This window comes from Bos indicus x Bos taurus, chromosome 29 (assembly GCF_003369695.1).
Source record: "Bos indicus x Bos taurus breed Angus x Brahman F1 hybrid chromosome 29, Bos_hybrid_MaternalHap_v2.0, whole genome shotgun sequence".
Classification (NCBI taxonomy): Eukaryota; Metazoa; Chordata; class Mammalia; order Artiodactyla; family Bovidae; genus Bos; species Bos indicus x Bos taurus.
This window is the reverse complement of record NC_040104.1, coordinates 9,230,515-9,281,067: the sequence shown is the minus strand read 5'-3', so window position 1 is coordinate 9,281,067 and position 50,553 is coordinate 9,230,515. Positions and strand designations below refer to the sequence as shown.

The following is a 50,553-nucleotide window of genomic DNA, read 5'->3' as shown; positions in this document are numbered from 1 at the left end:
TAGTTGAAGGATGAGAGGCAGGTGCTAGTGGGAGAGTGAAATCCCAGCTCCCTAGTCTTGGGTTGGGACACGTTTGAGGCACAACTTATGTCCCAAGTTCTCTATGAAAACAAGCTGTAGCTTCCCTCTCCATGACTTGCATGATATCAGACCCAGACTGGTTCATCCTTTTTCATGTCCTGCTTCCCCTGAGACCTCACTGATTTCTCTATGAGAATATTTTTTAAATGTAAATTGATTTACTTTAATTGGAGGCTAGTTACTTTACAATATGGAAGTGGTTTTGCCATACATTGACATGAATCTGCCCCAAGTGTACATGTGTTCCCCATCCTTAACCCCACTCCCACCCCCCTCCCCATCACATCCCTCTGGGTCATCCCAGTGCACCATCCCCAAGCACCCTGTCTCATTCATTAAACCTGGACTGGCGATCCATTTCACATATGATAATATACATGTTTCAATGCCATTCTCCGAAATCATCCCACCCTCACCCTCTCCCACAGAGTCCAAAAGACTGTTCTATACATCTGTGTCTCTTTTGCTGTCTTGCGTATAGGGTTATCGTTACCATCTTTCTAAATTCCATATATATGTGTTAGTATACTGTATTGGTGTTTTTCTTTCTGGCTTACTTCACTCTGTATAATCGGCTGCAGTTTCACCCACCTCATTAGAACTGATTCAAATGTATTCTTTTTAATGGATGAGTAATACTCCATTGTGTATATGTACTACAGCTTTCTTATCCATTCATCTACTGATGGACATCTAGGTTACTTCCATGTCCTGGCTATTATAAACAGTGCTGCAGTGAACTTTGGGATATACGTGTCTCTTTCAATCCTGGTTTCCTCAGTATGTATGCCCAGCAGTGGGATTGCTGGGTCATATGGCAGTTCTAGTTCCAGTTTTTTAAAGAATCTCCACACTGTTCTCCAGAGTGGCTGTACTAGTGTGTATTCCCACCAACAGTGTAAGAGGGTTCCCTTTTCTCCACACCCTCTCCAGCGTTTATTATTTGTAGACTTTTGGATAGCTTCCACTGCAAAAGTACCTAACCATGGAAGCTCCAAGCAAATAGTTTGTAGCTCCACCCCCGAAAGAAGCTCAGAAATGCTGAAGGCTCTGTGTACCCTGGGTCCCCCGATACATGAATTGCATTCTCCCCAGCAGCATTGGAGGCAAGGAAGGGGCATTCTGGGCCCTGGAGGAGGGGGATGGCTCTGGGATCCACTGGGGCCACCACTTACCAAGTAGGACTGGAAAGGACAGAGCAGGCATATGTGGCAGAGACCTGGTGACTGGGTGTGGGGCAAAAGGGAACAAGCTCTCCATAAAGTACCTCACCCAAAATCCCCTGGAGGAGAAGCCCAGTGATAAGAATATCTGAGATGGGACAAAGAGAGTCTATTTCATTATCCCTTATAATTCCTCTGAATGAGGAGGTGGTTGAGTTGGTGGGTCATCACAAGTTCTTCCATGGCTTTGACCATCTGCCAGTCGCTATCCTTGGGGCTGCCTCTCCCCAGCTTCAGTCATGTAGTTCTAGACAAAATTGACAATCATGTCCTGAGGGTTCAGGGCCAAAGACCATATAAAGCCAGTCATAAGACCCCATGTCCCTGCCAGGATGGCTAATCTAGGGCTCTGTGTTTGATCTGAGGTGGGTCATTCATAGAACACCCTTGAACTCTGATGTCTGCAATCTTCTTTCCTTACTAGGTGATGCCTTCGGGATTTAAAACCCTAGGGCAGGTAGCTTGAACTCCCTCACTAGGTGTAGAAGCCTTAAGGAAGAAAGTTGCCAGGCTAAGACCATCAAAGAAGACCAAACAGAAAGAGCGAGGGTGAGAGAGAATTGATGACTTCTGGTTTCTTGGGTCCATTCACTGAGATCTTTGTATTTGCTCTGATTCTTGTGTCCTGGATTCCCAGAATCATTTCAATGAGTCTCCCTTTTCCTTGAAGCCAGTTGGAGTAGGGCTCCTCTCAATTTTGATTCAGACTTGGTTCTAGATCCTTCACTCCCAGACACAGAGGCACCATTTGTTTCAGCATCATTAAGAGTGAAACCCTTTATTCTTTACTGAGGATAGGGTGTACAGACCACCAAATACAGTTCACCAGCATCCTGGGCAGCAGTGCCCAAAGTGTGAGTGACTGTGTGTTAGGAGCGGCCTTACTGGTTCCTGAACCACTCCAAGCATTTACACTGCTTGTGCCAGGCCAATCCTGTCATTTCCTCGATCATAAACTGAGAAGTACTGCCTCAGGAAGACATCACCCAGGATCCAGGTCTCTGTAGATGGACTCAGTTTGCTGTCCTTAAAGGTGGTATAGCAGTGGCCTCTAGAATCCTGGGGGAGTCAGAGACACACACCAGTCAGCATGAGCCCTTACCGGTGACTCCCCTCAGTATCCAGACCCAGCTCAATTCTTTGTTTTATTTCCCTCTTTTGGTAAGTATCAAGGGGGTTTCTCAGCAGCAGGGGATATGAGAGTTCATCCAAAACCAAAGAGGGCCAAGACATGAGGTTGCTATGAGGAAGGGTGTGGTGAGTGGAGGACTGGGAGTTGGGGAAACAGAGGAATGAAAAACAACAAAGTCCTACTGTAGAGAGTAAGGAACTATATTTAATATTCAGTGATAAACCACGTGAAAAAGAATAAGAAAAAAATATATTTTATGTGTATAACTGAGTCACATTGCTGTGCAGCAGAACTTAATGCAACACTATAGATTAGCCACACTTCAATATAATTATTTAGAAAAGAACAAGCGTGTCCATAGTTCCCCTCACTCCCTGTTTCTTTCCTTCTGACTCCTACTCCTTATTTTCTCTCCAGAGAATGCTGGTTCTCCTCCTGCATCCCCACAATCTGTACTTTATTATCAAACTTTATTTTGTATTGGAGTATAGCTGATTAACAATATTCTGAGTTTCAGGTGGACAGTAAAGGGACTCAGCCATATGTATCCAGGTATCCTGGTCCCAAGGACACCCCTCCCATCCAGGCTGTCATATAACTGAGCAGAGTTCCCTGTACCACAAAGTAACTCGTTGTTGGTTATCCCTCTTAAATAGAGCAGTGCCCAAACACGTTCTTGAAGACTTAACTCAGGAACTCTGAGAAGCCTCCTTCAGCCCACACTCACCCTCTTTGGCCACTCCAGGCTTGGGTGGGTAACATACTCTGGTTCCCCATCCGCACTGGTCAGTCCACAGCCCTCATCACCCCTAGTAAGTCCCCAGTGCCCCAGTGCAGACCACCTTGAGATGCCATTTGCATAGAATCCAGTGCAGTTTTGCCCAGAACCCAGCAACCTTCAGACGGTTCAATGAGTTTGTGGTTTTAGAATTCCTGAAATTCCCTCTCTTCCTCAAAGCCTTCTTTGAGCCCATCAGCCTGCTTTGAATTCCCACAGGGAGCTGACATGAAGCCTCCACCCTGTGCCAGGCCTGAGCAGTCACTGTTCACCCTTTATTCACATTAGCATTCAGCCTCCCCACAGATGGGTTGGGTGCCCCAACTCACAAAGGGGGCACCTGGCCAGAGCAAGGGGAAGATGTAGGCGAGAACTAGGCTGACCATGTAATTTATCATCCAAACCAGGAAAACTTTGAGAAGGGAAGGGAGACTGTTAACTTATGCTGGGACATCACACTGGGACTGTCCCCAGCCATTCTCCTTGTAACATGGCTTATTTCAGGGACTGCTAGAGCTGAATATCATGTTCATGCACCTCTGGGTTCAGATAGAATTGAAGCTCTTTAAGGACTGAGGACCTTAGTGTTCCCCTCTGCCTGACTCCCACTATGCCATATGGTGTAGTATCTCCACATTTATTTCAGGAAGATCAGTGTCCCACACAGCCCTTTACTGTCAAGTGATTGGTTTTGTGGGAGTCACCCGCCCAGCCACAGAGCTCAGCAGCATCTGCAGTGGTGTGACATGGCCTCCAGAGGACGCCCTCCTCCCAGCAGCAGCCCAAGGGTTCCTACAAGCTCCGGTTTGAGAACCAACCCTCAATGTTGTTCCCTCACCTTGAGGATGAGGGCTCGAGCTGGCACTGGGTAGTTGACGCCGTTGATGGTGAAGATAATAGAGGGAAGGGTATTGACCACAGAACAATAAACGTAGTGCAGTTAGAGAGAGAGGGTGAGAGGTTGGCCCTGGAGTTCCTTGTTGTGTTTGGAGACTGGAAGTAACCCTGGGGCATGACCCTTCACCTTGGAACCCCGTAGCCTGGCGCCAATGAGCTTCTGTATGTTACTGACCAGTCTTCCTGGGCCTTCGATATGTGTTGTCCCAGTGTCCACAAGGGCCTCACAGCCATCAGAACAAGCAATAACCTTTCTTTTTATGGTGATGCTGAGAGACAATGGAAGAAAGAGGGCATCAAGGTCACTCAGATTCTCCCCAGAGTTGCTCCCTTCCCGACTGTCTCCTAAACAGCCCTTCATCTCTTGCCCTCTTTTCCTTTGCTCTCGACACAGCACCTTTCTTGACATCCTCGAATGCAGTACTTGAATGCACCAGGATATTTTGTACCTTGACACAAGCTGGTCTTCCTTCCTAAAAGACTCCACTCCACTTCGACTAGCAAATTTCTTCTCATCTTCCAGATTCCACCTTAATTGTATTGTTTTCTTTCTCCCGGTGTTTATCAGTCTCCTGTCTTGGTCTCTCTCTGTAGACCCTTCCTCATGTCTGCTGCTGCTGCTGCTGCTGACTCACTTCAGTTGTGTCGGACTCTGGGAGAACTCATAGAGGGCAGCCCGCCAGGCTCCGCCATCACTGGGATTTCCCAGTCAAAGTACTGGAGTGGGTTGCCATTGCCTTCTCCTCCTCATGTCTAGCATATACCAAAGTCACAATTCACTATGTGGGCGAGTCACTTCATGTACATCTGCCTACTTAGATGTGAGGGCGAGTTTTATTCTCCTTGCCTCCCTAAAGTGCCTGGCACACAGTGGATGCCCAATGCTTGTCTGTTCAATGAGTGAATGAAGACTGAGAAAACAATAGAAACCTCCAGAGAGCTGTATCTGGTGGGGAACAAATAGCGGGTTGCACACAGAGTGAAGATGGAGATTCGCAGGGGCAGCAGATTCTCATGGTAGGAGGAGAGAGGGGCTCCTCTGGGAGAGGGTGTCTCCCAGCACTGCTCCTACAACCAGCTCAGACCCTGAGACCCTGGCCAGGAAATACATTACTAGCCCACAGAAACTCCAAAGGACAGGTCAGCTTTTGTCTGAGGGTATCACACAGAATCCTATCAATTATGCCTCTTGTCCTCAGGTCACTCCTGGATCCCACCTTCCTGATTCTCTGTTACAGCCCCTGTCCCACTGTGTGCCCAAGAACATGGAATGTCTGTTTTATTAGTCGCTTTCACATCTTAAGACTGCAGCCAGCCTCTCTCCACTGCTGGGTAGCTGCTCCCTAAGAAGACTAGTTTTCCCCATTTTCTCAGGACTGTCCCTGTTTTTTAACTGACATTTATCTGTACTGAGAACTTCCTATGTCCTAGGTAGCCCTGGACAGTCGGTCATCTTATCATAAGTCTGTTCAGGCTGGTGAAATTCTCCCTGATCGTCTGTTCACCACACTGTAGAGTCCTCTAACCATGCTCCCCACCTCAAAGGGCAGTGGGTGCAGCCCTCTCCCAGCTGCACAGACCTCTCCAGACCCTTTTAGGACCCTGGTCAGAGCCCTGGTCAGAGGCCTGGGGATTATGAACCCATGGGTTGTTTGTGTATCTATGTGCTTGTGTGTTTGTTTGTATGTGTGTTTGTATGTGTCTCTGTGAGTGCTTGTGTGTCTCTGACTAGCTATGCATGTTTTTATGTGTCTCTGTGTATGTTTATATGTGTCTGCTTGTGTGTTTCCATGTGTCTGCGTGTCTGTCTGTGTCATTGTGGGTAGTGTATATGTCTGTGTGACTGTGTGTCTGAGAATGCATTTGTGTGTGTCTGCCTGTGTCCATGTACAGTAGCGGGAGCATCACTTGGGCTGACCCTCAGAGGGAGAGGCTTACCTGTGCATGTGTACAATCCAGTCACCCGCTTGGATCAATGGTACCCAGTTGAGCTCTCCCTTGTAGTAGCGGTGGTCCACCCCACCAAACATCACCACACTGCCCTCCCGCTTGTCTCTGTAGAGATAAGAGGGGCGGGGATCCTTGGAGGACAGTAACAACAGCACTGAGAGCTGTGCTTGTCCACCCATCAAGGCCCTAATAAGGTCCCATGTACAGATGCAGAAATCGAGTCTAGGAGAGATTGAGATCCAGAACAAGGTCGGTTACTGGTTAGTGAGTGGCACAGAGGAGGCTAGAAGCTGAATCACTTGGCTGGGCTCCACCCACTGTGTCTTCTGAAGACGCCCTGCATCTCCTGTGACCTGAATGCTCAGACACCCTCAGAGGACATGGTGCTGAAGTGTTTTGGCTTTCCCCTTGTCCACCTTGTCATTTTTAAGAAAAATCAAGGCCTGGGAGTTCTAAGGGTATGGGTTCAGGTCACCCAGAGTTGGCTCCACTGGCCTGTGACCTCTACTGTCAAAGGGCCCCACACTCAGAAGGGACCCCACCGCTGCTCTCCCTGTCTTGAAATGCCTAATATTTCTTGAACAAGGGGTCCCACACTTTTGTGTCCCACACTTTTGTGTCCCACACTTTCATTTCTCACTGGCTCCACAAATTGGGTAGCTGGTCCTGGGCTCCCAGTGAAATGCTAATGAGGAGGGATATCCAGTATCCTTCTCCTTCCTTCCTTATCAAATTCATAAACAAATCCTAGTGCCTTTTCCTTCAACTTGTTTCCTGTTGCCTTCCATTAGCCTTCCTCCTCACTCACCCCCCTAGACCAAGTTACTGGTCTTGAGCCCAGCAGTAGGGTTGTGTTCCAATGAAATTTTATTTATAAAAGCCAGTAGTGAAGCCAGGTAGGGCCCAGGGGCCATAGTTATCCTGGGTTAGATTATCTCTCAGGATATTTCTTTACCAAGTGTTCTATAATTTTCATGCAACTGAAAGCATCTTACAGCTAAGTTATAGAAAGGGATTGTCCATCTCAGACTTACTTGCTCAAGTAGAAGGCAAAAACAGGCTCAGAAATGGCACCTTGATTCTTCAGCTTGTCAAAGATGGGGATGGCTCCAGAGAAGGATACGTTGGGGTAGTTCAAGCCCAAGATGCCATCATAAGCTCTGCCTTCAAACCCGTATTCCTTCATGCTTAGACCAAACGGCTGGTCAGTACTTACAAGGTTCCCAATCTGTGGGAGAGAAGAGTGTTCCCACTTACAGATACGTGAAGTGGGGCTAGGACTGGGCTGGGTGCATTGCCATTAGATCCTCAAGGAAGAATTGAGGCTGGGCTCTGTCTTTGGTGGACCTCAGACGGCTAGACCAAGCTGGGAGGGGAATTTGGGGTCCATTTGTGAGAGGCTGTGAATTTTAAAACATCTACCCCTCTGAAAAACACCACCTGAGTGAGTCAAATTGCCCTCTTAGCTTCTGTCCAGGTGGGGCAACCAAGAGTCAGGCCAGGTCCCATTGGTGCCACCTTATGGACAAAATGAACGAGAGCAAGATAGCTTTCTCTTTGGCATCACTGTGACCTAATGACAGGAATGGACTGCGTTCTCTGTAATGTACTGTGCATTCTGCATCTGTCCAGGAAGACAGAAGCTGAAAACACAATCTTGCTTCCAGGGTCTATGAAATTACTGCCTGAGGAATTCACTTTTGGGGATATGTGTATATTTCTGTGAGTGTGTATGAGAGAGAAAGAGAGAGGGGGGGAACTACTTAGGTATTTTGAGGGGGGGCAGGCCATAGGTTTATTAGACTCTCAAGGGTCCTCTAGAGTGAGCACTCAATTATCAGGCCCCTTGACTTCTCAGGCCCCCAGTTTCCCACTCTGGATACCTGAAGCCCTTGACTGCCCCCAGGGTCCCCAGATCAGTTTTATCCTGTCTTCAAACACCCCACAGCAACTTCAGCCCTGAAAAGCCAGCTTAACTCCACCTTTTACCACATGTGTGCCCTCAGCAAGGCCCTTGCTGTCTGCACCTCAGTTTCCTCATATGTCTCATGAGCTATCAGAGTAACTGCTGTATGGGGTTGTTGCAGGATTAAACCAGTTACCACCTGAAAGTGCCTAGAACAGTCCGAATATAAAAGTGGGTGCTTTTATCCCTTCTTCTTGCTCCCAGCAAAATGAACCTTGAACTTCTCATGAGCAGAGGAGCTGCAAGTCCACACCTCAAGCCACTCTCTGGGTTAGCTAATTTGTTTGCTCGTGTGTCACCACGGGCACTGCCTCCCCAGAGACATATCCTGTGGATAAGATGGCCAATATCTATGGGAGTTAGGCTAGGAAGGGTCCTGCCAGATGGTCCTGCATCTGTTTTGCAAGCAGTGGTCACTCCATAGTCAGTCCTGACTCAGCATTTGTTACACTGTTACCCGAACTGTGTCATAAACAACAACTCCTTTCATTCTCCCAGATCCATAGGTGATCCTGAAGGTCTTATTGGTAAGCCAGAAGGTGGAAGACTGAAGATGTCTGAACCTAACATGTGTGGCTGCAGACACAAGAGATGAGTGTCATCAGGTGCCAAGGGTGGAAACATGGTGGCAGGGCAAGTGAAGGATGGTCCGGGTAGAGGGTGTCTGTACTCACAACAGGCTGGACTGGTGGAAAAGATGGACGGCACCCACAAGTCAGATGAAGCTGTGTCAAAGATAACCTGGAATTCCTGAGGGGGTGTTCCAATGGTGATGTTAGCCATGTAGACCAGCTACAGGGAGAAGGAGGGAGTGGGTTAGTGCAGAACTGGCTTCCCTCTATTCCCACACTGATGCCTCCCTCTGGGTGTCACATATCTCTTGAGATCACTTTCTAACCACTGTGCAGCTCACAGACTTTGGTCACAGATGTATCTGCATTTGATATATTTTTTCTGTGCTACATTTTATGTAGGATATTGACTCTATGACCAAGTGTTGAAGTGGTACCTCCTGCATGGGAAGCCCAGAGGCATAACCACTGGGCCTCTAGGACTGCTGGACACCCAGGGAGGTCCTGGTGCCTTCATCTGAGAAGCTCTGTAGCCTCTTCAAACCCAGCCTTAGCAGCCCCTTCTCCAGGAGGTCCTTCTTGATCAACCCCAGCTACTCCCTCTAAACTCAGACCACATCCAATCAACACCACACAGGTGATGCTTTCATTTGACATGTATTTACCCTTTGCCTATCTCTCAGACTGGCATGGGCAGTCTGTAACAGAGTTCAATTGTCTTTTTTTTTTTTTTTTTTTACTGCATCGAGTCTTAGTTGCAGCATACAAAATCTTTTGTTGCAGCACATGGACTCTCTTGTTGGGCTTTCCTTTGTGCTCGGCTGGTAAAGAATCTGCCTTAGAAAGATGGTAACAATAACCCTGTATATGAGACAGCAAAAGAGACACTGATGTATAGAACAGTCCTTTGGACTCTGTGGGAGAGGGACCGGGTGGGATGATTTGGGAGAACGGCATTGAAACATGTATGATATCATATATGAAATGAGTCACCAGTCCAGGTTTAATGCACGATACTGGATGCTTGGGGCTGGTGCACTGGGACGACCCAGAGGGATGGTACAGAGAGGGAGGAGGGAGGAGGGTTCAGGATGGGGAACATGTGTATACCTGTGGCAGATTCATGTTGATATATGGCAAAAACAATACAATATTGTAAAATTAAAAAATAAAACAAAATAAAAATTTTAAAAAAAGAATCTGCCTGCAATGTGGGAGACTTGGGTTTGATCCCTGGGTTGGGAAGATCCCCTGGAGAACGGAAAGGCTACCCACTCCAGTACTCTGGCCTGGAGAATTCCTGTACAGTCCTGGGATCACAAAAGTGATCCAGTCCTGTACAGTCCATGGGATCATAAAAGTCGGACACAACTGAGCAACTTTCACTTTCACTATGGACTCTCCAGTTGCAGCATTCGAGCTCCAGAGGGCCTGGACTCAGTAGTTGCCCCACTCAGATTTATTGCCCCGAGGCATGTGGGATCTTAGCTCCCCAACTAGGAACTGAACATGTGCCCCTTGCTTTGGAAGGCAAATTTTTAACCACTGGACCACCAGGGAAGCCCTCAACTGTGTCTTTAATAGAATCATGCTAGTCTGCATTTCCCCAAATAAAATCTTCCTGTGCTTTTATTGAGTTCCATTAAAATAAGCCTAAATGATCACAAAACAGGGAAATCGATAAACTAAACTCCATGCCTGCTAGCTAAGCAAGATTTCCCAACTGGCTGCCTTCATGACAATTCCTCGAACTTATTGCTTTTCCCTCTTGCTTCTGCAGGATCGCAGTGAGGCAGGGGCCAGGCCCACTTCTACGATGACACCTGCTGTCACACCTGCAGTCATGAGCACATCAGTGACTTGCAGCAAGAAGAGAAGTGGGGTAACGCTCAATACCAGGGGTCTGACCACGGATGCATAGAACACCAAGAACCTTCAGCTCAGGGAAGACCCATTTGGTCTGGTCCTCTTCAAGGCAACCCCAGCAGGAATAAATACGGCCATGAAAGGGGACATCCGGAGAAAGCCAGCCACCCAGGAAGGAGGGGAGAAAGTGGCCGGCCAGAGGGGAAAGAGTAAGTGGGAGGAGGGGCCGCAGGTGTGAAATGCAGGGAAGGGAGGGGTCAAGGGAGGGAAACTCAATGGCCCTGTGGGTGTATTACCCCCAGAGGGCATGGGTGCCCAGATGACGTAGGTCAGGGCTGACCAACTGGGAGCCTGGAAGCCGGTGTAAAGGGGAGGAAACCACCCCGTGACCTCTCACTGCCCAGAGTGTGTGGGCAGGAAGCTCGCCTGGACTGCCCTGTGTCCCAGGTGCCCGACCACCTCCAGGCGCATAGCAGGCTTGTGACTGACCAGCTGAACAAGTGACTGAACGCTGGGTAGCACAGAGGTTCTGCTTTTATGAGATAATATTGTCTCATTTGTGTGCTGTTGGGGAGAGGAAATTTCCCCCTCTGTGCCTCTTGTGTTATTGTGGCTGAACTAAAGATAAAACTAATGATAAAATGACAAAACAATGGAAACAGTGACAGACTTTATTTGCTTGGGCTCCAAAATCACTGCAGATGGTGACTACAGCCATGAAATTAAAAGATGCTTGCTCCTTGGAAGAAAAGCTATGACCAACCTAGACACCATAGTGAAAAGCAGGCACATTACTTTGCGGACAAAGGTCTGTCTAGTCAAGGCTGTGGTTTTACCAGTAGTCATGTATGGATGTGAGAGTTGGACTACAAAGAAAGCTGAGCACCGAAGAATTGATGCTTTTGAACTATGGTGCTGGAGAAGACTGTTGAGAGTCCCTTGGACTGCAAGGAGATCAAATCAGTCAATCCTAAAGGAAATGAGTCCTGAATGTTCATTGGAAGGACTGATGCTGAAGTTGAAACTCCAATATTTTGGCAACCTAATGTGAGGAACCAACTCATTGGAAAAGACCTTGATGCTGAGAAAGATTGAAGGTGGGAGGAGAAGGGCATGACAGAGGATGAGATGGTTGGATGGCATCACTGACTCGTGGACATGAGTTTGAGTAGGGTCCGGGAGTTGGTGATGGACAGGGAAGGCTGGCATGCAACAGTCCATGGGGTCACGTAGAGTCGGACATGACTGACCGACTGAACCGAACTGAATGATAAAATCGACTCAAGATAGACTCATAGAGAAAAAGAAAAACATTTTAATGCATACACAGAGCCTCATGGAAACGGTCCCTCAGAAGTAGCCAAAGCAGGCAGCTTTTAGACATTTTAGACAAAGAAACAATACATTTGTGAGAAATTGACAGGACAAAGAAACTGCTGTGTTCTGAGTATTGGGTGGTTTGTGTTGTTGTTATTGTTGCTGTTTGTTTGTTTGGCTGCCCTGGGTCTTTGTTGCAGCACAAGGGCTCCTGGATGTAGTGCACAGATTTCTCTAGCTGAAGGCTTGCTCTGGTTGCAGGCTTCCTTCCGTTGCACTGCACAGGTTTAGTTGCTCTGAGGCATGTGGGATCTTAGTATCCTGACCAGGGATCGAATCCAAATCCCCCACATTGGAAGACGGATTCTTAACCACTGGACCACCAGAGAAGTCCCAAAACTTAGGTATTGTGTGTTCACTAGTGAGGAATCTAAGCAGAGTTTGCGCTTGTGGTGGTAAAACTAAAGAAGTAACGAGGCGTTTATCCAGGCTTCTTCCCCCGGATTCCCCGTCCCTGGCAATAAGGATGTCCTTCTACGTCCAGATGCAGTGAGGGCACCTTTCACATGAGGGGTTATTTCCTGCTTTCAGGGGATCATAAAGGAGAGTCAAAGCATCCCTCTTGCCTTGGCCATTTCTTAACTTTAATTCAAAATAAGCAATGTTCCATTGTAATATATTTGGGAGTAGTCCACCCCAAGTCCCAACAGCACTGGTCAGAAAACGGTTCTAGATAAAGACATGGATACTCAGAAAAACAAAAGGATGCAGTAGCTATGTGAGGATGATCCCTAAAGACCAGTGTACTCAGCCCAGCTCCACTGAGTTCACTGACACAGTAACATGGACAGGGGTGGGCCAGCTGGTAAGATTGGAAGCTGGGCTTCTATACCCAACAGAGACTTGGAGACAGTGGCCCCATCCTTCCTGGGGATGACGTTCAAAGGGATGGCTTCAGGTCCTGGCAGCATTGAGCTTTTTCAGGCAGGCATCTGAGGGGTCATCCTGCAGACATGGCCTCATGTTGCCAGAAGCCCTGCTGGAGTTTGACGGTCCCTTGGTGCAAAAGTCTGGATGCGTTTGTTCTGTGGCTCGAGTTCCACTGTTCTCACAGGCCCACGGTCTTACCTAGAGAGAAGGAGAGAGAGGAGAATCTTTCTAGAGAAACAGTGTGATGAAAAGGAAGGGGTGAGGGAGAGAAAGAAAGGCAAGTTAGTGAGTTACCTTCAGTGGAAAGAGTTCAGAAATAGAGGTGCCAGGGCCAGGGAAAATGAACAGATGAACATACACACCCCCGAGCGCTTCCTGCAATCTTGAGGGCCTCTTCTCTCCCCAGTAGAGAGCGTGTGCTCCTGCAGTGCTGTGAGGTACTTGGACAACAACTGAGTCATTTTTTCTAATAAACATTCACTTACCGTTGCTGTTGTTCAGTATCTAAGTACTGTCCAACTCTTTGTGACCCCATGGATGGCAGCATGCCAGGCTTCCTTGTCCTTCACCACCTCCTGGAGTTTGTCCAGATTCATGTCCATTGAGTCAGTGATGCTATCTAAACATCTCATTCTCTGCCACCCTCTTCTCCTTTTGCCCTCAATCTTCCCCAGCATTAGTCTTTTCCAATGAATTGGCTCTTCGCATCAGGTGGCCAAAGTATTGGAGCTTCTGCTTCAGCATCAGTCTTTCCAATGAATATTCATTGGAATGTTCATTGATTTCCTTTAGAATTGACTGGTTTGATCCCCTTTGCAGTCCAAGGGACCTTCAAGTGTCTTCTCCAGCACCACAGTTAGAAAGCATCAATTCTTCGGCACTCAGCCTTCTTTATGGTCTGACTCTCACATCTGTACCTGACTACTGGAAAAACCATAGCCTTGACCATATGGACCTTGATCGGCAAAGTGATGTCTTTGCTTATTAATATATATATTGTCTAGGTTGGTCATAGCTTTCCACCCAAGGAGCAAGTGACTTTTAATTTCATGGATGCAGTCACAGTCCACAGGGATTTTGGAGCCCAAGAAAATAAAACCTTCTGCTGCTTCCACTTTTTCACCTTCTGTTTGCCATGAGGTGATGAGACTGGATGCCATAATCTTAGTTTATGATTCTGCAATCCTACACCTAGTGCTTACCCAAAAGAAATTAAAATCCATGTTCATGCACACAAACAAACCTATATGGGAATATCTATAGTGGCTGTAATAATTATTGTCAAATATCAAAAACTACACAAATGTCCTTCAGCTGGTGAATAAAGAAAGGCTGGCCCATGCATGCAGCAGGATACCACTCAGCAGAAACAAGGAACAAAGCATGTCACATGCTACAACAAAAATGAACGTCAGACGCATTCTGCTAAGTTAAAGAACCCAGACACAAAAAGCAAGCTTCTATATGATTCCATTTGTATGACGTTCTAGAAAAGGCAAAGCTATAGGGAGAGAAAAGAGATTGCAGGAGTTGAGGTGTGGAGCTGGGGTGAGGGGCTGGCTGATGACAAATGGGCCTGGGGAGCTTTAGGGGCGAGTGAATCTCCTGTGATCTGTGTTCTCCTGACGGTCACATGGATACATGAGAGTGTCAACAGTCAAAGAACTATATACAAAAATGGTCAATTTACTCTAACATTTAACTTATTTTGAATATAAACATATATATATATATATAAACACATATGCCTACGTGTGTATACGCTCACGTGCTGTCCATCTGTTTTAATGGTTGAATAACACGCCATTAAATGCAGGTGTCTATTTTATTTGGCCAGTTCCTTTAGTGGTTTCCAGGGATTGGACATTCCCTTTAATGCTGCGATGCTATGGAAGGCAGTAAGGAGTTGGTCCAGGACTTGGCCAAGCCTGCCCCAGTGCCTTCCCACGCAGGCTTTCACTCCATCCCTACACAGCCTAGAGGTAGGGATTATTATCTGCTCTGCAGAGGGTGCAGCTGAACTTAGCAGGGGGGTGGGGGAAGTCACACATGCAAGTTGCACAGTCAGGGAGCAGGAGACCGAGGACCCCAACTGCTTCTGACCAGTTGGGAGGCCCATGCTCCTTTCCTTACACTGTGCACCCAGTTGTTAACTATTGAAAGGAAGTAACTGTGTCTTATTTCTGTTCATCACTCCAAAACAACTAATATATAGGAGACTGGACCCAAGATGTGATGCTTTCCAAGAACCAGGGGTTGCCTTGAACTGAACCCCTCTCCAATGGAATAAAGTCAACAGTCTGCCCATGAACTCACTTCTAATGAAGATGAGCCCTTGGTACACTGTGAGGGTAGGAGCATGATGAATTCAGCAAATGGCCCTTGAGTGCCTGTTGTGCCAGGCACTGAAGGGAGAACCAGTGCATGATGGTGCAACTGTTCCCCTTCTCCATCTCAACCCTGGGACTTAAACAGAGAACTCATCCTTGCTTGAGGGAGACAGATGGCTCACACAGCCCCTGTTTACAGAGAAGGCCAGTGTTCATAGCCAGAGGCAGAAATCTCAGTCAGGTCTCCAAGTCTCAGTTTTGGCTTGGCCTGAGACAGGAAAACCAGAGACAGGCAGAGGGGAGCCCTGGCAGGGAACATTCTAGAACCTGACCCTCAAGGAGCCCCAGTCAAGCCTGCAGGCTCCCTCTGTAAATCAACTGCAGTCAACAGTTGGGAGCCCTTCTTGCACTGGTGAGAAGTCCCTCTCTTTACTGGGATGACTGGGCTGGAAAGGTGCTCTTTAGAGGACAAAGGCGAGATGGAGAGGGGTCCAGAAGGCAGTGTGGGTGGACATGCAGCAGGGGAGTGAGTCCGAGTGATGTACACAGGTTGGGTGTGAGTGCACTGTATGTGCAGAGTGTGTGTGTGTCAGAGAATGAGTCTTGACTTCCAGGAGGTCTGAAATGCCTCCTAAAGGGCCTCCTGCCTCCTACCCAGGCATGGTCAGTTTTCATAAGCATTCCCTTGTGTGTGGTCAGAAAGAATCTGTATTTCACAGTTCACTCTATGTGCTCATTGAATCAGCTTGTCAGTATCTTTTGCGAAGTTTCTGTATCTTAACTGATTTTTGTGTCCCCTTGATTTATCAGATCCTGATAGAGGAATAGGTAGATCTCCCACTATGGTGAACTAGTCATTTTCTCCTTACAACAGACCAAAAATTTTAATATCTCTTTTAGGACTTTTATTAGATGCAAACAATTTTAGAATTATTAATATCATACCTTCCTAGGGAATTGAAAGTTTTTTCGGAATCTTTGTGGAGCGTTTCTTGACACCAGCAGTTAATTCTCTGTTTCGAGACAGCAACTGGGTGCTCCATGAATCGGTTCGATTTTGACACTAAACACAGACTTCACAGCCTAAGTGCTCAGTCCCCTAAGACTGTCTTCCTTCACATCAGATGTCTTTCACCACTCACCTGTATTTTTGTCAAAACCCCTCCTACATTTCAGCAGTTTTCCAGAAAGGCTCACAGAACTCAGAAAGGCAGCTTAAATGTTTACCAATTTATGAGGATGGATACAATTCAGTTCAGTTCAGTTCAGTTCAGTCGCTCAGTTGTGTCCGACTCTTTGCAACCCCATGGACTGCAGCACGCCAGGGCTCCCTGTCCATCTACAACTCCCGGAGTTCACCCAGACTCAAGTTCATCGAGTCAGTGATGCCATCCAGCCATCTCATGCTCGGTCATCCCCTTCTCCTCCTGCCCCCAATCCCTCCTAGAATCAGAGTCTTTTCCAATGAGTCAACCCTTCGCATAAGGGGGCCAAAGTACTGGAGTTTCAGCTTTAGCATCATTCCTTCCAAAGAACACCCACGGCTGATCTCCTTCAGAATGGACTGGTTGGATCTCCTTGCACTCTAAGGGACTCTCAAGAGTCTTCTCCAACACCACAGTTCAAAAGCATCAATTCTTCGGCACTCAGGTTCTTCACAGTCCAACTCTCACATCCATACGTGACCACAGGAAAACCATAGCCTTGACTAGACGGACATTTGTTGGCAAAGTAATGTCTCTGCTTTTGAATATGCTATCTAGGTTAGTCATAACTTTCCTTCCAAGGAGTAAGCATCTTTTAATTTCATGGCTGCAGTCACCATCTGCAGTGATTTTGGAGCCCAGAAAAAAAGTCTGACACTGTTTCCACTTTTTCCCCATCTATTTCCCATGAAGTGATGGGACCAGATGCCACGCTCTTCGTTTTCTGAATGTTGAGCTTTAAGCCAACTTTTTCACTCTCCACTTTCACTTTCATCAAGCAACCAAATGGAAGAGAGGTGGAGGGCAAGGCGTGGGGGCAGAAGATGCAAGGAGCTTCCCTCTCCTCTTCAGGTAGCCACTCTACGGATACCTTGGTATGTTCACCACCAGGAAGTTCATCAAGTCTCCTCGCTGAACAGTTTTTATAGAGCTTAACCTTTAGCACCCACTCCCACATTCCCTTCTTAGAGATCAGTAGCCTGAAATTTCCAACTCTCTGATCACTGGGTCTTTCTGATGACCAGCCCCATCCTAAGGCTATCTTAGGGTCAAAGTCACCCCATTAGCACAAACTCAGGTTGATCAAAGGGGTTCCTTAGAAATAGCAAAAGATAAAGCCTATCAACAAGGAAATTCTGAGGGTTTTAAGTGCTCTGTCCAAGAACCAAGGACAAAGACCAAATGTATTTCTTATTATGCCACACTTTTCATCCTTTCTGTCTAATAGTCATTTTTGGTTTAAAGCTTATATTTTCTGATATCAATATACCTATGCCAGCTTTCAGTTAATTAATATCAACTAATTAACCAGTTTTTAGCTAGTAATTGCCTAGTATATCTTCTACTAAAAATATTACTATAAAATTTATTGAAATAATTTAGAAAGTTTTCTTTTGTTTAAATTTTCAAGTTTCAACTATTTATAAGGTATATAGCATGTAAATGTTTTCATATACAAAGGTAGCAGTAAAATTGCCACCCATATACCTAAGGCATGGGTTAAAATCTGATTTTTGGTAATTTTGCTTTATCTGCATCTATTTTTTATGCCATGTGTTTTACATAAGCCTCATAACTTTATCACACTTAATAAGATACATGATTCCTTAATATTCTTCATTATCCAATTCACATTCAAATTTCCCCAGGAAACCCAAATTGCTTTTAGAGCCCTTTCTCACATTTACTTACTTTGTCTCCAACATGTCTTTCAGTCTAGGACACTTTATACACACCCTCAATATTTTTCCTTGATAACATTAATGTTTTTTTTTGTTTGTTTGTTTTATTTTTTAACTTTACAATATTGTATTGATTTTACCATATATCGAAAAGAATCCGCCACAGGTATACATGTGTTCCCCATCCTGAACCCTCCTCCCTCCTTCCTCCCCATACCATCCCTCTGGGTTGTCCCAGTGCACCAGCCCCAAGCATCCAGTATCGTGCATCGAACTTGGACTGGCGACTCGTTTCATATATGATATTATACATATTTCAATGCCATTCTCCCAAATCATCCCACCCTCTCCCTAGCATTAATGTTTTCAAGATGTCAAATAACTTGTCACGTAACCTTCAGTCTTTATGTCCTTATATTTCAATTGTATCTGCTGTAAACAGTATTCCCTGGATTCGTTTTCTAATCCAGTATAATGTTTGTCTTTTACTTGGCAAGTTTAGTTCATTTATATTTATGGTCACTATCAATATATTTGGAATTAGTTCTTCCATCTTATCTGATTATTTCCACAAATCTCACTTTTTATAGGTAATGTTTCATTATTTTTTAATTGAACAGGGGGCTTCTGTTTTGCTTTCTTGTGTTTAGTCTACCTCATTCCTTTTTATTCCATAATTAATTTGGAGATCTATACTCCATGGGTCCATATCATATTCTCCCGAGTGTGAGAGAAGAGCCTTCAAGAGACTCCCCTTTAATTTTGGCCTGTGTCCCTTGAGCTTGGCACACTTGAAAACAGGCATGAGATGTTATATCAATAGAGCTAAGATAAAACGAAAAGAAACTAACTGGGAGAAAACTATGCTTATGTCAACACTGGGGAAAGAATGAGCATAAGCTTTTCCTAGACCAGGTATGGTCCAAGCAGGAGCAAACTAGAAAGGAGCCATTTATAAGTCCTGTCCGGGATTCCACACACACATGGTCCCCAGACAACCAAGGCTGCCAAGGGAAACATTGGCAACCAGATGGAGGAGATGACTTGCCTTGTGGAGGGAAGGACAATTGGCCCCAGAAGGGTGCTTCCGAGAGCCCACAAAAGCCCCTTGCAGGAATCTGGTCACTTTGAACATCTGCCAAGCCCAACTAGTAACAGAGCCAAACCTCAAGGGACCAATCACGAATGGTCACACCTCCTTCCCTAACCCCTCCCCAGAGGCCTCAGCAGCAGGCAGGTCAGGGATAAGACCATCCACACCCACGCTCCATGAGGTCTGAGGCAGCCTTTGTACCACGTGACCTGCTCCACTGGGTAGAGCTGATTGGTCTAGTGGGCCACCTGACCCAATGGCTGTCAACCAATCAGTAGACAGCTCAGTGTGGTGAGGGAGCCAATCAGATTCTCTCTCAGGAGCTTGTGCTAGGAGGCCTTGGAGGCCACAGGGAGGGATGAAGATGAGCGGATATGGGAAGAGAAGCCACAGGAGTGGGTGTGGGATCAGAGACTTGGGGGCCGTGACAAGCCCCAAGAGGAGAGGATGCAGGATCATTGCGGGGTGGAAGTAATAAGGCAGAGAAAAGCTGTGGAGATCAGGGGAGATTTTAAACAAGATTGGCCAGAGCATATAATTTTCATTATGGCTGTGGTTGGGTTTGGTTTGAGCCCCACTGACATCTACAGACTCCAGCTGCTGACTCCTGGAAGCCGGCCTGGGTCTAGTTCCAGGTCAAGGGTCCTAGTTTCCCTTGATTCGTGTTCTTGCATATCAGTCAGGTTTGTCTATCTCTCTTGCTGCTGACCTGTTCCTACACAACTGGAAACACCCATTACGTGAGATAACCAGAGCTGGAGTTTGTTTCGTGCAGGTAAACTAAAAAGCCTCTTGATGAAAGTGACAGTGGAGAGTGAAAAAGTCGGCTTAAAGCTCAACATTCAGAAAACGAAGATCATGACATCTGGTCCCATCACTTCCTGGGAAATACATGGGGAAACAGTGGAAACAGTGTCAGACTTTATTTTGGGGGGCTCCAAAATCACTGCAGATGGGGACTGCAGCCATGAAATTAAAAGACGCTTACTCCTTGGAAGGAAAGTTATGACCAACCTAGATAGCATATTCAAAAGCAGAGACATGACTTTGCCAACAAAGGTCCGTCTAGTCAAGGCTATGGTTTTTCCTGTGGTCGTGTATGGATGTGAGAGTTGGACTGTGAAGAAGGGTGAGCGATGAAGAATTGATGCTTTTGAACTGTGGTGTTGGAGAAGACTCTTGAGAGTCCCTTGGACTGCAAGGAGATCCAACCAGTCCATTCTGAAGGAGATCAGCCCTGGGATTTCTTTGGAAGGAATGATGCTAAAGCTGAAACTCCAGTACTTTGACCACCTTATGCGAAGAGTTGACTCATTAGAAAAGACTCGGACCCTGGGAGGTATTGGGGGCAGGAGGAGAAGGGGACGACCGAGCATGAGATGGCTGGATGGCATCACTGACTCGATGAACTTGAGTCTGGGTGAACTCCGGGAGTTGGTGATAGACAGGGAGGCCTGGAATGCTGCGATTCATGGGGTCGCAAAGAGTCAGACACGACTGAGTGACTGAACTAAACTGAACTGAACTGAAAGAACACAGTCCACAAATAGAAAATGAGAGAGAATCACCAAAGAGCCAGAGCACAGCCTGGCATCAGCAGGAGCAGAGCCTCGCTGCAACCTCAACAGACTCCAGCCAGGCAGTTATTGATGCATGTCCCCCAATAAAATCCTCCCTTACTGGGTTTTGGTTTTATTATTGTAGGAAAAAATGAAATCCACAAACCAAACCAGAAACTGATAGCCTATGGTGTTTGGTGTCGAATTTGTGGTCTCCAAAGGAGAAGATTGAACTCCAGGACCAAAGATGCAGTCTCCATCATTCAGAGTTTTGTGCAGCAAAGATTTTTATTTAAAGTAAAAGGATAGAGAAAGCTTCTGACATAGATATCAGAAGGGGGTATAAAGAGTGCCCACCTCACTAGTTTAAGCAAGGCATTATATACTTTTCAACTGGCTGCTGAGAATAGATAAAAAGAATGCCTCAAGACTGAGAAAGTTTTATCCAGACCCTCTTCCACAGCATACATCTTGAGATCACAGTGGCCCAAGACTAGTCTGGTAAAATGGATTTCAAGCACTCTGTCCCTGGCAGAGATGTGTTATGGCTGTGTAGGCAGTGAGGAAACAGGTTCCCAGGCAACATTTGTTACAGTTATAATGACTAACAGAGACACAGAGTCTGAGAAAAGCATACCCAACAGTAAGATATATTATGCTTAAAAGGCCAGTTTTCAAAAGAAATAGACTGTTGCAAAGTTAACACAGAGCTTTTCAAATTAGCCCATCCTTGGAAAGATATATCATAGCTTTCAGAGCCTAAGAGACTAAGGCAAAAGGATATGAAAAAGAAAGAAAGTTTACTTCCTCCTAAAAGGGGCCTTGGACTCCCTATCAACCTGCCTGTTAACTCTCTCAAAACTGTATAGCAAAACAAGACTCCCCTCAATGTATAATGTCACTGCTGACAAGACACTCCCTTCAGGTCATTGACTTTGCTTCTGGTTTCTTGAGAACATGACTCAGGCAGATAGGGCTATCAGGCCCACTCCAGAGATGGTAGCTGCTGTGACAGCATCTCTGCCCTGCAAGAGACAGGAGAGTGAGTCAGACTCTGTGTCAGTAAGCTGAGTACAGACTGTACATTCAACAAGGATGTCCAGCTCAGGGAGCTTCATGTGCCTCATAGCCTCCTTGACAAACTCAGGAGTCAACAAATATTGACAGGGAAATGCAGAGAGGAGGGCAGCGTGAGGAAGGAATTTGTGAATGGGGCAGCTGGCCAATGACATACACAGACCTGAAGAGGGAAATTCCCTTCAGCCTGCGGGTTTTTAAAGCAGACAGATCCCCAGAGGGTGACTGTGGAAAGGACAGGGAGATGAAGCCAGATGGTTAAAATCCTGGCTGATGAACAGTGAGCTCTTGAGATACATATAAAGTTGAAGAGGAATTGCTATTGAACCTCAATGAACTCTGACCTGGGTCCTAACAGAGCCCTCACTTGTCCTCATCTTGGCTGTATCCCCAGCGCCCAGACCTGCCAGGCGCCAAGTGCTCTCTGCACATTCTTCAATAAATGACTCAACTATGAAAAAGAGTGGTGATGTTATACTTTAAATTATTAAGATATCTTACTTATATTGCTTGTAGTAGGAAAAAAAAAAACAGCAAAAGTAAGAGTAAGTTTCAGGGTAAAAACAGAACATGTATCAAATTTCACTCCTTCCTGAACTCCAAATAAAAATAAAGTAAGACATTAGTTTTAGGCATAATTCTACTAGGACTCAGAGAAGACTAAAGGCTAAGGCAGCTGTGGAAAAAGCCGAATATTAATCCTAAATAGAGTAAGTCCCTTACATACTAACCTGGTCAGTTCTGAGAGCACGTTCTTAACACTAATTTGTTCATAGGTTCAACAAAGTTAGCTTAGGTACCCAAGTAACACAATCAACTATACAGTACTGTAGTGTAAAAGATTTATAATACTTTTCATACAAAAAATATATAAAACAAAAACAAAGAATAAAGAACACATTTTTTTTACTTCAACTTAAATTCTTCATTAGCACACTCAAAGATACTTATTGAAAGTGAAAGCATTAGCTGCTCAGTTGTGTCTGATTCTTTGCAACCTCATGGACTGCAGCCTGCCAGGCTCCTCTGTCCATGGAATTCTCCAGGCAAGAATACTGGAGTAGGTTGCCACTCCATTCTCAAGGGAGACTTCCTAACCCAGGGATTGAACCCCAGTGTCATGCATTGAACGCAGATTCTTTACCATCTGAGCCATCCTTTTAATAGGGTTCTCATACATTACAAAAAAAAAGATTTATTCATTGATTTTTGGCTGCACTGGGTCTTCATTGCTGTGTTCAGACTTTCTTGAGTTGCAGGAAGTGGGGACTCCTCTTTGTCGTGGAGCATAGGCTCTAGAACTTGGGCTCAGTAGTTTCAGGCTCAGTAGAGGTGGCACAAGGGCTTAGTTATCTCACCTTATGTGGGATCCTCTTGACCAGGGATCGAACCTATGTCCCCCGCATTGGCAGGTGAATTCTTTACCGCTGAGACCACCAGGGATGGCCATCTCATATTTTTAATCTTACAGTATCAGATCAGATCAGTTGCTCAGTCGTGTCCGACTCTTTGTGACCCCATGAATAGCAGCAAGCCAGGCCTCCCTGTCCATCACCAACTCCCAGGTTCACTCAAACTCATGTCCATCGAGTCAGTGATGCCATCCAGCCATCTCATCCTCTGTTGTCCCCTTCTCCTCCTGCCCCCAATCTCTCCCAGCATCAGAGTCTTTTCCAATGAGTCAACTCTTAGCATGAGGTGGCCAAAGTACTGGAGTTTCAGCTTTAGCATCATTCCCTCCAAAGAAATCCCAGGGCTGATCTCCTTCAGAATGGACTGGTTGGATCTCCTTGCAGTCCAAGGGACTCTCAAGAGTCTTCTCCAACACCACAGTTCAAAAGCATCAATTCTTCAGTGCTCAGCCTTCTTCACAGTCCAACTCTCACATCCATACATGACCACAGGAAAAACCATAGCCTTGACTAGACGAACCTGTGTTGGCAAAGTAATGTCTCTGCTTTTGAATATGCTATCTCGGTTGGTCATAACTTTCCTTCCAAGGAGTAAGTGTCTTTTAATTTCATGGCTGCAGTCCCCATCTGCAGTGATTTTGGAGCCCAGAAAATAAAGTCTGACACTGTTTCCATTGTTTCCCCATCTATTTCCTGTAAAGTGATGGGACTGGATGCCATGATCTTCGTTTTCTGAATGTTGAGCTTTAAGCCAACTTTTTCACTCTCCACTTTCACCTTCATCAAGAGGATTTTTAGTTCCTCTTCATTTTCTGCCATAAGGGTGGTGTCATCTGCATATCTGAGATTATTGATATTTCTCCCGGAAATCTTGATTCCAGCTTGTGTTTCTTCCAGTCCAGCGTTTCTCATGATGTACTCTGCATATAAGTTAAATAAATAGGGTGACAATATACAGCCTTGATGTACTCCTTTTCCTATTTGGAACCAGTCTGTTGTTCCATGTCCAGTTCTAACTGTTGCTTCCTGATCTGCATACAAATTTCTCAAGAGGCAGATCAGGTGGTCTGGTATTCCCATCTCTTTCTGAATTTTCCACAGTTTATTGTGATCCACACAGTCAAAGGCTTTGGCATAATCAATCAAGCAGAAGTAGATGTTTTTCTGGACCTCTCTTGCTTTTTCCATGATCCAGCAGATGTTGGCGATTTGATCTCTGGTTCCTCTGCCTTTTCTAAAACCAGCTTGAACATCTGGAAGTTCATGGTTCACATATTGCTGAAGCCTGCTTGGAGAATTTAAGCATTACTTTACTACCATGTGAGATGAGTGCAATTGTGCGGTAGTTTGAGCATTCTTTGGCATTGCCTTTCTTTGGGATTGGAATGAAAACTGACCTTTTCCAGTTCTGTGGCCACTGCTGAGTTTTCCAAATTTGCTGACATATTGGGTGCAGCATTTTCACATCATCATCTTTCAGGATTTGGAATAGCTCAACTGGAATTCCATCACCTCCACTAGCTTTGTTCGTAGTGATGCTTTCTAAGGCCAACTTGACTTCACATTCCAGGATGTCTGGCTCTAGGTCAGTGATCACACCGTCATGATTATCTTGGTCTTGAAGATCTTTTTTGTACAGTTCTTCTGTGTATTCTTGCCATCTCTTCTTAATATCTTCTGCTTCTGTTAGGTCCATACCATCTCTGTCCTTTATTGAGCCCATCTTTGCATGAAATGTTCCTTTCGTATCTCTGATTTTCTTGAAGAGATCTTTAGTCTTTCCCATTCTGTTGTTTTCCTCTATTTTTTTTTTTGCATTGATCACTGAAGAAGGCTTTCTTATCTCTCCTTGCTATTCTTTGGAACTCTGCATTCAAATGCTTATATCTTTCCTTTTCCCCTTTGCTTTTCGCTTCTCTTCTTTTCACAGCTATTTGTAAGGCCTCCCCAGATAGCCATTTTGCTTTTTTGCATTTCTTTTTATTGGGGATGACCTTGATCCCTGTGTCCTGTACAATATCACGAACCTCATTCCATAGCTCATCAGGCACTCTCTCAGATCTAGGCCCTTAAATCTATTTCTCACTTCCACTGTATAATCATAATGGATTTGATTTAGATCATACCTGAATGGTCTAGTGGTTTTCCCTACTTTCTTCAATTTAAGTCTGAATTTGGCAATAAGGAGTTCATGGTCTGAGCCACAGTCAGCTCCTGGTCTTGTTTTTGCTGACTGTATAGAGCTCCTCCATCTTTGACTGCAAAGAATATAATCAATCTGATTTCGGTGTTGACCATCTGGTGATATCCATGTATAGAGTCTTCTCTTGTGTTGTTGGAAGAGGGTGCTTGTTATGACCAGTGCATTTTCTTGGCAAAACTCTATTAGTCTTTGCCCTGCTTCATTCCGTATTCCAAGGCCAAATTGGCCTGTTACTTCAGGTATTTCTTGACTTCCTACTTTTGCATTCCAGTTTCCTATAATGAAAAGGACATCTTTTTTGGATCTTAGTTCTAAAAGTCTTGTAGGTCTTCATAGAACCGTTCAACTTCAGCTTCTTCAGCGTTTGCCTTGGAAACAAACAGAGTTCATTCTGTCCTTTTTAAGATTGCATCCAAGTACTGCATTTCGGACTCTTTTGTTGACCATGATGGCTACTCCATTTCTTCTGAGGGATTCCTGCCTGCATTAGTAGATATAATGGTCATCTGAGTTAAATTCACCCATTCCAGTCCATTTCAGTTCGCTGATTCCTAGAATGTCAACATTCACTCTTGCCATCTCTTGTTTGACTACTTCCAATTTGCCTTGAATCATGGACCTGACATTCCAGGTTCCTATGCAATATTGCTCTTTACAGCATCGGACCTTGCTTCTATCACCAGTCACATCCACAGCTAGGTATTCTTTTTGCTTTGGCTCCATCCCTTCATTCTTTCTGGAGTTATTTCTCCACTGATCCCCAGTAGCATATTGGGCACCTACTGACCTGGGGAGTTTCTATATAGTACGTTGAAAAGTACAGTAGTGAAGAACAACAGCTGGCATCCAGGGGCTGGTGTCACGTGAACAAGCAAGAAGAGTTACTGACTGGAGGAGGGAGAGGAGGTGGAGATGGAGGAACTGAAGGATCGTCAGCAATAGGAGATGGAGGGCACGCTTCAATGTCAGTCCTGACTTTGCTGGGACACAAGTTGGCATCTTTGAAAGTTCAAAACTTGAATGTTTGTATGTCAAGGGCTAACTGTGTACATCACTTCATGGGAAATAGATGGGGAAACAGTGGAAACAGTGTCAGACTTTATTTTGGGGGGCTCCAAAATCACCGCAGATGGTGATTGCAGCCATGAAATTAAAAGACGCTTACTCCTTGGAAGGAAAGTTATGACCAACCTAGATACCATATTCAAAAGCAGAGACATTACATTGCCAACAAGGGTCCAGATGTCTAGTCAAGGCTATGATTTTTCCAGTGGTCATGTATGGATGTGAGAGTTGGACTGTGAAGAAAGCTGAGTGCCAAAGAATTGATGCTTTTGAACTGTGGTGTTGGAGAAGACTCTTGAGAGTCCCTTGGACTGCAAGGAGATCCAACCAGTCCATTCTAAAGGAGATCAGCCCTGGTTGTACTTTGATAGGAATGATGCTAAAGCTGAAACTCCAGTACTTTGGCCACCTCATGCGAAGAGCTGACTCATTGGAAAAGACTCTGATGCTGGGAGGGGTTGGGGGAAGGAGGATAAGGGGACAACCGAGGATGAGATGGCTGGATGGCATCACGGAGTCGATGGACATGAGTTTGAGTGAACCCCGGGAGTTGGTGATTGACAGGGAGGCCTGCGGAGCTGCGATTCATGGGGTTGGCAAGAGTTGGACATGACTGAGTGACTGAAATGAACTGAACTGAATTGTGTACAACAGAATCCCTAAAAAAGATCACACATTGACGTCACCAGGTATTTCTGGAGGTGGGTGAAAGAGAGAGAGAGCTGAGGTCCCTCCTTAACCACAATGAAAATCAGAAGATTTGGGGGTCTGAAAACAGAAGCACATGTGAGGGTGTGGGTATCATACCTCCAAAAAGGGATTGTGAGGCCATAAATATGCGAAATGGAGACTCTTGGGCTTCCCATCCCCTCTGCTCCCAGTACTTTACCCTTTAAATAAGAGTCAGGAAAACTCTTCCAGGGAATCGCACTGGCCCAAGTGGAAACATGAAAGGTACCAATATGAGGGTTCCCAGTCTACTCTGAAGTGAACCTCAAAGTCAACAAGCCACTGCCCTCTGAGCTCACTCCTCAACCCCCCTATTCTTAATCATGAGCCCACAATCCAGATGTACCAGACATATAGGTGCTGCTGCTGCTACTGCTAAGTCACTTAGTCATGTCCGACTCTGTGCAACCCCATAGACGGCAGCCCACCAGGCTTCCCTGTCCCTGGGATTCTCCAGGCAAGAACACTGGAGGGGGTTGCCATTTCCTTCTCCAAGGCATGAAAGTGAAAATGAAACTGAAGTCACTCAGTCATGTCCAACACTTTGCGACCCTATGGACTGCAGCCTAGCCAGCTGTTCCATTCATCAGGTTTTGCAGGCAAGAGTACTGGAGTAGGGTGCCGTTGTCTTCTCCAAGACATCTAGCAGGACCTCTGAAATAGAAGACAGAGAGCAAAACAAAAAGGAAACAGCAACCTGGAGAAAGAAAAGAAAACATATTTTTAAAAACTGTCTTTAGAGAATAGAATGTTTACAGTAAAGTAGAGGGATTTCCTGGTGGCTGAGTGGTGAAGAATCCACCTGGCAATTCAGGATCCCCAGGTTGGGAAAATCCCCTGCAGAAGGCACTCCACGATTCTTCTCCCACGGACAGAGGCACTGGTGGGCTATAGCCCATGGGGCAGCAAAAGAATCAAATATGACTTAGAGACTAAACAACAACAACAATAAAGAAGAACACAGTGCTATTAAAAATAACGGAATGTTGAGAGAAAAAAAGAAATTCTCAGATAGTAAAAATATGATGCAAATTACAAACTCAATAGACATTTTAGAGATAAAGTTGGGAAATCTCTCACAAAGAACAGCAGAAAAGATGAAGCTATAGAAAACAGCTTCCAAAGGTAAAAATGAAGGAAAATCCAGTCAGTATAACATTTGAATAATAAACTTTCCAGAAAGAGGGACTAGAGGAAACTCAGAGGCGGGGAAGCAAGAGTGAACTAACTCATGAAAATTTACTAGGACCAAAGGATGTATGTTTTCAGATTGAAATGGTGCTTTGAGGATAAAAGCAGACCTATGTCAAGGCACATTAGTGTGAGATTTTAGAACACTGGGTAAAGACAAGACATTACATCTTCTAGAGCAGGAGAGAAAAACAGGAAACTGAGAAAAGATCAGGAATCAGAATTACTTTAGCTTTCATCGTAACAATGCTGGAAGCAAGAAGACAGTGGAAGAATGCCTTCAAAATCTTGAAGTAAAACAATTTCTAACCTAGAATTACATACCTATGTGCTTACCTGCTCAGTCATGTCTGACTCTTTGTGACCCTATGGACGATAGCCCACCAGGCTCCTCTGTCCATGGAGAATCTCCAAGCAAGAATACTAGAGTGGGTTGCCAGGCCCTCCTCCTCCAGGGCATCTTCCCAACCCAGGGATTGAACCCAGGTTTCCCACATTGCAGGCAGACTCTTTCCTGTCTGAGCCACCAGGGAAGCCCAAGAATACTGCAGTAGATAGTCTATCCCTTTTCCAGGGGAATCTTCCTGACCCAGGAATCAAACCAGGGTCTCCTGCAATTCAGGAGGATTCTTTACCAGTTGATCTACCAGAGAAGCCCTGGAATTCTATACCTATACACACTATTAAATCAAGTGGGAGGGTAGATTGAAAAATAATTCAGACATGCAGGATATCAAACAAATTCTTCCATTCATCCTTTTTTAGGAAGCTGCTGAAGGAGTTTCCACCACAAGAAATGTGTAAAGCAAGACAGGGCTTCCCAGGTGACTCATTGGTAAAGCATCCACCTGCCAAAGCAGGAGACATGGGTTTGGTCCCTGGATTGGGAAGATCCTCTAGAGAAGGAAATGGAACCCCCTCCAGTATTCTTGCCTGGGAAGTCCCATGGGCAGAGGAGTCTGGAGGGCTAAAGTCCAAGGTGTCAGAAAAGAGTCAGACACAATTTAGCTATTGAACACTAACAACAAACCAAGAAAGAGGACATGAGATATGGAAGATGGTGCTCTGGTGCAAGAGACAAGAGAGGGAAATCTTTCTAGAATAACAGCAAGAGGAACTCCCAGAACAATAACTATACCCAGTGTAAAGAGTAACTGGTAGGCAGAAAAATAGCCCCCAAAGATGTCTAGGTCTTAGTTCCATGATATGTCCTCATTCCTAATATTGGTAAATACATTATGCTACATGGAGAGAGAGAATTAAGATTGCACATAGAATTAAGGATGCTAATCAGTTTACCTTAGAGTAGGAAGATTATTCTGGATTTCCAGGTAAGCCCAATGTAATCACAAAGTTTCTGATGGAAGGGGGAAGGAGTAGAGTCAGCATAGTGATGCAATTGAGAGAGACTCAACCAGCCATTTCTAACTTTGAAGACGAAAGGGAGCCACAAGCCAAGAAATGCAGGCAGCCTCTTGAAGCTGGAAAAGACTACAAAACAGGTTCTCTGTGAGAGCCTCTAGAAAATAACACAGCCTTGCTGACACCTAGATTCTACCCCGTGAGACCTGTTTCAGACTTCTGACCTCCAGAACTATAAGACCATACATTTGTGTTGTGTTAAGCCACTGAATTTCTGGCCATTTGTTACAGCAGCCACAGGAACTCATACAACAACCAATTCAAGTTTGAGCCTGGCATGTAGAGCTAACTGTTGTCACCATTATCCTATATATCTTAAGGCAACTTCTGGGACATGTGGCCTACCTGAGTGAGAGAAGCAGCAGAGAAATAAGAAACTAAGAAACCATGGAGCTAGGGACACACTGAGGACCCACCTGGTGGCTGCAGGAGACCCTGTAGTACAGCTCATTAACAAAATGGTCACAGTTGTTGCTGATCAGACTGTAGCAGAACTCCTGGCCCACCAACTCCTCCGCCCACTGGACGATTTTCCTGGGAGGGAATGGGTTGTACTTGTCACCATGCTTGTTGTTGACCCTGTACAAATCTCTCCCAGCCACGTCACACAGCCGCTCCTTCTTTACTATGGCCCTGTCGGCCACTGAAGACATGATACTGGACCCACCAGCTCCCGAGATTCCGCCTGTGGATTCAGGATGAGGAACACGATTGGTCCTGGGCTGGCCCCCATCCCAGCACCCACCACATCCACAAGGGGATGAGCAGATGAGTCAGGGTCAGAGCTGTGTGGCTTTGGATAAGACCCTTGTGGTCTCTGGTCCCTGGTCTCCTTATCTGAAATGAGGAATGAAGTTCCATAATTTGTTGGGATTTTTTTAACCTACAGCAGCTGGCCTTGCACACCCTGTGACACCCCAGTGGCCCTCTTGATTGTGCAAATACAGGCTCTGAGCACACCCACCTCCCTGGGAGAATAGAGTGTGAATTTGTTGTGATCCTGCCAAGACTCCACTTCCCTGACACACACAAAGCTGATTACTGCACAAAACGTGGATGGATTTGGGGAACAGATCCATTCTTGATGTGTAGAGGTATCTCGTGGCTTTAATTTGTATTTCCCTAGCAGCTAAAGATGTTGAGCATCTTTTCATGTGCTAATTTTCCATCTGTGTGTTCTCTCAGAAGTGCTGTCCCCTTCTCTACTTCCTGAAATTTTGTAAAAATTGGGACTGTTTCCTTAAACTGTTCATGAAATTTGCTGGGGAAGCTATCTAGACCTGGATATTTCCTTTGGAAGATTTTTTAATTAAAAAAACACTGATGTATAGAACAGTCTTATGGACTCTATGGGAGAGGGAGAGGGTGGGAAGATTTGGGAGAATGGCATTGAAACATGTAAAATATCATGTATGAAACGAGATGCCAGTCCAGGTTCGATGCACGATACTGGATGCTTGGGGCTAGTGCACTGGGATGACCCAGAGGGATGGTATGGGGAGGGAGGAGGGAGGAGGGTTCAGGATGGGGAACACAGGTATACCTGTGGCGGATTCATTTTGATATTTGGCAAAACTAATACAATTATGTAAAGTTTAAAAATAAAATAAAATTTAAAAAAAATTCAATTCCTTTAATAGGACATAGAAATAGACTGTGTATCTATTTTATCTTGGGTTGCTTTTGATAGTTTCTGTTTTTCAAGAAATTGGTCCATTTAATGCAGATTCCATATATATACATGACTATGCAATATTTGTTTTGCTCTTTCTGACTACTTTACTCTGTAAAACAGGTTCTAGGTTCATCCACCTCACTACAACAGATTCAAATTCATTCCTTTTTATGGCTGATTAATATTCCATTGTACTGATGTACACTATCTTCTTTATCCATTCATCTATCGATGAATATCTAGGTTGCTTCCATGTCCTGGCTATTATAAATAGTGCTGCAACGCACACTGGGGTACATGTGTCTTTTTGAATTGTGCTTTTCTCAGAGCATATGCCCAGTAGTGGGGTTGTTGGTCATATGGTAATTTTATTCCTAATTTGTTAAGGAATCTTCATACTGTTCTCCATAGTGGCTGTACCAATCTACATTTAATCTTAGTCATCAAATGTAATACATACACTCAGTGCATAAGATTTTCTTATCTTTTCAATGTCTGTGGGGTCTTTAGTGAAAATCCTTCTTTCATTTCTGATGATGGTAATTTGAATCTTTTCCCCTTTTTTTCTTCATCAGTCTCACTAGAGTTTTACCAATTTAATGGTATTTTCAGAAAAACAGCTTTGACCCTATTGATTTTCTCTACTGGTTCCTGTTTCCAACTTTATAGATGTCTGCCCTTATCTTTTCTATTTCCTTCTTTTTACTTGCTTTGGTTTATTTTGCTCTCTTTTTCTAATTTCTTCAGTTGAAAGCTCAGAGTACTGATTTTAAACTTTTCTTCTTTTCTACTATAAGCATTTAAGATAATACATTTTTTCTCAGCACTTTATCTATAGCACACAAATTTTGATATTTTGTGTTTGCTTTTTTGTTCATTTTACAATGTTTGCTAACATCCATTGAGACTTCCTGCCTGAGGAGTCTGGCAGGCTATAGGTCATGGGATCATAAAGAGTCGGACATGACTGAGAGTCAGACAGGACTGACATTTAGACAGAAAATCCTTCCTTGCTTTCAGGGACCAGATGGACCACGTTGTTGTCTAATAGCCACTTTGAAAACATCTCAGCCAGATCTCCAGGTAGAGCGTTTGGCCTGCCTGCTCTAGAAAAACCAGATGTACATGAACCTAAGCCATCACAGAGAGTGGCTTCTTTGGGGAGAAGGGGTGATGCTTAGTCTTCATCACGTGATGGGCAACCAGGACGGTGCAAGCACTTGTCTTGGGCACCAGCCCCCACCCCTGCTGAGACATGGGAAAGGAGGGAGGGTCCTGGGACTGTGTTGGCTGAGTCCGTGTTCACTCAGGTGTACCTTCACATGCCCGGGGCTGTGCGGATGTGTTTCTGCACGTGTGTACTCAAGACACAGCATGCACAGCATTTTCCCAACATGTCCCAGCACCAGGCCCACCCAGGGCAATGCTGGGCAGTCAGTCTGTGGACAGACCCCCAAGCCCACCACCCTGTGCTCATGGTGTCCATGGCCTCCTTCAGCCCCATCTTTAGGTCCCCTCCTGCCCTCAGGATGCCCGTCTCTCATACCTGATGTCTTGAGAGATGCAAGTTGGAGAGATCTTAATGTGACCCAACGTGCAGTTCAGGGACCAGAACCTTGTGGGATCACACAGCAGTCAGCAATGGGGTGGACACCTGCCACGTGGCCCTTCCACCCACACAACCTGACAAGAAGCATCATCCCATTGTGGAGGCACAGGAACCAGGGTTCCCAGAGGGTGATGCCCTGCTCAAGGTCACTTGTGCCAAGAGCCCAAGCCGGGCCTTTGTCCACATCACCCACTAGGCACCCCACAGTCCTGCCTGATTCCCTTTCCTCACCCCATTCCTCATGGTCTGTGTTCCACCCCAGGGCACCCCAGCTGCAAAAACGGATCATTTTTCTGTTCCCGCTACATTCCTGATCTGGGGAATGATGTTCCCTGTTCCAACCCCTCTTCCAGGTTTTCTAGTCCCCAGAGAGGGCCATCCGAAGTCCTCCAGCTCCCTTACACATCCTTTCCTTCTTCCCCACACTCACACCCACCCCTGCCACCTGCATCCAACCACAAAGTCCAGTCAGTGCCCACCCTGGAAGTTTATCCTGAATTCACTGCCTTGCCCATCTCCCATCCACTGACTTGATCCAGGCCAGCCCCTACCCTGCCTCTGTGACCCCCTCTACCCTCTGACTGCCCCCGAGACCTCCTATATCCATCATTCAATCCCCAAATGTCCCCAGTTGTCTAAGACCACAGCTGGGATGGTAACAACAGCTAACAATAGCAGATACTAACAAAGGCAGTCAGCTGTGTCTCTACTTAGAAAGGAAATGGACAGGATGAAGGTGCAGAGCACCACAGAGCAAAGCCACACAGGCCCGCCCTTCTGAGAAATATGATACCTTTTCCAGGAATTGACTGAGTTTCAGTAACTCGGGGGCTCTCTACATATCCACAAGCCTGCTTTGCATCCTCCTCCCATTCCCAGTGAGTCAATTGCCCCTGATTTTCCATCCAGATGCTGTCTGATTGTTGGAGAACTGGTTCCTGTCTGTTTGTAGCCTTGAAATAAGTTGGTTTTCACCCAGATGAGAAGCAAGTGAGTGCATCCCATATGTTGATTGGATAGTCAGTAGCCATCCCTCCCCGTGATGCACGCATATACCACAGTCATTCACCTTCTCCCAGGCTCACAATCCTGCTGTTAATCAGGCAGCAGGCAACCCTCCAGCTCCAGTTGATGCACCGTGAGTAGTCTGAAGCTGCTCTGGAAGCCCCTTTCTCTTTGCCCACGATTGGTTTGGAAGGGGAAGCATGACTCAGTTCTGGCCAGTGAAGAGGGAGAGCAGGCCAGCCAGGGGGTTATAGGAAAGACTGTATTCCCTGGAGGAAAAGAAAAAAAAAAGACAAGTGACGAGAAAGATGTTCCTTTAGTGCATTTGGACATGGCCAGGAAAAAATGTGCCGCTTGAGGCTGCTGCAGCCATGGTGACCACCAGGGTGTCACTGGGGACACAGCACCAGCATGATGGAAAAGCCTAGGTCCTTAGTGGCCTCGATGAGCTACTGAAATGGATCTGAGTCACCAGCTTCTGTCTTCCTATTACAGAGTCAGTGACTGCCCAGGCTGTCAAAACCTGTTTTAGTTAAGTTCTGTTTCTTGCAGCCAAACACATCCTACAGGGGCATCGAGGTCCTGGGTCCCACATGCCACGAGGCACCCACCTCCTGAATGCTTGTCCCGTGGAGTGCAACACCCCATCTGGCCCACCCCATGGCTTCTGCCCCAGTATCTCATAGAGTCATTACAATGGCCTAGAAGGTGTACTAGGGGGTTGGCACCTCTGAGCCTCTAAATGCCCCTCTTCCTGGAGTAGGAACAGTCATCCAGGATTTTGTTGAAAGAGACCTTGTGTTTCTCAAGCAAGGCCAGATGATAGCACCAGCCTCCTACTCTACTTCCAGGGGGCTTTAAAGTCCCAGTGACTTTATGTTTTGAGGTAGGTAATCATTGACCTTTCCACTTACAGCAAACCATAGTCTCCCTTTAAAAAAAGAAGAAAAAAAGTTTACAGCTTTGTAGTTTTTAAGAAGAGAAGAAAAGCGAAAGCGAAATTCTTAGCTTTAACATAAAAGCTGATATGAGAGCAGAAAGATTGCAGTACTACTCTGGCTTGTGATGGCTTCGGTAAGTCCCCTGAAATTCCCCACCACTGACTCTAAATGAGAGGGCAGCTCCCCTCCTGTAAAGGCCGGATCTTACTCTTCCTAGAGCCTGTCTGGATTCGGCTTTCATAGGAAAATATATTGGTTGTTTAAAACTCCCTTTTCCTGCTGGAACCGCGAGGTCTTGGGGCAGAGTGAGCTTCCTGTCTGCACCCAGTGCAGTGGGGGGTAGGGACTTCCATGGGGAGGAGTGGTGGGTGCTCTGGGGGCCGCAGGGAGGAAGCTGGCGTGGCAGCAGAGGGGGCAACCCTGGGACAAGGGAGATGAATGCGGCCCACCTGCTCTGCCTCCTCCATCACCCAAGGCATCAGTCCTGCTGCAGAGAATGCACTTGCATTTCAGCGTTCTGTTACTGAAAAGCTCTCTCCCAAGCAGCCAGTGTTTCTGAATGAGAGAAGTTTCCGTGGGGGGGCAGGCTCCTTACCTAGGGTGCTGCTGGAAAGGAACAAGCCAGATTCCTGCCATTACTGAAAATCAACCAATTCTGGGAAGAGGTGTCATATTTCTAAAGAAAGGAGGGATCAAGCCTCGCTCTGAGCTACTTCATGCCTGGTTCCTGCCCCATTTCCTTTCCAAGTAGAGACACAGCTGATGTTCTGCCTTTTCCCTGTCTGCTGTTGCCAGTACCCTGGCCATGGTCTTAGACATCTGGGATTACTTAGGGATGGAGTGAACAGTCCATCTATATGTTCTCCAGATGGAGACAGGAAGTGGGGTGGGGGTGGGGAGCTCAGGGGTCAGAGGGAGTCACAGGGGCTGCCCCGGACCAAGTCAGTGGACGGGAGATGAGGAGACAGTGAATTCAGGGACAATTTTTAGGGTCAGCCTTCTCAGTTGGACATGAACTTAAGAAAGAAAGGGGGGGTGAGATGAGTCCAAGTTTCTCTGTAGATAATTTTGCTGCTGGGTGTATACACACACACACACACATATCTATATATTTACAAGCTTGTTTCTCTGTATAGCTCTCCTTTCACTGGCATTTCCTGGGACACAGTGAACTCCTTGAGTCTGTGTACCTACTGGCAGCTTATTACTTGACCCCATAGTACTCATGTCCAAAATGTCTTTTTCTAATCTATAAACTCCTTGAGGGTTGGGTCTCTGCCTTGCCTTTAAGTCCTGGATTATTCATGGAAAAACTCATTTAAATTCCCCTTTGGGGAGCCCTGTGCTCAGTCGCTCAGTCGTGTCTGACTCTTTGCAACCCCATGAAAGGTAGCCTGCCAGACTCTTCTGTCCATAGGATTCTGCAGGCAAAAATACTGGAGTGAGTTGCCATTTCCTTCTCCACTGAGATCCCTGACAACCTCCTAACTCTCACCCAACAATTAATGTACTTTTTTTTTCTTCTATTCTGGAAAACAAATGAGGTTCATAAATTGTGACCATTGTCCAGTGTTCTGAAATTGGTTCTCAGTAAGGTCTGGGTGACTTCTTCTAGGAAGATAAATTATAGTTACTGCAATAAGATAGCATGACTTGTCTGTAAAATTGCAGCAAAAAAAGATATTTTCCTGCCACATGGGATACTTCTTTGCAGTTTTAGTGCTTCTATAAATAGAAATGAACTGCCCTTGACCCTGCTTCACAGCCACTAGAGACTGGTGATGAGCTATTCCCACTGCCCATCATTGCTATCCTAGGGGAGGCCATACATGGGGGAGTCCACACTCCCTACTCATCTTTGATGGAGTCTCTCAGTCAGGCCAGAGTTTGGAGGTGGGATGTGGGCAGGCCCCTATGGGTCTGTCCCCTAAGAGCAAGGGGTGAGTGGAAAAGGACAGAGGGCTGGAACAACCTCTGAGGAGCTCTGTCTCCAGGTGTCCCAAAGGGATTTATGGTTGGTTTAGACGAGGGAAGTCCAGATCGGAGTGCCCCTACCTGCAGCTCTCAGCACAGTGTCTGGTATTGGGACCTCAGTACATTGAATGACAATGATCTTGAAAATCTCCTGACTGTTCTCAGGCTCTGGGCCACTGCTCCCATCACAGGGCGGGGCTCTGATGAGTGTTTCAGCATCCTTCCCACCTTCCCCTGCAAACGCACGCAAACCCTCACTCCCACACATGCCCACTGTGATGTAATGAGAAATGTATATTTAGTCTTGGTCCTGGGTTCCTGCCACAGAGCTTCTAAAACCCGAGTAATTTCCTGAGCAGTAGAGTAGAGAGGCAGAGAAGACAATGGTAACCCACTCCAATACTCTTGCTTGGAAAATCCCATGGATGGAGGAGCCTGGTAGGCTTCAGTCCATGGGGTCGCTGAGTCAGACATGACTGAGCGACTTCACTTTCACTTTTCACCTTCATGCATTGGAGAAGGAAATGGCAACCCACTCCAGTGTTCTTGCCTGGAGAATCCCTGGGATGGCGGAGCCTGGTAGGCTGCCATCTATGGGGTCGCACAGAGTCAAACACGACTGACGTGACTTAGCAGCAGCAGCAGGGAAGAGAGGAATCCGTTTCATCATTCAGAAGAAGCCCCTTTCAACTGACCAAGTGATCAAAGAGCTGGAAGTAGCATTAATCACCAATGGCCAATGATCTCATCAACCGAGCCTACATAATAAAGCTTCCATAAAACTGCTAAGCTGGGGTGTTGGTGAGAGCGTGGAGGTGCTGGAGAGCAGAGTTCCTTGGAGTGGGCAAGGATGCTCTGAATCCCCCTCTGCCCCACAGCTTGCCCTCTGCATTCCTGAGTTGCATATTTTCTAGTAAATGGGTCATCTAGCAAGTAAACTGTTTTCCTGAGTTCTATGAGCTGTTCCACCAAACCACTGAACCCAAGGGAGGGGACTGTGGGAACCATCAATTTACAGCCAGTTATTGAGAGCGCAGGAAACAACTTCAACTTGCACCTGGCATCTGAAGCTCAGTCTCCTGGGACTAAGCCTGTAGGGTCTGCGCTGACTCTGAGCCGTGAGTGTCAGAACCGAGTTAAACAGTGGGACACCCAGTCAGTGTGCACCGAGGATTGAACTGCTTAGTGTGGGAAACCCACACATCCGGTGTCAGAAGTAGAGGAGTGAGCACAGTGCAGAGAGAGTTTTCCATTGCTTGTCACACGCTCATGCACGCACTCTCACCTTTAGGAGGAGCAGCCAGGGGGACATTACTGCCAGAGGCAGACTCCACCTGTCTGCCAGGCTCTGGGTCAGGTAGGGGAGTGTCTGTGGAATACCATTGCCCCTAGATTTGGCAGCCTCTGCAGGGCCCACAGGTGGGCAGTAGTCAGATAACCCATGTGCTTGCATATTGGTCACTATGGTGGTCAAGACGATGGCCTGGGAATCAGGCGGCATAGCGCTGAGTCCTGCTCACATCACTCAGGGCTGGGTGGTTTTGCAAAATCTCCTCTCCATCTCTGACCCTTGATTTCCTCTTTCATCACACGGGGTTCACAACAGAGCCTACCTCATAGGCGGGTTGTGTAAATTTATTGAACTATTCCTGTAAAACTGGTCAGCAGAGTCCTTGGCTCAGAGTAAGCGTTCAGTAAATAATATACTAGAAAGAATAACAATAAGGTAGAAGTCCCAGCAAGGTGTACACTTTGCAAGTAGTAATGACAGGTGGGCAGGCCCATAGTCCCTGGCAGACATGTGAAGTGGGCCGGGCACCAGCGTGGCTGGGAGGGCTCGGAAGGACGTCCTGGAGAGCTGTGAGATGAAGGCCGCTCAGCTGCTCCCTCGGGTCTGAGCCCACCCTGGTTCCCAGCTCTCCCATCACCTCTAACAGCCTTCTTCTTGGTTTTGCAGCCCAAACCCCAGCTTGGAGACCTGATTGAGATCGTCCGCGGTCCCTACTCACACTGGGCTGTCTACGTTGGCGGCGGATATGTGGTCCACCTGGCACCCTTAAGTAAGGGCACCCAGGGCCTCCACCATGCTGAGGCTGGAAGCAGAGGGGATAGGGGAGCTGTGGGTAACCAGGGACCCCAACATTCCTCTTGCTCCCCAACTGGCAGTTGGTTCCTGAATGCTACAAGAAGACATCTTGGTGTAGGGCCATGGTTTTCAAACTCTGCTCCTTGGAACCCAAGGGGTGTGCAGAGAAATTGAGGTGGGATTCCAAGGGTGCATTTCTACTGTAATGCATTTTATATGTTATGACCTTGTATAAAACACATTCAACTTTTAACTTTAATCTTAATTAAATAAATCACTTGGAAAGAGCACAGGTGTTTGGGCAGCAGAGGTGACTGTGGATCCAGTTTCATTCTCCACCCTCTGTTTCCTCATCTGTAAACTGAGGTTGAAAATTCTTAACTTGGGGTATTGTTGTAAGGATTCCCCCACTCCCTTTTCCTAAACTATTTAACTGTGGACAAATCTAAATGCAGTAAAATGAACAATATAGTCAAGTATATAGTCAATGAATTTTTAAAAATATACCCATCCATGTGACGATGAACAGATCAAAGCCTAGAACATCTCCACGGCCCTTAAAAGCCCCTCATAGCTCTTCAGGACCCTCTCTCCCTCCCGAGAGGCAGCCACTCCCCTAGATTCTCCTGCTTTTTTTTGCCTGTTCTAGAACTTCAGGGCAACTCTTGTGTCCAGCTCTTTCACTGGCCCCATGAAGTCACCCATGCTGTTCTTACTTCTCCATTGCTGTGTATCCTCAGACAATGGGAATCCCTCAATTTGTTAACCACTCTTCTGCTGATTGGCATTGGATGTTTCCAGTTGTAGGCTGCTCCGCATGTGGCTGCTGTGAACATTCTTGGGTGTGTCTTCTGCTGACTTAGGGTGGTAGCAAAATCAGTGACCTCATGCTGTATTTATAGAGAAATCAAAGTAACCACAGTAGAAGTCACCATCCCCACCCTGATCAACCAAACCACCAATCTCAACATCCACAGAATCTGCCTTTGCCCTTATTTGTAAAGCCAGCCCTGGGTTGGACTAGGGCCCTGGACTCCTCCTCTAACTTTGATAGGCATTTGCCCTCAAATTCCCCCCTGCCTTCTGTGTTGTTCCTCTTGCCTTTGAAACCACTGGAATATCTCCCACTGGTAAACAAAGACCCCCTTGACCACACATTCTCTCTACCTAACTTCCCATGGGGTAGATCTCTTGTCTGCCGTGGCCATTGCTGGCTCCTCACTTCCCATCCTCTCTTCTGTTCCACCAGGGGGTATTTATGCCCCTCCTGGAACATCTTTTATCAAGGTTTCATCAATATCCTGGTTCCACGTCTTCTTGCTTCTCTGCAGCATTTAGTACGAGTGACCTCTCTCTATGCTTCCCCTGGCACTGCCTTTCTTCCTTTCCCACTAGGCCCTTCCTTGTGGCCTCCTGTGGGAGGCGGGTAGGGTGGGTTCCTCTTGCTCTCCCATATCTCTCATTTTTACTCCTCCTTCATCTGTGTCCTGAATTCTAATACCTTCTATTTGTTGATATCTCCCTAAGACCACAACCTTAACTTAGGCTTCATCCTGCTCAGCTTCAGACTTGTATAACCTCTTGACTACTTGGCATCTTCACTTAGGTGTCGAACTGGCATGTTGAACTTGACACACCTCAGATGGAGGGCTCCAGATGACAACACAATTCAGTTGCTTAGACCAAAGTCTACACATCATCCTTGATCCTTTTCACCTGTACCTAATCCATCAGGAAATCCCATTGGCTTTATCTCCAAAGCAGACCCGCAATCTGATCACTTCTCAGCATCTCCACTGATGTGCCTGGGGTAAGATACCATGCTCTCTCACCTGATGCTACTGCAGTTCTGCTTGGTCTCTCTGCCTCTTGTCCACGATTGTCAGTCCTTCCTTTACTGGGCAGCCAGCATGATCATTGAAAAATATAAATCTGATTATGTCACTCCTCTCCCTAAAATTTCAACTGGCATTTCTGTCACATATAGAAAAAGTTTCAAATCTGTGCTGTGGCCTCTGAGCCTGGCATGGTCTGGCCCAGGCTGCCTATCTGATCTTCCTCTTCTTCTCTCTTCTTGGGTCTCCAGACTTCACTGGCCTCCTGGCAGCCTTCCTTCCTGAGGTCCTTGCTTTTGTTCTCCCTTCTGCTTGTGATGCTCTTTCCTGGCTCTCACCAAGGCTGCCTCCCTTTCATCATTCAAGTCTCAACTCACATGGCCATTCCTGGGCATGGCCCTCCCCAGCCTGAGCGAGGGCAGCCTCCCCTGGTCATCCTCTCCTGTGTGACTTCACTTAATCTTCCCCACAGCCTTTTCAAAACCTGAAAGTGTTTTCTTTGTTTTATTTGTTCACTGTCAGTGTCCTTTCACTAGAGTGTATACTAGTTGAGGGCAGGTACGCTGTCAAGTTCATGGAAGGCTTCAGCACCTTGGACAAGGCCTGGCACATAGTAGGGCCTCAGTATTGACTGACTGTGCTGAGTGGGTGTAAATGCTGGACAGGAGACAGGAAAAGCATGACAGAGGTCTTGGTGGACAGTGTGACACCCATCATGGGTGAGCAATGCTCCTTAAAGGGAAAAGATGCTTCTATCTGCATCTCCTCATTGGAGCTTCACAGGAATTTTGTGAAATAGGTGAGGCAGGGGGATTGACCTCATACTACTGAGAAAATGGTGGAAGTCAGAGCTGGAAGGAAACTTAGAGAACGGCCCAGTGCTAATGAGAGCCAACACTTGCTGGGCACTAACCCTATGCCAGGCACTGGTGGGGGCACATTACCTAATCTGTTTCTTCAATCCTTGCAGCTCCTTATCCACAGCTGTAGGCACAGGTGGGACTTATTGGACCTGTTCGACAAGGAACTGGGGACTCAGAGAAGTTAAGCAACTTGTCCACAGTCATATAGCAGAGTGTCGCAGTGGTGGGACTGAAACCCTGGCCCTGACCCTATCTCCTGCCTTTAAACCTGATGCTCTGCTATGAAATCTGAGGTTCCCCAAATTTCATTCATTGATTATTTGCCATATTCATGTGCTCTTTCTCCAATTGTTTAATTGGTATTTTCTTTAATGTTGTGTTCACTTCCTCAGTCGTGTCCGACTCACTGTGACCCCATGGACTGCAGCATACCAGGCTTCTCTGTGCTTTACCATCTCCCAGAGTTTGCTCAAACTTATGTCCAATGAGTCAGTGATACCAACCATCCATCTCATCCTCTGACATGCCCCTCTCCTGCCTTCAGTCTTCCCCAGCATCAGGGTCTTTTCCAATGAGTCAGATCTTTGAGCCAGGTGGCCAAAATGTTGGAGCTTCAGCTTTAACATCAGTCCTTCCAGTGAATATTCAGGATTGATTTCCTTTAAGATTGACTGGTTTCATCTCCTTGCAGTCCAAGGAACTCTCAAGAGTCTTCTCCAACACCAGCTGCAAAAGCATCAATTCTTTGGCACTCAGCCTTTTTTATTGTCCTGCTCTCACATCCATACATGACTACATGGACCTTTGTCAGTGAAGTAATGTCTCTGCTTTTTAATATGCTGTATAGGTTTGTCATAACTTTTCTTCCAAAGAGCAACTGTCTTTTAATTTCATGGCTGCAGTCACCATCCACAGTGATTTTGGAGCCCAAGAAAACAGTCTCTCATGACTAACTTTAAAAAGGAAAATAATTCTTTTAAAAGGAGCCTTAAATTCCTAAATTGATGTGTGTTAATGATTCCATCTTAGCTTGTATTTGTGAATTCCCAGCGGTGGCTCAGCTAAGTTAAGTGACATGTCAAGACCGTGCAGTGATGGAACCAGAATCAGCATCCATTGCTTCTGCCTCTGAGCCTGCACACACTCTCACCAGGGTGGCACCCAGCGTGTGGAGTGTAAGGAAGCCCTCACTGTTGGGTGTTGACTCTGAACTTGCACCTCTGAAGCTGGAACCTCCTGAAATTCTGTGCCCCAGGCACCTTGCTTGCCTCTCCCCTTGTCCCAGCCTCCTACCTGCTTGCCGAGGGGCTGAAGTTGGATGGGTCTCCAGAGTTCCCCTGATCCAGTCCCCACGCTGACCCTTTCAATAGACTCGGGGCTCAAACACAGCATCATCTTCTATTTACCTCACTGAATCCATTAAGCACCTCCTGCCCTACTAGGAGGAAATCTGAATTCCTCTGATTTTCCAAATCTCATGGTTGTTCTCTGGGCAGAGGGGTTCAGTCCTCTCTGGAAAGCTGAGCAGAACAGGACCTGCACTCTGATCAGACCCTCTGGCCGTTACTTGTTGCTGTCACGTGGTGTCACAGTGCAACATGTGTCCTGCCCCGTCTCATGGGATTCTTCCCCTCCTGGGAGAGACCAGGGGTTCCCGATCATGGCAGGGCCACAGAGGCTCTCTGAGGGACATGAGTCTCTGCTGCGATGTTCCCTGGGGTCCACCTCATTAATGCAAGCCCAGTTTTCAGTCATCATACCCTCCCTACATGATACAAGCTGGTGACCTCAACAGGGATCTCTGTGCAGGTACCAGCTTTCGCTCCACACCATTCTGGCCCCTGTTTTGACCCCAGATCCCTTTCTTCAAGGCAGCTTTATTTCTGGAAATCTGTTGCACCTTCCAGGCCCTCAGCATTGACCAGGGCTGTGCGAATGTACCCCTCCTTGACCTCCCTGGTGTCACTCCTCTGGGAGCAGCTGTGGGGTTTTGGTCCCTTTATTCCCAGAAGGATGGAATCCCCTTCTGCAAACCCATTCAAGTTTTCTGCAGTAATCAGCTTTGTGTGTGTCAGAAAAGTGGAGCCTTGGCAGGGTCACAAAAAATTCACACTCTCTTCCCCCAGGGAAGTGGGTGTACTCAGGGCCCATACTGCACAATCAAGAGGGCCTCTGAAGAGTCACAGGGTGTACAAGACCAGCTTCTCTATGTTTAAAAAAAAATCACAACAATTCACAGGATTTTACTCCTCTTTATTTCAGATAAGAAAACCAGGGACCAGAGACCACAATGGTCTTATCCAAAGCCACATAGCTCTGACCCTGACTCATCTGCTCATACCATTGTGGATGTGGTGGATGCTAGGCTCCTGCTGGCCCAAGACCAATCGTGTTCCTCACCCTGAATCCACAGGCAAAATCTCTGGAATTGGTTGGTCCACTATCGGGTCTTCCTTGGCCGACAAGGCCAGAGTAAAGAAGGAGCGGCTGTGTGACGTGGTTGGCAAAGATCCGTACAAGGTCAACAACAAGCACGATGACAAGTACAACCCATTCCCTCCCAGCAAAATCGTCCAGCTGGCAGAGAAGCTGGCGGGCCACGAGTATTTCTACCATGTGCTCTGCGCCAACTGCGAGCATTTCGTCAATGAGCTGCGCTACGGGGTCTCCCGCAGCGACCAGGTGGGTCCTCAGTGTGTCCCTAGATCCATGGTCTCTTATTTTTTAATTTCTCTTCTGTTTCTCTTACTCAGGTAGGACGCATCCCCCAGAAGTTGCAGTAAGATATATAGGATAATGGTGACAACAGTTAACTCTACATGCCAGGATCGAACTTGAATTGATTGCTGTATGAGTTCCTGTGGCTGCCGTAACAAATGGCCAGAAATTCAGTGGCTTAACACAACACAAATGTATTGTCTTATACTTCTGGAGGTCAGAAATCTGAAACAGGTCTCACGGGGCTAAAATCAAGGTGTCAGCAAGGCTGTGTTATTTTCTAGAGGCTCTCACAGAGAACCTGTTTTCTAGTCTTTTCCAGCTTCAAGAGGCTGCTTGCATTTCTTGCCTTGTGGCTCTCTTTTGTCTTCAAAGTTAGAAATGGCTGGTTGAGTCTCTCTCCCATTGCATCACTATGATACTGACTCTACTCCTTCCCACATCCATCAGAAACTTTGTGATTACATTAGGCTTACTGGAAATCCAGAATAATCTTCCTATTCTAAGGTAAATTGATTAGCAAGTTTAATTCTATCTGCAATCTTAATTCTCTCTCTCCATGTAGCATAATGTATTTACAAGTATTAGGAATGAGGACATATTATGGAATTAAGACCTAGACATCTTTGGGGGATATTTTTACTGCCTACCAGTTACTCTTTACACTGGGTACAGTTATTGTCCTGGGAGATCCTCTTGCTGTTATTCTAGAAAGATTTCCCTCTCTTGTCTCCTGCACCAGAGCACCATCTTCCAATCTCATGTCCTCTTTCTTGGTTTGTTTTTAGTGTTGAATAGCTAAACTGTGTCTGACTCTTTTCCGACACCAAGGACTTTAGCCCTCTAGGCTCCTCTGTGAATGGGATTTCCCAGGCAAGAATACTGGAGGGGGTTCCATTTCCTTCTCCAGAGGATCTTCCCAATCCAGGGGCCAAACCCATGTCTCCTGCTTTGGCAGGTGGATTCTTTACCAATGAGTCACCTGGGAAGCCCTGTCTTGGTTTACACAGTTCTTGTGGTGGAAACTCCTTCAGCAGCTTCCTAAAAAAGGATGCATGGAAGAATTTTTTTTGAGATCCTGTATGTCTGAATTATTTTTCAATTTACCCTCCCACTTGATTTAATAGTCTGTATAGGTATAGAATGCCAAGGCTTCCCTGGTAGCTCAACTGGTAAACAATCCTCCTGAAATGCAGGAGACCCTGGTTTGATTCCTGGGTCAGGAAGATCCCCTAGAAAAGGGATAGACTACCTACTACAGTATTTTTGGGCTTCCCTGGTGGCTCAGACAGGAAAGAATCTGCCTGCAATGTAGGAAACCTGGGTTCAAACTCTGGGTTGGGAAGATCCCCTGGAGGAGGAGGGCGTGGCAACCCACTCTAGTATTCTTGCTTGGAGATTCTCCATGGACAGAGGAGCCTGGTGGGCTATCGTCCATAGGGTTGCAAAGATTCGGACACGACTGAGCAACTAAGCACATAGGTATGTAATTCTAGGTTAGAAATTGTTTTACTTTAAGATTTTGAAGGCATTCTTCCATTGTCTTCTTGCTTCCAGCATTGCTATGTAGAAATCTAAAGTAATTCTGATTCCTGATCTTTTCTCGGTTTCCTGTTTTTCTCTCCTGCTCTAGAAGATGTAATGTCTTGTCTTTACCCAGTGTTCTAAAATCTCACTTTAATGTGTCTTGGCATAGGTCTGCTTTTATCCTCAAAGCACCATTTCAATCTGAAAACATATATCCTTTGGTCCTAGTAAATTTTCATGAGTTATTTCACTCTTGCTTCCCCTCCTCTGAGTTTCCTCTAGTCCCTCTTTTTGGAAAGTTTGTTATTCAAATGTTATACTGACCACATTATTTCTTTATTTTTGCCTTTGGAAGCTGTTTTCTATAGCTTCATCTTTTCTGCTGTTCCTTCTGAGAGATTTCCCCAACTTTATCTCTAAAATGGAGTTTGTAATTTCCATCATATTTTTATTTTCTGAGAATTGCCTTTTTTCTCTCAACATTCCCTTATTTTTAATAGCACTGTGTCCTTCTTTATTATTGTTGTTGTTTAGTCTCTAGTCATATTTGATTCTTTTGCAGCCCCATGGGCCATAGCCCACCAGGTGCCTCTGTTCGTGGGATTTCCCAGGCAAGAATCCTGGAGTGCCTTTTCCAGGGGATCTTCCCAACCTAGGGATGCTGAATTGCCAGGTGGATTCTTTATCACTGAGCCACCAGGAAGTCCCTCTTCTTTACTGTATACATTCTGTTCTCTAAAGACAGTTTTTTTTTAAAAAATGTTGTCTTTTCTTTCTCCAGATTGCCTTTTCCTTTTGTTTTGCTGTCTGTCTTCTATTTCAGAGGTCCTGCTAGATGTCTCGGAGAAGGCAATGGCACCCCATTCCAGTACTCTTGCTTGGAAAATCCCATGGACAGAGGAGCCTGGTAGGCCGCACTCCACGGGGTCACAAAGAGTTGGACATGACTGAGTGACTTCACTTTCACTTTCATGCCTTGGAGAAGGAAATGGCACCCCATTCCAGTGTTCTTGCCTGGAGAATCCCAGGGACAGGGGAGCCTGGTGGGCTTCCGTCTATGGGGAAGACACGCTGAAGTGACAGTAGCAGCAGCTAGATGTCTGCTACATCTAGATTGTGCACTCATGATTAAGAGTAGGGGGCTTGCAGAGTGAGCTCAGAGGGGACAGTGACTTGTTGACTTTGAGGTTCACTTCAGAGTAGACTGGGAACCCTCATATTGGTACCTTTCATTGTTTCCACTTGGGCCAGTCCGATTCCCCAGAAGAGTTTTCCTGACTCTTATGTAGAGGGTAAAGTACTGGAAGCAGAGGGGATGGGAAGGCCAAGAGTCTCCATTTAGCATATTTATGGCCTTTCAATCCCTTTTTGGAGGTATGATACCCACACCCTCACATGTGCTTCAGACCCCAAATCTTCTGATTTTCATTGAGGTTAGGGAGCGGCCTCAACTCTCTCTTTCTTTCACCCGCTTCCAGAAGTACCTGGTGATGTTAATATGTGATCTTTTTCTGGGATTCTGTTGTACACAGTTAGCCCCCGACATATAAACATTCAAGTTTTGAACTTTCAAAGATGCGAACTTGGGTCCCAGCAAAGTCAGGAATGAGTGGCATTGAAGCGTGCCCTCCGTCTCCTATTGCTGACAATCCTTCAGTTCCACCATCTCCCACCTCCTTCCCTCCTCCAGTCAGTAACTCTTCTTGCTTGTTCACGTGACACCAGCCCCTGGATGCCAGCTGTTGTTCTTCACTACTGTCCTTTTCAACGTACTATACTGTAAGATTAAAAATACATCAGAGGGCCACCCCTGGTGGTCCCAGCAGTAAAGAATTCACCTGCCAATGCAGGGGACACAGGTTCGATCCCTGGTCCAGGAGGATCCCGTGTGCCACAACTGCTGAGCCCAAAACTACCGAGCCCAAGTTTAGAGCCTATGCTCCATGACAAAGAGGAGTCCCCACTTCCTGCAACTGGAGAAAGTCTGAGCATAGCAATGAAGACCCAGTGCAGCCAAAAATAAGTGAATAATTTTTTTTAATGTATGAGAACCCTTTTAAGAGGATGACTCAGATGGTAAAGAATCCGTGTTCAATGCAGGAGACTGGGGTTCGATCCCTGGGTTAGGAAGTCTGCCTTGAGAAGGGAGTGGCAACCTACTCCAGTATTCTTGCCTGGAGAATTCCATTGACAGAGGAGCCTGGCAGGCTGCAGTCCATGAGTTCCCAAAGAACCTACTGAGCAGCTAAAGCTTTCACTTTCAATAACTATCTTTGAGTGTGATAATAAAGAATTTAAGTTGAATTTTTTTAAAAAAAGTATTCTTTATTCTTTGTTTTTGTTTTTTATGTATTTTTTGTGTGAAAAGTATTATAAATCTTTTACAGTACAGTACTGTATAGTTCATTGTGTTACTTGGGTACCTAAGCTAACTTTGTTGAACTTATGAACAAATTGGACGTAAGAACGTGCTCTCAGAACTGACCAGGTTACTATGTAGGGGACTTAATGTATTTAGGATTAATATTCAGCTTTTTTCACAGCTGCCTTAGCCTTTAGTGTTCTCTGAGTCCTAGTGGAATTATGCCTAAAACTAATGTCTTATTTTGTTTTTATTTGGAGTTCAGGAAGGAGTGAAATTTGATACATGTTCTGTTTTTACCCTGAAACTTACTCTTACTTTTCTGGGGTTTTTTTCTAATACAAGCAATATAAGTAAGATATCTTAATAATTTAAAGTATAACATCACCACTCTTTTTCATAGGTGAGTCATGTATGGAAGAAAGTGCAGACAGCACTTGCAGCCTTAACAGGTCTGGGCGCTGGGGATACAGCAAAGCTGAAGACAAGTGAGGGCTCTGCTAGGACCCAGGTCAGAGTTCACTGAGGTTCAATAGCAATTCCTGTTCAACTTTATGTGTATCTCAAGAGCTCCCTGTTGATCAGCCAGGATTTCAACCGTCTGGCTTCATCTCCCTGTCCTTTCCACAGTTACCCTCTGGGGATCTGTCTGCTTTAAAAACCCGCAGGCTGAAGGGAATTTCCCTCTTCAGGCCTGTGTATGTCATTGGCCAGCTGCCCCATTCACAAATTCCTTCCTCATGCTGCCCTCCTCTCTGCACTTCCCAGCCAATACTTGTTGACTCCTGAGTTTGTCAAGGAGGCTATGAGGCACATGAAGCTCCCTGAGCTGGACATCCTTGTTGAATGTACAGTGGGTACTCAGCTTACTGACACAGAGTCTGACTCACTCTCCTCTCTCTTGCAGGTCATAGATGCTGTTCCAGCAGCTATCATCATGATACTGAACCTGTTATACAAAATCACTCCAAAATCTCGGTCTTGAGGCATTTTTTTAATCTATTCTTAGCAGCCAGTAGAAAAGTATATAATGCCTTGCTTAAACTAGTGAAGTGGGCACTCTTTCTACTTTACTTCTGATATCTATGTCAGAAGCTTTCTCTCTCCTTTTACTTTAAATAAATATCTTTGCTGTGCAAAACTCTGAGTGACTGAAACTGCATCTTTGGTTCTGGAGTTAAATCTTCTCCTTTGGAGACCACAAATTCGACACCAAACACCATAAGCTATCAGTTTCTGGTTTGCTTTGTGGATTTCATTTTTTCTTACAATAATAAAAACAAAACCCAGTAAAGGAGGATTTTATTGGAGGACATGCATCAAGAACTGCCTGGCATGAAGTCTGTTGAGGGTGCAGCAAGGCTGTGTTCCTGCTGATGCCAGGCTCTGCTCTGGCTCTTTGATGATTTTTTTCTCACTTTCGATTTGTGGGCTGTGTTCTTTGCCTGCAGAAAACAAGGTCCAGCTCTGGTTATCTCAAGTAATAGGTGTTTCCAGTTGTATAGGAAGAGGTCGGCAGCAAGAGAGATAGGCAAACCTGACTGATATGCAAGAACAGGAAGCAAGGGAAACCAGGACCCTTGACCTGGAACTAGACCCAGGCTGGCTTCCAGGAGTCAGCAGCCGGAGTCTGTAGATGTCCAGTGGGGCTCAAACCAAACCAAACCACAGCCATAATGAAAATTATATGCTCTGGCCAATTCTGTTTAAAACCTCCCCTGCTCTCCACAGCTTTTCTCTGCCTTACCACTTGCAGCCCGCAGTGATCCTGTGTCCTCTCCTCTTGGGGCTTGTCAAGGCCCCCAAGTCTCTGATCCCACACCCACTCCTGTGGCTTCTCTTCCCATATCCGCTCAGCGCCATCTCTACCCCTGGCCTGAGAAGAGCTCCTAGCACAATCTCCTAAGACAGAATCAGATTGGCTCCCTCACCACACTGAGCTGTCTACTGATTGGTTGACTGCCATTGGGTCAAGTGGCCCCACTAGACCAATCAGCTCTGCCCAGTGGAGCCAGGTCACATGGTACAAGGCTGCCTCAGACCTTATGGAGTGTGGGTGTGGATGGTCTTATACCTGACCTGCTGGTGCTGAGGCCTCTGGGGAGGGGTTAGGGCAGGAGTTATGACCATTCCCGGTTGGACCCTTGAGATTTGCTATCACTCACTGGGCTTGGCAGATGTTCAAAGTGACCATTTTCCTGAAAAGAGCTTTCATGTGTTCCTCAAAAGCACCCTGATGGGACCAATTTGTCCTTCAGTCCACAGGACAAGTCTTCTG

At 46.0% G+C, this 50,553-nt stretch overlaps 2 protein-coding genes across 4 annotated transcripts; one reads left to right on the top strand and one right to left on the bottom strand.

The window, feature by feature from the left end:
* Positions 1–2,213: 2,213 nt before the first annotated feature.
* On the bottom strand, positions 2,214–8,825 carry LOC113885988 (pregnancy-associated glycoprotein 1-like). Its single transcript, XM_027531942.1, has 7 exons — positions 8,702–8,825; positions 8,485–8,603; positions 7,096–7,289; positions 6,050–6,166; positions 4,240–4,380; positions 4,053–4,152; positions 2,214–2,363 (listed from the first exon to the last, which is right to left on the bottom strand). The coding sequence occupies exons 1-7, from the start codon at positions 8,808–8,810 to the stop codon at positions 2,214–2,216; spliced, it is 930 nt and encodes a 309-aa protein (XP_027387743.1). The 5' UTR covers positions 8,811–8,825.
* A 26,161-nt stretch (positions 8,826–34,986) lies between these two features.
* On the top strand, positions 34,987–49,419 carry LOC113886390 (HRAS-like suppressor 3). Of its 3 annotated transcripts, none has more exons than XR_003509431.1 (5): positions 34,987–35,043; positions 38,842–38,944; positions 44,082–44,350; positions 46,737–46,820; positions 48,679–48,758. XR_003509431.1 is itself a non-coding variant. In XM_027532561.1 (5 exons), exons 1-5 carry the CDS (start codon positions 35,035–35,037, stop codon positions 49,258–49,260), a joined length of 567 nt encoding a protein of 188 aa, XP_027388362.1. In that variant the 5' UTR covers positions 34,987–35,034; the 3' UTR covers positions 49,261–49,419. The 3 variants fall into 3 exon arrangements, 2 of the variants coding, with proteins under 2 accessions (XP_027388362.1, XP_027388363.1); XM_027532561.1 differs by lacking the exon at positions 46,737–46,820 and adding an exon at positions 49,183–49,419 and having other exon boundaries at positions 48,679–48,786; XM_027532562.1 differs by lacking the exons at positions 46,737–46,820; positions 48,679–48,758 and adding an exon at positions 49,183–49,419.
* The last annotated feature ends 1,134 nt before the right edge of the window (positions 49,420–50,553 follow it).

Coding starts and splice junctions, on each gene's coding strand:
- LOC113886390 (XM_027532561.1), top strand. Junction 38,945..44,081: donor GGTCCACCTGGCACCCTTAA/GTAAGGGCACCC, acceptor CTGAATCCACAG/GCAAAATCTCTGGAATTGGT. Junction 44,351..48,678: donor GGGTCTCCCGCAGCGACCAG/GTGGGTCCTCAG, acceptor TCTTTTTCATAG/GTGAGTCATGTATGGAAGAA.
- LOC113885988 (XM_027531942.1), bottom strand. CDS start 8,810: ATGGCTAACATCACCATTGGAACACCCCCTCAGGAATTCCAGGTTATC. Junction 4,153..4,239: donor GCCAGGCTACGGGGTTCCAA/GGTGAAGGGTCA, acceptor CTCTCTCTAACT/GCACTACGTTTATTGTTCTG. Junction 2,364..4,052: donor CTCGAGCCCTCATCCTCAAG/GTGAGGGAACAA, acceptor TGACTCCCCCAG/GATTCTAGAGGCCACTGCTA.